The 60,000-nt window shown below is 43.0% G+C and overlaps 1 protein-coding gene and 1 pseudogene across 3 annotated transcripts; one reads left to right on the forward strand and one right to left on the reverse strand.

Moving 5' to 3' along the window:
* Window positions 1-27,745: 27,745 nt before the first annotated feature.
* Window positions 27,746-37,442, forward strand: LOC147248042 (lutropin-choriogonadotropic hormone receptor-like; annotated as a pseudogene). Its single transcript, XR_015109366.1, has 9 exons — window positions 27,746-28,072; window positions 28,305-28,376; window positions 30,938-31,012; window positions 31,173-31,296; window positions 31,345-31,364; window positions 31,467-31,544; window positions 31,700-31,768; window positions 34,729-34,782; window positions 35,312-37,442. The product of XR_015109366.1 is annotated as a lutropin-choriogonadotropic hormone receptor-like (transcript).
* A 423-nt stretch (window positions 37,443-37,865) lies between these two features.
* Window positions 37,866-41,561, reverse strand: gtf2a1l (general transcription factor IIA, 1-like). Of its 2 annotated transcripts, none has more exons than XR_015109389.1 (9): window positions 41,368-41,561; window positions 40,866-40,967; window positions 40,618-40,741; window positions 40,349-40,398; window positions 40,116-40,209; window positions 39,530-40,044; window positions 38,739-38,940; window positions 38,475-38,564; window positions 37,866-38,390 (listed from the first exon to the last, which is right to left on the reverse strand). XR_015109389.1 is itself a non-coding variant. In XM_086180288.1 (9 exons), the coding sequence occupies exons 1-9, from the start codon at window positions 41,389-41,391 to the stop codon at window positions 38,283-38,285; spliced, it is 1,347 nt and encodes a 448-aa protein (XP_086036414.1). In that variant the 5' UTR covers window positions 41,392-41,559; the 3' UTR covers window positions 37,866-38,282. The 2 variants fall into 2 exon arrangements, 1 of the variants encoding a protein (XP_086036414.1); XM_086180288.1 differs by having other exon boundaries at window positions 38,701-38,940; window positions 41,368-41,559.
* Window positions 41,562-60,000: the final 18,439 nt, after the last annotated feature.

A 60,000-nucleotide genomic window follows, 5' to 3' on the forward strand; every position in this document is an offset into this window, starting at 1 on the left:
AAAGAAATAAAGAACTGAAAATAACTACAAACTGAGGTAAAAGGTTCAGTTCATCAGGATACTGATATTATGCCATAGTGCTCAGCTCTATGTTGTGGTGAACTGTGCTCCTGTTGCTTTCTGAAAAAATATTTGACATTTAGTTAATGGAGGGACAATTTTATTCAGACAGCTGTTCAGCTTCTTAAAAGTTACACTGATAATGATTTCTCCCATGTCTCTCCTTAGAGATGCACGGATACTTTAATTACAAATTATGACTTTTGGGTCTTCACTTACTTCAAACTTGCACACTGTCCAGGACATGTTAATTCTGTGTTTGCAGCCTCAATGTGACGTGAATCCAAAACAAGAAAAAAATGCATCAGATTGCCAGATATACAAACTCAGCCCTGCTTACTTTAGTTCAGAAACAGGTCGGCAGTCCATCAAGGGCCAACTTACATAGACAGACAACCATTCACACTCACATTCATACCTACGGTCAACTTAGAGTATCCAGTCAGCCTAGTCCCCAATTGCACGTCTTTGGACAGTGGGAAGAAGCCGTAGTACTGGAGAGAACCCACGCTGGCACAGGGAGAACATGCAGACTCCACACAGAAAGACCCCGTACCCGAGCCAGGACTCGAACCCGGAACCTTCTTGCTGTGAGGCGACAGTGTTAACCACTGCACCACCATGCAGCCCCATCAATCCATTTTCCCCCTCGTCTCCTGTTCAGGGTGTTGGGGGTGGAGCCTATCCCAGCAGCCTTCCCCCTGGACAGGTCACCAGTCCATGGCAGGGCCAACACATAGAGACAGACAACCATTGGCTCTCCCAGCCACGCCTACGGTCAATTTAGAGTCTGGATTAACCTGGTCTCCTCTTGATGTCTTTGGACTGTGGAGGAAGCTGGAGTACCAGAGAGAACCCAGCAGGAACAGGGAGAACATGCAGACTCCACCCAGAAAGACCCCGTGCTGCAGCCGGGGCTCCACCCACAACCTTCTTGATGGGGGTATACAGTGAGGACCACTGCTCCACCGGGCTGCTTAAAATTCGAGCCATGCTTCCATAATAAAATCCCCTCATTGAAATTACGTTAATCGTATTTTGTGGCCAACTGTTTTAAGGTATTATTTACTGCTGGTGCTACATCCTTCCAGACAATAATAAATGTAGTCTGGATGGACAGAAAATTGGAAGTTGGATAAATAATAGAGATTTTTTTTCCTGGTGTGTTGGTTGTAACTAAAGGTTTATTTGTTCTGTTTGTCAGGATGTTGAAGAGAACAAGAAGGCTATAGACCAGACAGTCCTGGGAATCTTTGGCGTAAAGATTGAAGGTGCAGAGCCCACAGATGGCTTGGCAGATGCGGGAATAATCATCGAAAGTGCTGAAGTGTTCCAGAGCCTTGGTAACATTGCAAATGCACTCCTCATTATGTTGGGCCTCATGAATTCTTTGGACCTGAGCTATCCAACAAACCTGAAGTACACATGTGAGGTTCTACAAAAACTTGTGATGGAACTCGATGGCAACAGACTCTCAACAAAAGCCCAATTGCGAAAGAATAAACTGTTGGAAGGAACATTTTAGGCAAGTTGTGTGCTCCTGAGCAGCACAGAGAAAACTTGAAAGGACAGATCCATCCCATATCATTGGCAGAAGAGTGATTTTAGGATCTCTATGTTCAGCTGTTTTTGAAAAGTGGATCAGATGCACTGAATGTGTAACAAACTTTAACATTTTTTGCGAAAGGAAAAGAGAATAACAGAAACTCAAGAAACAAATGAGAAGTTTGAATCTGTCAGCTGCGGAATGGGAGATTAACAGTGTAAATTAGAGAGTGACAGGTGAATGTTGAGTTGTAGCAAGGAGGGTAAGAGAAACAAATGAGCAACATTTGATAAATAACAGTGTGACGGCAGAGTCATTGGCACCATAAACATGATTACTGCTAGGCTTAATCAGCATTGTATTTAGCAAGGGTTTGAATGTAACAGACCTCCATTTTTGTGTAAAAGTTACACACAAACTAGTTTTGCAGATCCATTTTTTTTTTGTCCTTAAGATAAGATAAGATCAACCTTTAATCGTCCCACAGTGGGGAAATGTACATCGTTACAGCAGCAAGAACAAGGAGAATTTAACATAAATAGTATGTGAAGATAAATATGAGGTATGTGCAAATGTACAAAAATAAGTAATATATAAAATAATACACAAAAGTTAAAGAGGAAGAAGTATGTACAGCAGTGGAGTATGTACAGTCTCAAATATACTGTATATCTATGTACAGTGGTACTGCAACACTGCATACGGAAAAGCAGTTATTACAGTTGCTCACAATTGTATCTTGCAGTTGATGGAAGTCTTCATATAGCTGTAGTGAAAAGGTATGTCTGGCCTAGTGGAGTCCAGAGTTCAGGTGTGACTGTTAAACAGCCTGACAGCAGTGGGCAGGAATGAGCGGCGGTACCTCTCCTTCTTGCAGCGCGGGTGTAACAGTCTCTGGCTGAAGGAGCTGCTCAGTTCTGTCAGAGTGGCCTGGAGGGGGTGGGAGGGTCTGTCCATCATAGCTGTGATCTTAGCCAGCATCCTCCTGTTGCCCACCTCCTCCAGAGTGTCCAGGAAGCAGCCCAAGACAGAGCTGGCCCTCCTGACCAGCCGGTCCAATCCCTCTCTGTCCCGGGCTGAGATGCTGCCTGACCAGCAGGCGATGCCAAAGTGGATGGCTGAGGCCACTACAGAGTCATAAAAGGTCTTAAGGAGTGACCCCTGCACTCCAAAAGACCTCAGTTTTCTGAGCAGGAAGAGCCGGCTCTGCCCCTTCCTGATCAGGGCATCCGTGTTGTGTGATCAGTCCAGTTTATTGTTCAGGTGAACACCAAGGTACTTGTAGGAGGTGACCCTCTCTATGTTTGAACCCTGAATGTTCACTGGTGCAGGTGGAGAATGTTGTTTCCTGCAGAAATCCTCAAACAGCTCCTTAGTCTTCCCCGGGTTGATTTGGAGGTGGTTCTGCAGGCACCAGTCCACGAAGTCCTCCATCAGTCCCCTGTACTCCCGATCATCTCCGTCAGCAATGAGGCCGACGATCGCAGAGTCATCAGAGAACTTCTGGAGGTGGCAGGATGGAGAGCTGTAGGTGAAGTCCGAGGTGTAGAGGGTGAACAGGAACGGAGCCAGGACAGTCCCCTGCGGCGCCCCAGTGCTGCAGAGAAGCATGTCCGACTCACAGCCCTGTGCCCTCACATACTGTGGTCGGTTGGTGAGGTAGTCCGTAATTCAAGTCGTAAGGTGGTGGTCCACTCCAGCATGCTGCAGCTTGTCCCCCAGCAGGATGGGCTGGATGGTGTTGAAGGCACTGGAGAAATCAAAGAACATGATCCTCACAGTGCTTCCAGCATTCTCCAGGTGTTCCAGCGATGAGTGGAGGAGGTAGATAATGGCGTCCTCTACGCCGATGCCGGGCTGGTAGGCAAACTGCAGCGGGTCCAACGAGGAGCTCACCAGCGGTCGCAGGTGGGCGAGGACGAGTCTCTCCAGTGTCTTCATCAGATGAGACGTCAGCGCCACCGGCCTGTAGCTGTTGAGCTCCTTCGGGTGGGGGGTCTTGGGCACGGAGATGAGGCAGGAAGTCTTCCATAGCTGTGGGACCCTGCCCAGCTTCAGGCTCAGGTTGAACACGTGCTGGACGATGTCACACAGCTGGTCGGAGCAGGTCCAGAGGAGCCGGGAACTGATGTTGTGCGGACCTGCTGCCTTCCTCACCTTCATCTTCCTCAGCTGGTTCCTCACCTGCACAGTGGTGACAGACAGGCAGGAGCCAGCAGGAGGTGGCAGATCGGGGGTTGGAGGAGGGGGTGGGGTGTTGGTTGGTTGAGAGGGCGGCCGTTTGAAATTGGGAGCTGGTCGTGAGAGTAGGAGGGGAGGAGGGGAGGTCCACAGTGGGGGGCGGTGGTGGGGGCTGCTGCAGGGGGGGCAGGTTGGGAGAAGGGGCCGACGCCTGGTCAAACCGGTTGAAGAACCGGTTAAGTTCATCAGCCCAGTCTTTGTCCCCCGCAGTCACCGTCTTTGGGCTTTTGTGGCCTGAAATGGTTTTCAGGCCCCTCCAGACACCAGTGACGTTACTGGCCTGCAGCTGGTCCTCCATCTTCACCCTGTAGGCCTTTTTCCCCTCTGTGATCCGTCTCCTCAGCTGGATCTGCACAGCCTTCAGCTCCTCTCTGTTTCCCGACATAAATGCCTTCTTCTTCTCCTTCAGGAGGGCCTTTATGTCTGGAGTAATCCAGGGCTTATTGTTGGAGAAACACCGCACAGTCCTGGTGGGAACAGTGTTCTCCTCACAGAAGTTAATGTAGTCTGTTATGGTGTCCGTAAGAGAGTCAATGTCCTCCCCATGAACCTCACTAAAGAGCTATCACATGGTTGAGTCGAAGCAGACCTGTAGAGCCTCTTCAGATTCTGAGGACCATCTTCTGACCATACGGGTCACAGCTGGCTGCCTGTGTACTCGAGGTTCATACACAGGCTGGAGATACACCAGGTTGTGGTCAGCTCGTCCAAGAGGGGGGAGGGGGTGGGGTGTATATGCCTCTTTGGTGTTGGCATAAAATAAGTCCAATGTTTTATTGTCTCTGGTTGAACAGGTGACATATTGGGTGAAGGTGGGTAGGGAGGACGACAGGGAGACATGGTTGGGGTCTCCAGAGATGAGCAGCAGGGCGTTGGGGCTCTGTGTTTGTAACCTGCTCACTGTAGACAGCAGGGCATTGCATGCTGCGTCGCCATTAGCCGACGGGGGAACATACACGGTCACTGCAACGATGTGTGAAAATTCCCGCCGGAGATAATGCGGCCTGAGGCTAACGGCTAGCAGCTCAATGTCCCTACTGCAGCTTTGCTCTTTAATAGTGATGTGCCCGGGGTTACACCATCTATTGTTCACAAACACAGCGAGTCCCCCACCTTTTCTCTTGCCGCTCTCTGCCGTCCTGTCCGCTCGGACGAGTTGGAAGCCGTCCAACTCAGCGTGTGTGTCCGGAGTTTGCGCTGTCATCCATGACTCCGTGAAGAGCAGCAGGCTGGTCTCGCGGTACTCCCTTTGATGCCAGGTCAGCGCCGCTAGCTCGTCCATCTTGTTGGGGAGAGATCGAACATTCCCCATGACGACGGACGGGAGGACATGTCTGTAACATCTCCTCTTCCTGCGGCGCTCCTTCCCGGCCCGACATCCCCGCTTCCTCCTCTTCAGCTCACGGCGAATGTCTGGTTTCTCTCCGGCCAGTAGCCCGCTGTTAGCCCGCAAAGGTAACAGCTGGTCCCTACTGTAAACAATAGGGTCATGGGTGCGAGCGGGGTCTCCGGAAACAGCAATGGTCATAAAAAAGAAAATAATGGAGATGACCAAAAGAGAAGATGCCCATGTCCTCCCCATAGTTCTGGGGCACAAAAACACAAAAAAGAAAGTTGGGAAAAGGAAAACATAAAGTACAAAGACAAGAAGAAACTTAAGCACGTACAAGAGCTGCTGTAAAGGCAGCCACTCACGCGGCGCCATCTTGCTAATAATGCTGGTCATTTCATAGAATAGAATTCAACTTTATTGTCATTGCACATATCAAAAGTACAGCATCGAAATGCAGTTTGCATCCATCCAGAAGTGCTTAGCAAGTATAAATATGTTTCAAATGTATAGATGTAGATATTTACATGGGTATATCACGGGTATATGACATTGTTATGAATATGCTATAACTAAGTGTGTACAGGCTATGAACAGATTATACATGGTTACATATGATTATAAATATGAAGGCTATAAACATGCTATAAATATAAGTATAAGACAGATAAATATAATGTATTATAAATATTAGTATATGACAGATAAATTATGCAGTCGTGCAATGTTGAATGTATTTACAGTAGTGCAGTAAAAGTTGACAGGTTTAAGTTGGTTAACAGATGTAAAGTGCAGGTAATTGTAAGAGGTGGTTCAGTGGTTGTGAGTGTGTGTGTGTGTTCAGTCCATTCGTGTTGATGTGGTTCAGATGTCAGGAGGCAGAGTTCAGGAGTGTGACAGCTGTGGGGAAGAAGCTGTTCCAGTACCGCTGCTCTTAGTCCAGAGGCTCCTGTAGCGCCTACCAGAGGGCAGGAGGGTGAAGAGTCCATGTGCTGGGTGACTGGAGTCTTTGATGATCTTCCCAGCCCTTTTCAGACACCGCTTCCTGTCGATGTCCTCTATGGCAGGAAGTGGTGCTCCGGCGATGCGCTAGGTGGCTTTCACCACCCTCTGCAAAGCCGTCCGGTCCAAGGCAGAGCAGTTCCCGTACCAAACTGTAATGCAGTTGGTCAGATGCTCTCGATTGTGCAGCAGTAGAAGTTCCCCAGGATTTCTGAGGACAAGTGGTTCTTCCTCAGAGTCCTCAGGACGAAGAGGTGCTGGTGAGCCTTCTTGACCAGCTTGGAGCAGCTGGTTGTCCAGGTGAGATCCTCCGAGATGTGGACTCCCAGGAACTTGAAGCTGTTCACATGTTCCACCCCGTCCCCTCGATGTGTATGTGGGTCAGCGTTCCTCCTGAAGTCCATGATGAGCTCCTTGGTCTTCTTGGTATTGAGCAGCAGGTTGTTGGTGTCACACCACTCAGCCAGACGATCTACGTCCTCCCTGTAGGCAGTAGGGGTGGGATGGTTCACAAAATCCACGGTTCGGTTCATATCACGGTTTTGTGGTCACGGTTTTCGGTTCGGTTTGGTGTACACTGAATTATGTCTTATACAGTAATGTTAAAACTGAAAGAATGAGGCAGTCTGACATTTGGTACATCATTGTGACAGTCTTAGGTCAAAGATAAGTGAGATTCTAGCAGTGAAAGATGGGAGACATTGCTTGTTCCAACATGCTTCTCATTTATTTGGAAAACAATATCTCTATCTTAAGTAAAAAAAAAAAAAAGGGACTTCACACTCTGATTCTTGAATTGGTGCATATGAAAGAATTTAACTTTACTGTTTTTACAACTAACACATTATATACCATCAACATAAAGTCAGGCTCTATTAGACTTATGTCCCTTTGAAATCAACACACAAATAACATGTTTCTTCTAACATGTAATGTTTCAACTCCTGTGAACTGTTAGTGGTTAAAGAAAAGTATTTTCCACTTGAAACTGAAGTGCAGTTTTTGAAATACAATCAAAGAAATAAGGCTGGCATTTTTACACCATATTTTTGGCATAGTCTGTCGTAACAGGGATTATGCTGCTGTCCCTCTGCAACTTCCATTCTGTCACTGCTTCTGTCAGTGCTTCAGAGAGATGGTCGCTTGTGTGGCTCTCATAAAGGGGGCAGGTCTATAAAATGGAACTCTTCATTTCCTACTCTGATGTAATGTAATGGACAGTCACAGTAAGGAAACTTTCAGTTGCCCTGGATGTCCATCCGCAGTAAGGGCAACATAGGCTATGCCAGACAACTCGTTCACAATTCCCTGTCGGGTCTCTTCATGAAGTGCGGGAATAACTGTGCAGCTAAAGTGTTTGCGGGAGGGGATTTTATATCGTGGCTCGAATGCCTTTATCATGCACTGAAATCCTGCACCCTCAATCACGGCATAAGGTTGCATATCTTTGGCAATGAAACACCCAAGTGCTTTAGTAATGCCCTTCGCCCTGTCTGACTCGTCTTTGTACGTGTGATTAAAAGCTGCGAGGAGGAGAAGTTGTGCAGCCCTGCCCGGCTCCCCGCCCCTCCTTCTTGCGCTGTCAACTGTCACACTGGGATGGCGTCTCTGCAGATGAGCTAACATGTTTGATGTGTTCCCATTAGCGTAGGTGACACGCGTCGCACAGTACTTGCACACTGTCGCACTCTTATCCAAAACTTTCTTACTGCCCTCATAGATCACCCTGAAAGCGAAATGCTCCCACACACCAGACCTATATAATGCTGCTGGCGCATCCTCCAACTCTGAGTCTTCTCCGCTCGCCATGTTCGTACCTCCTCTGCAAGTGATTTCCCGTTACACACTCAGAGTTGCACGCGAGAATGTTCCGAACGGGATGCACGCGCTCCGAACTGGGACGGCCGACCCAAACGGTTCGGCTCGGTTTCAAGAACCGTCCCATCCCTAGTAGGCAGCCTCGCCACTGTCTTTGATGAGGCCTATCACCGTGGTGTCATCTGCAAACTTAATGATGGTGTTGGAACCATCGACAGGTCTGAGGGCTACCGATCGGTAGTCGTTCAGGCTTGATGGATTCGAGTTTTTGGGTAACGGGACGATGGAGGTGGACTTGAAGCAGGTCGGTACCACAGTGCGGGCTAAGGACAGGTTGAATATGTCTATCAGCACTCCTGCCAGCTCCCCAGAACACGCTCTTAGAACATGTCCAGGAATGCCATCAGGGCCCGCAGCCTTGTGTATTTTAATCCTACTCAGCACCGCTCCTACATCGGTGGGAGAAAGAGTCAGTGGTTGGAGGTCTGGAGTCACATCTGCCTTGGTTGCAGTTGTTTGGTTCCCCCTCTCAAAATGAGCATAAAAGTTGTTAAGCTCATTGAGGAAGGAGACATAAGAGGAGGCGGGGAAGGGGTTGGTGGTCCTGTAGTCTGTGATGATCTGGAGTCCTTGCCACATACGTCATGGGTTGGAGTTGGAGAAGTGTTCTTCTACCTTCCCTTTGTAGTGGAGTTTGGCCTTTTTGATGCCCTTCTTCAGCTCGGCCCTGGCTGTACTTGTAAGCCTGTGCATCCCCTGACCTGAAAGCGGTGTTCTGGGCCTTCAGCAGGAGACGGACATCCCAGTTCATCCAAGGCTTCTGGTTGGGGTAGATGGTGATCTGTTTCTGGGTGGTGACGCTGTCTATAGTGGTGGAGATGTGGTCCAGTACAGATGAGGCATACTGGTCCAAGTCTGTGTGGGTTAACATATTCCAGTCTGTGTTTCTGAACCGGTCCTGGAGTACAGCGTCTGTTCCCTCTGGCCATACTTTTATTGTCCTCACAGTGGGTTTCACAGGTTGGATGAGTGTTGAGTACCGAGGTGTGAGGAACAGGGAGAGATGGTCCGATTGTCCAATGTGGGGGAGGGGTTTTGCTTTGTAGGCTCCAGCCAGGTTGGAATAAACATGGTCCAAAGTCTTGTCCCCTCTGGTGTTACAGGAGACATGTTGGTGGAATTTGGGGAGGACTGTATTCAAGTTGGAGTGGTTGAAGTCACCAGCAACAATAAAGGCAGTTTCGGGGTGTTTGGTCTGGTGTTTGCCAATGGCTGCATAAAAGCAGCAGCTTAGCATGAGCATCCAGGGGGATATACACTGCAGTGAGTATGATGGAAGTGAATTCTCTGGGGAGATAGTAAGGTCCGCATTTGACCATCAAGTACTCCACATTAGGTGAGCATTGTCTCTCGGTAGTCGTAGAGTTCGTGCACCAAGCTTTATTGATGTAAATGCACAAGCCTCCACCTCTGGTCTTGCCGGAGTCATCTGCTATCCTGTCGACTTGATGTATATGACGTCCTGCTAACTCAATAGCATTATCAGGGCAGCTGTTGTTTAGCCATGTTTCAGTGAAAAACATGACATTTGAGTCCATAATCCATTTGTTGTTGGTGAAGGAGAGCCATATTTCATCCATCTTGTTTGCCAGTGAACGGACATTGCCGAGGAAAATGCTGGGTAAAGGGAGCTGGTGTGGTATTAACTTTAGCTTAGCTCTTAGCCCTCTGCGCCTACCTCGCCTTCATTTAGTTCTCAGCGCCGTCTGCGGGCACTTCTGGGAAGAGTGAGCAGCCTCCAGTGTTCTGGAGATGTCTGGGATGAATCGGGGATCGGCTATAAAACTGTCGGAATTTTGAGTCCAAATGTCCAGAAGCTCCCATCTGTTGTAGGACAGCAACGCAGAGCAGTTCTTGAATAATAATCCAGTTAGGAGTAGGTAGAAAACCGCTAAGTAGCAGATTCTTGTTCACACGCCTCCATCTTAGTCTTTACTTAAATTCAACTGTAAACAATCTTTAAAATTTTATGCATGATGGGAAATATTTTAATCTCAACATTTTTTATTTAGAAATTGGAAAAACTAGAAAAATGGTTTAGATATGTGGGAGTTATTTTCAAGGAATAGTAAAATATTTTGGTAAATTTTCCTGTTTGGGTTCTCCATATAGTTATGAGTTGGCACCTCATCTTTTATTTGCCACAGTGAGGAGAGAGCAGAGTAGCAGAAACGCTGTTAACAAGTTCAAAGCTCATGGCTTAAAACATGTGAATGGTATATCATTGGAAATAAGGTTGTTGTTGTTTATTTTTTTTTGTAGGACCGAGGTATTTTGATTTGAATGTACTTAATCACTTTGTGTGGAAGTTGTTGACACAGCTACATTTAGTAAGTCCAACATAAATTCACTAGCTTTATAACAATGTAAACTAGTGTCCCGATCACATTTTTTGGGTCCCGATCCGATCCTGATTTTTTTAATGATGAGTAATTGCCGATCCTGATTTTTTTTTTTTTACCGGTCCGATCTTTTTCTTCCCTTGAATAAACTGAATTTATTGGATGCATTGCAAAATAAATTTGATTGTTTGCGTCAATGATCAATCCATGTTTTTCTTTTCCTCACCATTTTGTTTATTTTACAAATTTAAGAACACCGAAGATTCCGTACGTGAGTCTGAACTTTGTTTTAAAGTTCTGGTATTGCTGTGCTCGTTATGAAGTGCCTAGACGGTAGCTCGTAGCGTGGCTCCAAGAATTCCAAAAGCCGACGAAAGCCGGTGTTCTCTATCACGGAAATGGGCTGGTTGTCTAAAGCAATAGAATCTGTGAGCCTTTGGGTAATCATCCTTTTCTCCACCGCAAGGAAACCTGTCTTTTCTTAAACTAGCGAGCAGCGGCTGCTGCTTCAGACCAGCTTTTGATTTGGTGACAGCGCTGTATTCCTTATATTCTATTAATTAGTTGTGTTAGAGGAAGCTCCGTTGCTGCCACCACATGAAACCATCATCTTACAGACTTCGCGTTTTGCTGCGGGTCTGCATTCATCTTCCAACTCGTAGATTCGCCACACAGCCGACATAGTTGTTTTGTTTACAAATGTGGAGACGTGCAGACGGCAGAAACCTTCGACCTCAATACGTCACGTCCGTTTGGAGCACGGCAGTAATGACTGGTAGAGGGCAAAAATGCACCTTTTATTGATACACTTCGGACTATAAATGTATGACGTTATTGATATTTTTCAAGATTGGATCTGGGATTTTGAACGCAGATCGGGGGATCAACGAACTATAATAAAATATGCTAAATCAGCATGCTGATCTGATCCAAATGATCGGATCAGGACTCCCCTAATGAAAACTATTTAAGTACTGCTTATTCAAGTCAGTTAAGGTGGAACTACAAGGAGTTGTTCAGTTGGAGTTACTGAACATAATTGAATAACAGAGGTCCAACAGTTTTGTTGTATTTTCTTTAGTAAGTTAGGTCAGTGTACTGAATGCCTGTTTAGTTAGCTGAACACACACTGATGCATGAATTAAGGCTAACTTCACCAGATGATAATGAAATGACTTGATTCAGTCTTGTTGGTTTCACATAGGCTAGTCATTTCCTATGTAATGATAGTATTACAATAGTTAAAACACAACTCAGTTATGTGGAAATTGTTGACATAAATATGTTACATGAATTCAACAAATTACTTTTTTGAGTGAGGGACTCTGCCCATTTCAGCCTGCTGGATCAGCACAAAAGCAATAGTTATCATTTAGTCAGTAAACATCATGATCATACTTGAAGCCTAATATAAATTTTGACGCACCTGCCTTTGGTCACCTTGTGATGTGACCTGAACGACTTACTGGTGTGTTGAGCTCTGCTGCTGTAATTTATACAAGTCACATACAGACCTCCTACAAAAGGCATTGACCTTTTTTTCTGGTTCCAACTGTATTTCAGTCAGGAAAATGCTCTAACAGCCAAACTGGGAGCCCTTGAGATGCAGTTGTGCACCTTGATTAACGCCTCTCTCTCCCAATCTCTGACAAGCACAAGGGCCACTCTGTCCGTGTGATACACTTCTTCCCAAATTGAATCCTCTCCTCCTTTCTCTTGTTCGTGATGTAATCACACTTGGTGCTGCCACCTCTCACAGGAGACATATCCTCTTTTCATTTGCAGCATTGAAGTATTGCAGGGCACACACTTTAGCACAAGCGTCCCCCCCCCCCCCCCCCACACACACACACACAAAGTATTCCAAGGTTTTTGAGGTCAACATGGATATTATTATATAAGTGTAAGTGGTACACCGGTGTTTATGGTGACGATAGATGAACAGTGGTTCATGAGTAAAAGGATAAGTGCTGCTCCCCACTGAGGATGTAATGATCAAAGTTTGTGTGCCACAGATGCCCCCCCCCCAAGTGATTAACAAAAAAATTGTATTTTCTCATATTTAGACTAAATTGCAAATAAAACTGTAAAACTTAACAGAAAAAAAGTGCTTTGTTGTTGTGAACAATGAGGACGACTCCCTTCCTGATGTGGTGCTCAGGGCTGCAGTCTCATCAGAATCTAGGGGGTCTGAGCTCAGGGAGCTGCAGCACTGAGCCTCCAGCAGCTTCATGTCCTTCTATCGTGCTAGCAGTGCTGGCCCAGGCTACGCTGTTGGGGACCCTCATCGTTTGACCGCCGCTTTTATTATATACTGTATATATGTGTGTGTGTGTGTTTGTGTATATCAGGGCTCCAGACTACCTTTTACACAGGTAGCACTGATGCCACCTACCTTTTCAGTAGGTAGCGCCACCACAAATTAGGTAGCGCCACCTTTTTCTTCGTATAGCATGGCATTATGGCTGCTGGTCCAGAACGCTGCAGCGAGGGTTTTGACGGGAGTTAAGAAGAGAGAACACATCTCTCCACTTCAGCTTCTCTCCTTCCTGTAGGATCTAGAATCAACTTCAAAATCCTTCTACTGACTCATCAGGCTCTCAATGATGAAGCTCCATCCTATTTGAAAGAACTCATTAGTCCCTCCTGTCCCACCAGAGCACTCCGCTCCCAGAATGCAGGTCTTTTAGTGACTCCCAGTATCAATAAAAACAGACTGGGAGGTAGAGCCTTTAGTTACCGGGCTCCTCTACTGTGGAACCAGCTCTCTCCATGGGTCAGAGAGGCAGACACTTTAACTACGTTTAAGTCCAGGCTTAAGACCTTCCTCTATGACAGAGCCTTCAGTCAGGACTGGTTCAGGTAGCTCTGAACCATTGATAGCTATGCTGCTACAGGCTTAGACTGCTGGGGGACACATCAGGTTACATGGAGCCCTTCCCTCCTCTCCTCTCCTCTCCCCCTCTCTCCTCCTCTCCTCCCTGCACATTTTTGGAACTGTCATTACCATTACTTGTTGCACTTTGTAGTTTGGCCTTGGTGTCTCGCAGTCTCTCTGTGTTTCCACAGATCCACCAGAGCCCCAACCGCGGCCTGCATCGCCCCCCCCCCCCCCTCTTATTCCCTACTGTTACACCGGCCTGCGCTCCCCTTCCATGAACCAGTCTGCCATCCAGTCCCCCATCAAGCTGGCTTGCTCTCCCTGCCTCCCCTTCCATGAACCAGTCTACCATCCAGTCCCCCATCAAGCTGGCTTGCTCTCCCTGCCTCCCCTTCCATGAACCAGTCTACCATCCAGTCCCCCATCAAGCTGGCTTGCTCTCCCTGTCTCCCCTCCCATGAACCAGTCTGCCATCCAGTCCCCCATCAAGCTGGCTTGCTCTCCCTGCCTCCCCTTCCATGAACCAGTCTACCATCCAGTCCCCCATCAAGCTGGCTTGCTCTCCCTGTATCCCCTCCCATGAACCAGTCTGCCATCCAGTCCCCCATCAAGCTGGCTTGCTCTCCCTGCCTCCCCTTCCATGAACCAGTCTACCATCCAGTCCCCCATCAAGCTGGCTTGCTCTCCCTGCCTCCCCTCCCATGAACCAGTCTGCCATCCAGTCCCCCATCAAGCTGGTTTGCTCTCCCTGCCTCCCCTTCCATGAACCAGTCTACCATCCAGTCCCCCATCAAGCTGGCTTGCTCTCCCTGCCTCCCCTCCCATGAACCAGTCTGCCATCCAGTCCCCCATCAAGCTGGCTTGCTCTCCCTGCCTCCCCTTCCAGAAGCTTCCTTCTTCAGCTGTTATTAACATTTCCGTGTTTCTCACATTCTGCATTGTAAACTGTTTTCTTGTCTGTAACAACATCTACTGCACGTCTGTCCGTCCTGGGTGAGGGATCCCTCCTCTGTTGCTCACCCTGAGGTTTCTCAGATTTTTCCCTGTTAAAAGGGTTTTCTATGGAGTTTTTCCTCAGTCGATGTGAGGGTCTAAGGGCAGAGGATGTTGTTATGATGCTGTGTGAAGCCCTTTGAGACAAACTGTTTGTGAAAACGGGCTATACAAATAAAATTGCCTTGCCTTGCCATTGTCGAGGCGGCTGTTGTGAGCTGTGGCTGTAAGGCTGCTGGGGCCGGTCGCGACGGGAATCCTCGAACCCGCTGGTGGACACCAGAGGTGAGGGGAGCCTTCAGGCTGAAGAAGGAGGCTTACAGGGCATGGCTGGCCTGTGGGTCGCCAGAGTCAGCCGACCGGTACCGGCAGGCCAAACAGTGTGTAGCCATGGTGGTCGCCAAGGCAAAAACTCAGGCGTGTGAGGAGTTCAGTGGGGCCATGGAGAACGACTATCGGTCGGCTCTGAAAAGTTTCTGGCAAACCATCCGTTGCCTCAGGGGGGGAAGGCGGCAACTTGCCCACACTGTTTACAGTGGGGACGGGAGGCTGCTGATGTCAACTGGGGAGTGTAGACAAATTTATATATATTTGCTTAAACTGTAGTTAAATTTATACATACATTCACTTAAAATAGAGTGTAGGACACACAAGGCAGTTGTAATAAAGATGTTTCTGTGGCAGTTCCCAAAGAGGTAGGAAAGGTTCCAACACTGTATTTAGTTCATCAATGTACTTCTTTAGTGTTAGTAGCGGTACCGGGATCTCCTGCTTATGCATCCCAGGTAGAATCAATGACTTAGCTGCAAGTCACCTTATTTGACCTCGTGAACATCTGGAAGTAGTAAAAGGTGTTTTACAGAGGGGTCCCACAAATCTCCAAAGCACCAGGATTAGTTGGTGCCATTGCGACTCTAGGAAGGAACTTATAAATACTGGAGCCAACACAGATAGATGTTCCAAGATATAAGACAACAGAAAAACACTTCCTATCAGCAGTGAAGCACAGACCAGACTGTTTAGAGTGGACAGGTGAAAAGGTCACAACAGGGAATAGCAGGAGTGTAGCTCATGCTAGCATCACTCCCTCAAGCCAATTAAGTCAGAACAGAGTCCACAAGAATTTCTATGGTAGGATGAGGCCGTGAAAGATAAGAGCATGGCCGTAAATCGGAAAGAGGTTTTAATCTTCACAGCTGCAACAACAAGGCCACGATGGACCAGAAGGGACTGGCATGGGGTCAGACAGAAGATCCTGCAACAGACATGAAGATCAAAAATACACACTTGCACGCAGAAGCGATCACATAAGCACCTCCCTGTAACACATAAAACTGGAGAAGATAGTTAGATTGTTGGACTTCTTGCCCCAACGCCAGGGACGACGCATCTGCGTATGCTGACTCCAGGATAGGGGAAGACGATCTCCAGAGCTCTGTATTCTTTCCTGTTAATCTGAATAAATTCTTTTGAACCAACTGGAAGGTGTCCTCTCCGGATTTTGAACAGCGCAATACATATACTCTGTGGGTCCTTCTGATTGATTAATGATGACTTGTTGAAAAATTCCTACAGGAGATAATTGGGCGGTGGAAGGAATATTTTGAGGAACTCCTCTGTGTATATGTATATATATATATATATATATATATATATATATATATATATATATATATATATATATGTGTGTGTGTATATATGTATATATATATATATATATATATATATGTGTGTGTGTGTGTATATATGTATATATATATATATATATATATATATGTGTGTGTGTGTGTATATATGTATATATATATATATATATATATATATATATATATACATACACACATATATACATACACACACACACACATATATACACACACACACATATATACACACACATATATATATTTCTGTGTGTGTATATATTAGACCTGTAGGTCGATAAAAAAATTAATCTGATTAATCGCATGGTTGGCCACAGTTAACTCACGATTAATCACATTTTTTTTATCTGCTCTAAATCGACCTTAAACTGATATTTTTCTTTTTTTTTTAAATAACTATATCAACATGGGAGTAGACACATAGTCTGGGACAACAAAAGATCCATTCATCCATTTCCTCCCTCTTATCTTGTTAAGGGTCATGGGGGGGGGCTGGAGCCTATCCCAGTGGCTAAGGATGATAGGCAGGGTTCCCTCTGGACAGGTTGCCAGTCCATTGCAGGGCCAACACATATGGAAAGACAAGCATTGGCTCTCACATTCATACCTATGGTCAATTTAGAGTCTCGGACTCGAACCAGGAACCTTATTGCTGTGAGGCGACACTGATGTATAGACATATATAGACACACACATATATATATATATATATATATATTTAAAAAAAACAAACAAACAAGCAGCAAAGAAGCACACATGAAGCGGTTTCTACTGAATTTTTTTTTGTTCGAGAAGCCAAATGTTGCAGGGGAGACAAATGAGGTAGCTGGAGGTGGGTTAGGCAATGAGGAAGGTGGAGTAGAACCGACGAGAATCTCCAATTTCGAGAGTGAAGAGGATAGTGACGGGTTGGCGTAAGCAACGGTGGGGAAAAAGGAAAAGGTCCGCTTTTCAGCAAAAATGGCTTGCGCAGTTCCCGTGTATATGATACAAGGGACAAGCCATGGTGTGTGAGAAAAAAGCAGTAAAAAGTTATACAAATAGAAGGCAATGAAATTGCACATTAAAATATTTTGCAAATATCAAGTTTGGGTCATTGTCAATCTTTACATAATGGCAAAACTATGGTATGCAAATTAACACAACTATCATCATGATAAGGTCATGTATTAATAGGCAAGGCACGGAACCTAGCATTCCTGTTTCCCTGAGCAGCCAAGATTTCATGGACTTCTTTAATGACAAAATTGTCCTCATTAGAGAGAAAATTCACCTCCTCCTGCCATCAGCTGACAACATGGCACCTATAGCCTCAGAAGCCTTAGAGGCAGCTGGAGGACCAGACGTACACTTAGATAGTTTTTCTCCCATCAGCCTTCATGAGCTCAGTTCAATAATGTCCTCCTCTAAACCTCCACCTGTCTCCTAGACCCCATCCCAACTAAGCTGCTTAAGGACTCTCTACCCTCATTAGACCCTCCCTCTTAGATATGATCAATATGGCGCTGGTATCTGGTCCTTTAAAGTGGCAGTAATTAGACCCCTTCTCAAAAAAGCAACCCTGGATCCAGAAGTTTTGGCCAACTACAGACCAACATCACATCTTCCTTTTCTCTCCAAAATTCTGGAGAAAGCAGTTGCTCAACAGCTCTGTGACTTCTCCATAGCAACAACTGATTGGAGGATTTCCAGTCAGGTTTTAGGGTTCATCATAGCACAGAAACAGAAACCAGTCAAAGGTACCAGTGACCTCCTACTGGTACCAGATGAGGGACTGGTCTCTGTGCTGGTCTGATTAGATCTCAGTGCAGCTTTGATACCATTGACCACCATATCCTTCTACAGAGACTAGAACATGTCATTGGCATTGAAGGAACTGCACTAAACTGGTTCAGGTCACATTTACTAGGTCGATCTCAGTTCGTAGTCACGAATGATAAACCCTCGGAAACCACTGCAGTCACTTATGGTGTTCCACAAGGGTCTGTGCTTGGACCAGTCCTCTTCACCCTGTACCTGCTTCCTCTAGGTCACATGATCAGGAAACACTCCATTAATGTTCACTGCTATGCTGATGACACACAGCTGAACTCATCAATGATCCACATGGAACAAACCAGCTGACTAAACTGGAGGCCTGTCTGGAGGACAGAAAAACATGGAGGACCATCATTTCCTTTATTAAACTCTGATAAAACCGAAGTCATTGTCCTGGGCCCAAAACATCTTAGAGACACCCTATCTAATGAGACAGGTACCCTGGAAGGCATTTCCTTGGCCCCCAGCACGACCGTAAGGAACCAAGGAGCTCTCTTCCATCAGGATCTGTCCTTTAATGCCCACATTAAGCAAATCTCGAGGACTGCTTTCTTTCATCTACATAACATTGCTAGGATCAGACACATCTTGTCTCAAAAGGATGCAGAAAAACTAGTCCATGCCTTTGTCACTTCCAGGCTGGATTACTGCAATTCCCTCCTATCAGGCTGTAGCAGTAGGTCTCTAAAGACTCTCCAGCTGGTCCAGAATGCTGCTGCCCGCGTGTTGACTAGAACTGGTAGCAGAGACCAGGTCTCTCCTGGACTGCTTCTCTGCATGGCTCCCTGTCAGATTCAGAACAGAATTCAAAATTCTTCTTCTACCATCAAAGTCCTCAACAGTCAGGCTCCTTCATATTTGACAGAGCTCCTAGTTCCCAGCTAGAACCCTTCACTCCCAGGATGCAGGGTTCCTGCTGGTTCCTAGAGTTCTAACAGTAGAATGGAGCCAGAGCCTTCAGCTATCAGGCTCCCCTCCTGTGGAACCGTCTCCCAGTTTCAGTCCAGGACCCAGACCCCCTCTCTATGTTTAAGAGCAGACTAAAGACCTTCCTTGTTGATCAGGCTTATCGTCAGGACTGCTTAGGGGGGGCTATACAAATAAAATTGCCTTGCCTTGCCTTGCCTTGCTTAGGCTGGCCCTTAGATCTGCTGCTATAGGCTCAGACTGCTGGGGATCTCCCATGGTGCACTGGGCTTCTCTCTCCTCCTCTCTTCCCTCTCTTTCCTCCTGTATGTGTCATACGTAAATCATACTCATATGTGTTACTAACTCGTCTTCTTCTCCGGAGCCTTCGGGCTCCCCTCATCCCAGATCCCGGGTGCTGCTGGAGGAGGCTGCAGACCTGAAGAGGCTGCAGCTGCCACCTGTAGCTCCACCTGCTCACGTCCCCGTCTGTCCATCAGTCTCTCCTCCTTTCTCTCTCTCTTTATCTCCGTCCCACTCTTTCCTTCTGTCTCTCTATCTTCCTCCATTGTCTGTCTTTGTCTCTGCCCCGCTCTCCTGCTCTCTTTCCCCCCAACCAGTCAAAGCAGAAGGCCATCCCCATTGAGCCTGGGTCTGCTCCACCTTCCTGCCTGTTAAAAGGAAGGTTTTCATCGCCGCTGTTGCAGGATGTGCTTTTTCATGGAGAATTGTTGGGTGTAAATTCAATGAAGGAGCGTGGTTCTAGACCTGGTCTACCTGTAAAGTGTCATGAGATAACTTTTGTTGTGATTTGGTGCTATACAAATAAAATTGACTTGACTGTGTATGTATGTGTGTTTGTATGTGTGTATGTATATTTGTGTGTGTATGTATATATGTGTGTGTATGTATGTATGTATATATGTGTGTGTATGTATCGAGCGTTAGCGTTAGTTCTGTCAGGCCGTGGTAGTCAAGCGCTATTGGCTTCCCGTCCATCAATCAAACTGATCAATCAGCTGATCACAACTGCTCAGCATCAGCTGATCAAATCCCTTGCTTCTGATTGGCCCCTCTCAACATAAATGTCACCCGGCCTCAACTCCTGCTCTGCTAGCTTCTGGCTGCTGCTCTGTCTGCTGTCATCGCTGCTATCTGCTGCTACCTACTGCAATCTGCTGCTGCTGCTGCTGCTGCTGCTGCTGCTGCTATCTGCTGTTGCTATCTACTGCAGCCTGCTGCTGCTACTGCTATCTGCTGCTGCTGCTACTGCTATCTGCTGCTGCTGCTGCTGCTATTTGCTGTACAGTTGCTCCTGCTTGCAACTTGCTACCCTCCACCTCCCCAGCTCCACCTTGTCGTGTATACATGGCATAGTTCGTTCCATGTCATGTTGCTGCTCTGTTCACAGGGGTATGTTTGCTCTTCCAGTCTTAAACTGGGAGAACCTTCCCTCACGCTGCTGGTCCCCTGTTTCATGGTGCTCATGAAAAATTCGCAGGGGACTCCTCTGAACAGAGCCATACCGCCAATTTGTACTATAATAAACAAATCTAGCTCGTTATCATCTCTTGTGTTTCTTGACGTGAATGGACCTGACAGAAATGTATATATATGTATGTATGTATGTATGTATGTATGTATGTATATGTGTGTGTATGTATATATGTGTGTATGTATGTGTATATGTGTGTGTATGTATGTGTATATGTGTATATATGAAATGTGTATGTATGTGTGTGTATATATGTATGTGTGTATATGTGTATGTATTTGTGTATATGTTTATATATGTATTTATGTACATATGTATGTCTGTCTATATGTATATGTCTGTCTATATGTGTATGTATATATTATGTGTGTATACATGTGTATATATCTATATGTGTGTGTGTGTGTATATATATAGATATTGATATATAGATAGATAGATAGATAGATAGTCTTGTTTTCTTATCCACATCTTGACCGTGGTAGATCAATGTTTCCATGGGTTTATCAGAGCTGTGTAATGAACACATCTCATTAGAATTGTATTCTTTTGAATATTTGATTAGCATACAGGGTTGCCAGGAGTTCCAGCTGCTTCTGTGTCTTGATGGCGGTTACCAGCTGTCCTCAGAACACATGACGCTGTCTTATACAAAGCAACGGAGGCTACACTAAATCCTCAAAAAGCCCCAAAATTATTCATACTACATGCAAATTTAGCTCCGTAAGACCATGTACAAGGCTGGAACTCACCCCCAGTACCTTGGTGTTGCCAGATGGTCTGCTACCCTGAGAGTGCAGTACTTGATAATGCACGCTTTGTTTGACCATTAAAGCCAATACAAGCAGGCAATTCCTTTCAGTTTATTAATCCAACTTGTTGATGTCCACTGGCCAGCTTGTCCACAGAGGTCAGAGTGTGCCCAGGAGGTACACAGAGTCCTCACATGTCCTACAGGCAGGGCAGTCAGGAGGGTTCAACAGACCTGAATGGTTCTGCCAGAGTAGCTGTCAGTTTGCAGCCTATCCTGTCAGCAGCCTGTCTGTCCTGGGAGGTGTCCTCAGTGGACCACAAAACCTCCTCTTCTGGATCAGCATCACAGTATCCAAAGAAGTAGATGTGTTTATCAGTGCAGATATGCCCATGCTTGGGCCAGAATCCAAGACTCCCACTGTAACATTCTCTCTTCTCTTCTCCTCTCTTCTCTTCTCTTTTCTTCTCTTACTCTCTCTATAATTATGCCACATGCACGACTCCTGGCTCGGTGCACCTCTACTCACACGCACTTCCTCGCTGTCCCCCCAACACAGCAGAAGCTCATCTGGAGTTGAGCTTTAAAAAAATAAATTGACCTCTAAATGTTCACGCTCTCTGTCTGTCTGTCTGTCTGTCTGTCTCTCTCTCTCTCTCTCTCCCTCTCCCTGTGCTTTTTCCCACCACTGCTGTTGCAGTCCAGTTGGCTCTGTCTGTGATGCTTTGATGTTGGTGCAGGACAAACAAAAAAGGCTGCTGGAGTTACATGAAAGATAGAGGTTGAGAGCGGTTCCTGCCAGCAGTTACCGTATTATAACTGTGCTGGAGAGAATGCTGACATATTTAGAACAAACACATTAAATTATTGCAACAGCTCCTTTTTGTTGCACCTTTCAAGACAGGATGGACTGGACACTTAGTGTATGATCAGTCAAAAGAAAATGGAACATTGAGGACATTTGCATTCAATGCTTTTCATGCAAAAATGAAACCATTTGCATTTGAAATACTGTAAAGACAAACATTCAGTTACATAAAGCAACTGTTTATGCCAGCATCATTTTTTGTGGTTGTCAGAAAAATAAAATTTTGTTATGAAATCTAATTTAGAGGGTATATAGAAAACAATGTTTGCTTCTATTGATGGAAGTGGCTGCATAACAAATGCAACCAAAACACTTGAAGAATTGAGAGAGTTACATTCTAAAATAATTAACTAGTTAACTCTCATAGCCAAAATTATCATGTGCTAAACCAAAGATAATTTCAAAGACTAAAAGATTTCGCATGCTTCTGGACCTCTTAACGGGCTAGTTGGACTCCACTGAAGCTCAAACCCAGGCGTGTCCTACATTTTCTGAACACTGATTATTGTTTAGCTCTGGATCAGAATGAACTGCTGATCAAAGAACAGCTGGCTTCTCACAGTAGGAATCCTGAACACTTCCCAGACTAAAAAAAAAAAGAAGTGCTGTCTGGCACCTGTTGGTCAAACCAGAGAAATGCATTCACTTCAGTTAATAACAGGATGGTGTATGGAGTGGTTGAGTTAGTTAAGTAGATCATGTGTTTTGTAATTTTCCTGGAAATTTGTTGTCTAAAGTGATTCAGGGGCCTCACTTATGTCTTGTATGTGAATGCTCTTACTGTGTTTGTAGAGAGAGAGAAAGAGAGAGCCTTTCAATGCATAAATTCTGCCTAATAATTTGTAATAAAGGCTCCCCTGCTTGTTGGTTGCTTGTTTATTCAGTGTTCATTAACATGCTGGCCTCATGGTGCTCAAACTGCTAAGCGTCTTTGGCGTTAGCATGAGGACGAGTGATTGGAGGCCATATGGAGGTGATCAAGTGAAACTATTTCAGATCTCCTCACATAACTGCCCTTTGAATATTGAGGATTAAGTGAGATTGTTGTATTGAGTGTAAAGTATTTTTGCTTTTGTGGGTTAGCCAATGATTGGCCAATTACAGCCATTAGAGAATAATAGGTAATCAGCCAAAAGTTGGCCAATTGACGCTGATTTTAACACAGAATTTTCTGCATTAAATGCTGTTTATAGTGTTTGTCTTAGAAATGATGTCCTTGTGTATCCAGTAGAGGGTGCTCGAACTCCTCATGTCAAGCTCCACAGCAGCCCCACAGAGTGAGAAGGAAGTAGTGTACGTACTGAAAAGCAAACTGCATAACAAAACTGAGCAGTTTGCTTCAATGGTAAGTTTATAATAACTAGTTTGTGATGTTCCTCATTGCATCTGTCACACTTGACTGATATCATCAATCAAGCATGACATGATATGTTAGCAAGCTAAAGAAAGTTAGGATTACCTAGCTTAAATGTTAGCTACCTTGCTAAACTATTTAATCAAGTCAGTCAAGGCACCATGAATGATGTAACAGTTACGTTACAGTTCTTCAATGTAATATTACATTCACTGAGGGTTAACTTCTGAGGTTAACTGAGGTTAGCTTCAGGCTACAAGACTAGATAAGACCAGAGCAAATTAGTATGATGCTTATTCGCCGTGGGCCAGTAAAGATTCCAGTTATAAATTGTTGCTGACAGGGCCCATCTCTTCATTGACATGTAGCGGGAGTTTTGGAACGATCTCGTGGAGGAACTTTTTGGTTCACTTTGGTGAGTGGGTGGTTTTTGTCCCCAGCCATGGAACCGTGGATCGGCTCTTTACCCTCACTAGGGTGCTGGAGGGGTGTGGGAGTGTGGGAGTTTGCCCAACCAGTCTACATGTGCTTTGTGGATTTGGAGAAGGATTTGACTGTGTTCCCAGGAGCATCCTGTGGGGGTGCTCCGGGAGTATGGGGAGGATAGCCCCTTACAAAGGGCCATTCAGTCTCTGTACCGAAGGAGTAAGAGACTGGTACGCATTGGCGGCAGTAAGTCAGACTTGTTTCCAGTGAGGCTTGGACTCTGCCAAGGCTACCCTGTGTTACTGGTTCTGCTCATAACTTTTATGGACAGAATTTCTAGGTGCCAGCCGGGTGGTGAAGGGGGTGTCAAGTTTGGTGGTCGGAGGAGGTCGTCTCTGCTTATTGCAGATGACTTGGTCCTCTGATCCATCGAACAATGACCTCCAGCTCCTGCTGGGGCAGTTTGCAGCTGAGTGTGAGGCGGCTGGGATGAGAATCAGTACCTCCAAGTCTGAGGCCATGGTCCTCAGCCGGAAAAGGGTGGCCTGCCCATTCTGGGTAGGGGGGGAGGCCCTGCCTCAGCTGAAGGAGTTTAAGTATCTTGAGATCTTGTTCACGAGTGAGGGTCGAGTGCAGCAGGAGATTGACAGACAGATTGGGGCGGTGTTTGTAGTGATGTAGGCACTTTTCGGGCATGTCCTACCAGGAGGAGGCCTTGGAGACACCTTGGTATTCCCTCGAAAGAGCTGGTGGTAGTGGCAAGGGAGAGGGCGGTCTGGGTTTCCTTGCTGAGGATGCTGCAGATTCAGATTCAGAAAACTTCTTTTTTTTTTAATCTTTGTGGGGGGGCAATTATGGGAGCAGAGAGTGGTACATTTGGTTACACAACAACAACAACCCGCAAAACGGACTTAGATAAGCGGAGGACGACGACAGCTGTCTGAGATATCAGTTGTGGTTTATTAAGTTCTGTGAAGATCAGCTTGTGCAAATCCAATAGCAGGTTCTTCGGTGATATTATTGGGTTAAGCAGCACAGCAAGGATGGAAAAGACAAGATGGGAGACAAGCAACTAAGAACGCCTATTGATTTCATCCCATACGACATGGCAGCATAATGGTTGTTATTGTTGATTAGCAATTTCTACCAAATTAATTTCTTAGACATCCATGATGCGGTGTAATTTTGTCTTAAGAAAGGGAAACTCTGCACGCTGCCCTTTCAATTTTTTGGGTTCCTCTAAACCATCAAGACTTCTTTTAAAAGCTAAAAAAAATTTTTGTCAGTGGTCCAGAGGAACCAGAGCTGAAGTGATAGTGAAAGTGGCAAGAAGAAATGTTTTCTTCTGAACATCACTATGTCATATTGAAATTTTCTTTTGACCTATAACATGATATCTCATATCTAATATCATTTTACATAAGTTCATGTTTCTGGACATTTGTGTGTGATTTTTCAAAAGGGTTAGTGAGTTAATTCCAGTGTTTAGGCAAGAAACATTGACTTGATATTTGACCTTTAACCACCAGTTAATTCTTGAGTCCCAGTGAACATTTGTATCCAATTTGAGGAAATTCCGTCAAGGAATTACTGACATAATGGTAACAGGATATAGAGATCCACATCCATCTGCATGAGTTTTAAAAGTAAAGTAATAAGACAGGAAATTATATTGGTTTAATGCAAGTGTCCTTACAGAGGTTTGAGCAGCCCTGTTCGACTGTTCAGACGCTGATGGAGGAGTTGCTGTTTGCTGCCGAGCTGCAGCTCCCTGAGAAATAAAACAAAGCCACTCTGTAAACACATTCAGTGGCCCTATTGCCAATGACTTCAAATGCCACACTGATGTGTGGTCACTCTTGCAATCCCTCCCAGAAATGTCACATTGTGTGGAGATTGTACAATAATAGCATTTGACACCAATTGACCCTTTTCTGACTTGTCAAAGCAGGAAAAGCTGCGACACTCAACTCACAAGTCATAAGGTAAGCCAGTGTGGGAGGTTGGACCTGAGTACCGAAACTGAGTGCAGCCATTATCAAGGTTATACCACCTGCACATTCACTGCTTCCAAATGTGTTTGCTGATGTTTGTGGATTGTGTTTCCCAGATGTGGTGGTGTTTGTGTTTTATGTTGTGTTCATGCTAACCTGAACCCACTTACCAGGCTGTGTGCTCCTGTGCTCTGACAACCTGCAGGATGCTGTCAGGCCAACAGCTGCCCACTCAGAAGGAAGAACAATCCCATGAGTGAGATCCCACCTGAACAACACAGCTGACCTGGGGAGGACTCATTCTCTCACTAAACAAATTTTGGGGTGATCGCCTTAAAACACAAAAAACATTCAAATTAAAAGGAGAAAATCTGAGTGAATTTTCATAATAGGAATAAAAGTATTTTTAGAGGAGGGTTACGAAATGTATGATGGAACAAGTGATCATCGTGAACTGTGTGAGATTAGTTGCTTGTTTCCTCACTTTAAACTCCATTAATCTTACCTGCCTTGAGTGGAAATAGATCCAGTGCACTTAATGATTCCTCTTGTAATTTCAATGTATTAACCAAAGTGGAATTTTTTTCAATTACTGTGGGTTTTTTTTTTCTCAAATATCTCCTCCTATTATCCCTCCATGCATCCATTTTCTACCTCTTATCCTGTTAAAATGACAACGTGTGGTGGTTTTCTTGGAGTATCTTTATAATGAAAAGCTCCATCTGATTTCCCCCTCTTCTCCTGTTGAGGGTGGTGGGGGTGGAGCCTATCCCAGCAGCCTTCCCCCTGGACAGGTCACCAGTTCATGGCAGGGCCAACACAGAGAGACAGACAACCATTGGCTCTCCCAGCCACGCCTACGGTCAATTTAGAGTCTGGATTAACCTGGTCTCCTCTTGATGTCTTTGGACTGTGGAGGAAGCTGGAGTACCAGAGAGAACCCAGCAGGATCAGGGAGAACATGGAGACTCACCCAGAAAGACCCCGTGCTGCAGCCGGGGCTCCACCCATAACCTTCTTGCTGGGGGGCCACAGGGAGGACCACTGCTCCACCCTGCTGCCTTCCTCCTGTTGTGTGACCTAAGTGTGATGGGATGCATAGCATGGAGGTGAGCTGGAGGAGGAGACGTCGAGGAGTCCGCCTGTCATACTTAGACATACTGGGACTCAGAGTTGGTAACCTCCCTCTCCAGGGAACAGAGTTGTGTGTGTGTGTGTGTGTGTGTGTGTGTGTGTGTGTGTGTGTGTGTGTGTGTGTGCGTGCGTGCGTGCGTGCGTGCGTGTGTGTGCGCGCGCGCACACCCACACACCTGTTCTGAAGACGTTCTCAGACTGGCAGGAGGATGAGAGGACTGTAACTGGGACACAGTGGAGGAGAGTCAGGTTTTTGTTGGACAAAGTTGTGTAAATGACGCTGTTGCTGTAATTGTTGCAGCAAAGAGGTTTTGGTTGAAAATCCAACTTGACTTCTATTCAGCTTCCTTTAGGTCAACTGGCCCCCTTCCAGTGAACAGCAAACAGAGGCATCCATTGAGGCTGTAGCACTTGCTAGTCAGTGTTTAAAGGAGACAATGGCAACATATATCTGAATTTGTGTTGCCAGGGTTCAAAGCTGTTAAAAAAAAACATCATTTGTACCTTTTGCTCTATGCTGCATTTGCAGACTGACATGCAATCATTAAAAACAAAGAACACTATAGAATAGAATACAACTTTATTTCCACAGTATACAAGTGCACAACAAAACTCTGTTTGGGTTATCTCTTTCTGGAGCAGCATTATATATCTATTATGAATCATTTATTATAAAAAAAAGTCTCTTGAGTTTCCTCTTAAAGTGATATTCTACCCAAAAAGTGATGAAATGACTAGAATTTGTTGTTGGTATTGTTGATGTTCTTTTCAATGTTTAATGTGGGGAAATGTCAATGTTACGTGGCCAGTTGATTATTAAGCTGTTCACATGTTTTAAAATTAAATGCCTCTCAAAGCCTAAAGTAAGCCTGACCAGGTTGCTCATTTGGAGGAATAAAAACCATCGACATAAAGAAAACTCAGGCGTTACCTCTGTTTATTGATAAACTCGACAATTACCCACAAGTGAACCGCCTACCAAACGTCACATCTCCTCAGCTGTCAAAGAAAATTCCGCTCGTCCTCGGCGCTGAACTCGCAATTACGACGGTCCATAAAGGCAGCAGCGGCTATAAACAGTAATAGCGCCGGTGAAGACAGGAACTTCAGCGTTTAACCAGGTATAGAAGACAGAAGCTCTTCAGAGCAACATTTCGCCTCAGCATTTACGATATTTCTAAAAAAAAAAATTATGTCATATCTGTGGTCGAGTGGCCCGGTGTCTCCCATGATTCCCAGGGCGCTCTGAGTCCTGGTCGCGCTGTCCGGTGTACTGAATGCGCGCTCTTGCTGGGCGTACAGCTGCCCGCTTATCTGCCGCTGCAGCTCCGACACTTTCCCGTGCAGCAGGGACTCTCAGCTGGCCTCTGGGGCAACGACATCCCGACTGTGAGTAACCCTGTAGTATTGGTACATTGGTATTTTAGTTGTCGGTCCAGGGCTTCATGAGTGACCCTCCATCCCCGGCCTTGTTGAAGCAGTTTCAAATTTGTCCATGAAAAAAACTTCCTGCTGTGATAGTGGAAAAAAAAATGAAAATGTATAGAAAATCGAATGACTCATTTTGTCTTGACTTCCTTGAATAAAGTTGAAATGTGGCGTTAACTTCATTCTCCCACAGAAGACTGACGCAGCTACCCTTGAAGCGAGTTCCCAGTCACGTCTTCAGAGAGCTGATCAACGTGACAAGGATGTAAGTTGGTCGTGTTTTTCCTCACAGGTCTGAGAACGAAAAATATCTCACTAATCTGAGGTTGAAGTCTTCAGAACAAAACAAGTGTTGGACTCCAGACAGGAGGCACCGCAGCTGCCAGGCCTCTGACGAACTGCTGTGACTTGAAATCACAGTCTGATTTAGTAAAAAAGTCTTTTTTGGTTATGATAGTCATTGTTAAATTAATGGTAGCTTTTTAGGGTATCTTGCAACTGAATATCTATTCATATGTGTTTATGAATTGTATCAGGTTGTATAATTTGGATATTCATTTAAAGTAAACAATATTCTCCTTTTTTCTCTTCTTGTGTTTTAATATATTTTACTCTGTCAATTTTATGACGGCTTACTGAGAACGACACACTCGCCATTATTTTTATCCGGTCAATATCTTGAGATCACAAGTTTAATTTGAGATTTGGTTCATTCCTCTTGAGAAAACGGCATTAAAAATAATGCAAAGCACAGTTCTCAGCTTCTGTACCATTCCTGGTTACATTAATCTCTTCTTTATCATTATTGTTGTTATTACATTTTCAAAATAAAGATTCATTCAGTGATGAAATACGGTCAGAATTGGCTTTGTGCATGCAGGCTGCACAACTGTCTAGACTTTCAAAAACAGCTTGGAAATTGGTGTACATTTATAATGAAATATAATACGCAAACTCTTAAAAATGACATTTACCTCTGAGATGACCATAATGTAAAAATTTAAATAAGTAAAAACAGAGCGATTGCATCAGGTGTTTTTGAGACTTTGATCTTGACCAGGTTCAGCAACAGCAACAGCAGAGGGCGAACATGTGTTGATGACTATTCATGACTTCATAACATAATTATTCTTCACTTGATGTCTTGCTCTGGATTTTCTTCCGATGGCATCACCCTTTTGCGTCACCACGTTCCACACAGACAGATTTAGATTAGACAGAAATGCTTGAGTACCCTTAATCCATTTTTCTCTGTCATAGATGTGATATTGATGCACACTTGGAATAAAAAAGTCCTAGTGTAGCTGTGTACATTGAAAATAAATTCCGTGTTTGTCCCATATAAAAATGCTGAAGGTCATGTAAAAGCTTTTTACAACAGAAATGTTATCAGCTAAGTCTTGGCCTCACTGGTTCCCTGGCCAGCCACTTCCTGCTAAATCCAGTTAGAAATGAATGTGATATTTTGTGAAATAAAAACAGGCACAAAAGCACTGCATAATCTCTTTTCGTTTTCTAGTCTTTAAGTGGGAGAATTAATAGCTGATTCGGTCTCCGCTTTATCATGTTTACAGCTACTAAATACTGTGTCTTCAAGCCAAATGTTCATCTTACTGAATCTAGTTCACCATTTTAATTAACTTATCACATCCAGCTTGATGAAGATACAAAATGTCTGCTTGCCTATGGCGAAATCATTTACAAGTTTAACTAGTGTTTGACTTTGCTCTCCTCCTCGGGGATGAGCCTTAACAGTCTGAGATACCAACAGTACTTAAATATGATTTGTTCATGAAGTTCAAATGTTTCAAAATTCTAATCCTTCTCTGAAAAGATGATAGTTTTGTAGGAGTTTAAAGGAACACAGCCCTTTTTTGGGGAAAAAACTCGAATTTTCCATTGCCTTCTGAGCAGGACATGTGGACAGAAACCCTCTTTGCTGGAGCTGAGACTGACACTAGTTAGCTTAGTCCAGTGGTTGGGAAGAGTTAGCATCAGCTAGCTCAGGTCCAGGCTAGTTAGCTTAGCCCAATGGCTGGTAGGGGGTGGGAAGTGTTAGCATCAGCGAGCTCAGGTCCAGGCTAGTTAGCTTAGCCCAGTGGTTGGGAAGAGTTAGCATCAGTTAGCTCAGGTCCAGGCTAGTTAGCTTAGCCCAATGGCTGGTAGTGTTAGCATCAGCTAGCTCAGGTCCAGGATGCTGGTGTGTCCAGCAGGAATCCTCCTCCTCTTCATCATCAGGAGCAGCAGTCGCTCTTCTAGTCCTCAACAAACATTTGGTTCTATTGACCCAAGTTCCAATGGAGCTTTGGAGGTGCTGCGTCAAATCACTGCGCCAGTCTGGCTGATAACAGAAGAATAGAGGAGTCTAAATTGACAACATTATTACAAAACAAAGGTGGAGAGCAGCTCTGAGCAGTCAGCCATTCCTCCATGAGAAACTGATGCCTTCAAGGACCAATCAAGAAGTCTTTGTGACTTTGTTTGCCTCTGAATGTCTTTGTGTTGTCCTCCTTTTCAAACATCTTCACTTAGACTTCTTGGCCCATATGTATCCATGATGTATGAGAAGGATGTTGGGAGTTTTTCCAAGTATGAGGTGCTGTGTGTGTGTGTGTGTGTGTGTGTGTGTGTGTGTGTGTGTGTGTGTGTGAGTGAGTGAGTGAGTGAGTGAGTGAAGTATGAATTGTTGCTCTTTGGAGTAGTTTTTTAATTCCCCGAAGAGTTGTGTCTTAATATTAATCATCACTGTCCTATTTCTAACCACAACCAAGAAACCAATCCACTTGTTCATGCTTAACATACAAACGTCGTGTCTTTGTGCTACAGGGAGGTTTCCCAGAGTGACTGCATCACACAGATCCAGAGACATGCCTTCTTCTCCATCCACAGCCTGGCTCAGATGTAAGCCATGCCATGAACACATGTCACATTCAAACTGTTTATTCAAGGCAATCCTTCATTTGAATAGATGGGTGTTTGGAATTTCATTGGTATAATCTCTCAATTACAAATCTGTTGCTCTCCAATGTATGAAGGGTGATTAGTGATGTTATTTTCACAGCGATTCCCACAGTTCGGTGCGGAAAATCAACAGTCTGAGGGTGATTGAAAGAGTTGCCTTCACTGATCTGCCTAAACTAGAATATGTGTAAGTCAGTTTATTCCCCCATTTTAGTCTAAGTGTGGTTCATTTTATAAAATGAACCACACTTATCCCATAAGTGGGGCCCAAGTTGTTACCAGTTATATTTTTGTCAATGTCAGTTCATTCAGGCTGCTCGTCTTTCTATGAAATGACATAATTTAGTCGAAGTGATATGGTGACCCATGAGTGAACGTTAACCTCTGCGCACAGAGAAATGTCAGAAAATGTGAGGATCGACATCATTTCTGCCAATTCTTTCCAGGGTATCACACTGGAGTCTGTTGAAATGTGAGAACAAGAGTTTTTCTACTTTATCAATAGTAATATTTATTTTTATATTCAATGTTATGTTTCTACATCTGCTTATGTAATCTGTGTTTTCAGTTTTCTGACATAAGTGCCTTTTGCAGCAAAATAAAGAAACAGTATTGTGTCTTTAACAGGAACCTGGTTAGAAACGGCTTCAAGGAAATAAAATCTCATGCCTTCGATGGAACCAAGCTCACCTCTCTGTAAGCATTTGGTAATCTACATTTTTCTCTCATGCGCAGCCACACGAACAGTGTGTTGCTGGTAGGCATGTTGTTCAGGTTTAAATATCTTTTCGAATTATAAAAACAGAGTGTACTAGTAAACAAATGTTATATAAGACTAAACAAAGATTGGAAGCCCTGTTGTTTTCTTTCTCTGCTCCGTGTTGAATGCTGATGGCAACGAGATATAAGCAGACACACTACAGTCTAAAAATAATGCTCATCTTCCTGGGTGTCAAGTTGAGAAAACAAAAAGTAAATGGAAAACACTGTTGGGCATTGTTGACTGTTAGTATGTCAGCTTAGATGATTATTCTGTTTTTGTGTAGGTCTTTTGTTTGTACAGTTTGGATTGGAGGTCACTTGTGTTATAGTTGAAGTCTTTATTTTTGTCGAATTTTGAGAGACAACAGATATCTGAGTAACATTCAAGAGGATGCTTTTGAAGGAGCCTCAGGTCCAACTTCCCTGTAAGTAATTCCTGTTCCAGTAAACCCGAAGAATATGGTGTTATAACTGGAGGCAGTCAGCTTGTAAATCAGTGGTGGAAGAAGAAGTCAGATGTTTTGATCATGCAACTGTAAGCTATATTACACATCACACTGCACGTGAACCCCAACCCTAACTTGTTCATTTTAAACCAACCACCAGTGAACCCTTAAGCAAACATTAATTACATGCAGGTTAACAGCACACTTCATTGTAGTTGAGAAACAATTCAGTCATTGACATTATTGTTTCTCAGACTATAATCTATGCTTTTAGCCTTTACCCTCATTAATATCCATGAGTTTCAAGACTGGTGGAGACCAAAACAGAGCCACAAGCAGAGAGTATAAGGGGCTTCCATGTGACACTTGGCCACATGACTGAATGATCTTGTTGTCCACATCTGCTGGATGTGTAAATCAGCAAAGGTTTGCTACCACATTTGTCAAATTTTCTGATAATACACCATAGCATATCTATGTATGCCAAGGAATCAGTTAGTGCTAGTTGAAGTAACAGTGCCATGCACCAAAAATTAAAATACAATTTCAATGACACATGAAGATTGTGCATTTGTAATGTACTTTAACTGGTTCTATGAGGTAAGATACCGTACATTTTTGTTTGTATTATCTTGTTATTTTATGAAAAATAACACCATGGTGACAGTCTGTCTGTGTAAACAACAAAGCGGGTGGGACTGCTGAATACAGATTAGAAAGCAAATAGCTAGATCTGCACAGGATAATCACTCACAAGGTCTCTCACTGCAGATAAGAAACATCCCCCTATCCTGGTTATGAATTAGTGTGGTGTTCACTGACACACAGGAAACACCAAAGGTCTTCCTTGTAGGTTTTGTGTTTGTGAGGTGTAGTATTGATACTTTTAGTTTGAAAAATGGAGTTCAAATGTAACAATAATACATTTTATTTAAAGGCACCTTTCTCAGCACTCTGGGACACCATACATAAAATACATAAAAAAGGCAGCAGCAATAAAATCAAGAGTAAAAACATCAAATACAGGCAGAACAGTACATAAAGTGTCATGTGCAGTAGGCAATTTTAAACCGATTTGTTTTGAGTTGTGATTTGAAATGGGAGAATGAGTCAGTGTTTCTGAGTTGGGGTGATAATGAATTCAAAAGAAGGAGCAGAACATTCAGCTGCTCTGCTCCCCATGGTGGTGAGACAGGCAGAGGGGACAAACAGGTGTATGGAGGAGGATGTCGGAGAATGTGAATATAAAGTCATTTTACATGAAATGGAATGGGGTGGCCTGGTGGAGCAGTGGTCCTCACTGTGGCCCCCAGCAAGAAGGTTGTGGGTGGAGCCCCGGCTGCAGCACGGGGTCTTTCTGGGTGAGTCTCCATGTTCTCCCTGTTCCTGCTGGGTTCTCTCTGGTACTCCAGCTTCCTCCACAGTCCAAAGACATCAAGAGGGGAGCAGGTTAATCCAGACTCTAAATTGACCGTAGGCGTGGCTGGGAGAGCCAATGGTTGTCTGTCTCTATGTGTTGGCCCTGCCATGGACTGGTGACCTGTCCAGGGGGAAGGCTGCTGGGATAGGCTCCACCCCCACCACCCTCAACAGGAGAAGAGGGAGAACATGGAGGGAGGGATGGATGGATGGAAGGATGGATGGATGAAATAGAATGCCAAAAATGTCTCAGCAGATCCTTGAGATCTCTTACAGGGACATGAAGGGCTGAGAGGACACAGTTAAAACGGACTGGTGAGAGGGTACTGGTGTAACTGGGAATGCCGGTGTCTCTGGATACTGGCTTGATGCTTGCAGCATTATGCGACAACATCAGTAAAAACCTTTGTCCCTCTAATGTTGATTCACATGAACTTCTACTTATATATTGTATTTTACTAGGCTGCATCCTCATCCCCTCAGCTCTTGTAAGCTTCTTTTGGCTGGGAAACACCATCACACACTCTCATGCATGCACCCACACATACACTATTAAATCCTGGATCTTGTAACCAATGTTAGTGACTTAATTAAGCTCCATCTTGCATTTTGCCGTGGCTGTGCGCTGATACAACACAGACGCTGAGTTCTCTAGTCTGTTCAGTGCTTGGTAAGAGGAGTCAAGCTGTAAGCTTGTTATCACCATAATAACCAAGTCAAAAGGGAAGTCAATGTATTATGGCTTAAAATGTCTTAAAAGTCATGAATAAATTCCATTAGTCAGCAACAAAGTTTAATTGCGTTAATGAGCGACAGGTGAGTCACCCAGCTGTTAAAAGAGGTCTGCATCACTGGTAGATTTTGATTGTTCTTGAATCACTCATACAAGCGATTTAAGAACTAATCTGTGCATATGAGTGGTTCTAGCATGTGAGGCGCAGTGATCTAAAACCTGCAGATCATCAATCAGTAATAATGTTCATTGACTGGCTGTATGATCTAACCTCTCACTTCCTTTTGTATTTTCAGGAAAAATGCTCTATGAAACTTCACGCTGCTTTGTGACTTCATAGAAACACAAATGTAAGTTACTGCAATATCCTTTTAGGGACTGTGAGAAAATCATGTAGGCTTTTTTAGTTAGGCTCTTGATTAAATATAGAACTCTATACATGACACTAAATATCGTAACTGTTTTTTTTTTTTTTGGATCCTTCCCCTAACTTGCACAGCCCACAATATATCTGGCTAATATGAAACTACTGAAGTGGATCATGATGCTCTTAGTATCTGAGGACATAGAATTTGAGAGGGTGAACTCTATTCTATCGCCATATTCTTCCTTAGCCCATTCTACAAGGAACCCACCATATTTGGTGAAAATCTGCCTCCTTGTTTTAGCGTAGTCTTACTGACCAAAAGCCACAGAAAACACATCAGTTGAAGTAATAAAACTCAGTGTACCCTCCTATCAGGGCAAACAAAAGCATCCCCCAGTTTCTTTTTTGACTCGCCTCCACTCTTTATGTCCTTACTGTCCCATCAGCAGGTGTGTCCTTGATCGGTTTCTCTGGGATGTCTATAATAATGTTAGCATCTGTGTGTTCTCCAGAGAGCCCATTGCAGATGGTGGGATCAGCTTTAATGGCCTCAACTTTCAGTATCCAGATCTGGAAATGGATTGTCTTAACAACCTCTTCATCAAGTGCACACCAAAGCCAGATGCTTTCAACCCTTGTGAGGATCTCCTGGGCTTTCCAGCACTGCGCTGTCTCACCTGGATCATAGCAGTTTTTGCCGTTTCTGGTAACCTTGCTGTGCTGGTTATCCTGCTCATTAGCCAACATAAGCTAACCATCTCACGATTTCTCATGTGTAACCTAGTCCTGGCTGACATGTGTATGGGGTTGTACCTGATGCTCATTGACCGCCACTCCCATCATGAGTACTACAATCATGCTACTGAATGGCAAACTGGGCCAGGATGCAGCATAGCAGGGTTCCTTACAGTGTTTGCTCGCGAGCTGTCAGTGTATACAATGATGGTGATTAGCCTTGAGCGCTGGCACACCATCACTATTGCCATGCATGTCAACAAGAGGCTGCGGATGTCCCATGTGACAGCTATTATTGTGTCAGGCTGGGGCTTCTCTTTGCTGGTTCCCCTGCTCCCTCTGGTGGGGATCAGCAGCTACAGCAAAGTAAGCATGTGCCTACCAATGGACATTGACACGCTGGGTTATCAGGTGTACGTGATGGCGGTGCTCATTTTCAATGTTGTCGCTTTCCTGAAGGTCTGTTATTTTTATGTCTGCATTTACCTCAGCGTCCACAATCCTGAACACTCTGCACGGAATGGAGATATAAAGTTGCTAAACACATGTCTGTGCTACTTTTCACTGACTTTATTTGCATGCCGCCAATCTCCTTCTTCACCATCTCAGCAGCTTTGCGGATGCCCCTCATTAGTGTGTCACATTCAAAGCTCCTCCTCATCTTCTTCTATCCCATCAATTCACTCTGCAACCCCTTCCTGGACAGTGTCTTCACCAGGGCATTCAGAAAAGATGTGTGCTTTCTGCTTCGTCGTTGTGGCTGCTGTCATGCCAGATTGGACTTTTTCAGGTCACAGACTCTTGCATCACACCTCACCTGTATTCAGAAGACGACCCCAAGAAAACCTCATTGTGCAGCTTTTATGCCAACCACATTAAAATGAGGGGCCATTTTCTTAACAAGGGAACAGCAGCTGCCATCACTCTTTAAATCACATCTTCAGGGTGAAGAGATTTCATGCATCGCATCAGTTTTCATCTGAGGTTGTGCTGAGAAATTCATCAGTTGGCGCTCTAATTGAAGGTGTTGCAGCAGGTGATGCGCTACAAATTTGAGGAAGATTCAACTTAAGTACAGTGCATTTTTCAGAAAGGAACCTGAAAGAACAAAATTAACGGCACTTCGTTTTTTTGGTTCAAGTTACATACAACAATTTACTTTTGCGGGATGTTCCTTAGACATCTATTTTATACCTGCAAGTAGAATCTGTTTCTTAAATGTTAAGCTTAAATGCATTGTTAGCCGTCTTTCTAGACGAACCAGGGTTTGCAACATCAGTTGCTCCCTGCTTGGACTTAGTAAACCAGAAGCTTTCTGGCATTCCAAAACTACCACAGGAGCACAGTAAACACCATGGCCTGGTTCATGTTAAATGGTGCTGCTGTTAAAAATTCTTTGCAGTACAACAATAAAGCACTTCATTTTAAAAACTTGTTGAAAATTACTAGTTTTTCAAAAGGCTTTATTTTCAACAAATACTGTGGAGAATGACAAACGCTTATTGTTGAGTGCCTAAACAAACTTACTTTCAGAGTGTAGATAGCTTTTCTAGGCTACTGCAAATGTCAGCAGTACAATAAAAGTATTACATTCTCACATTAGAAGTTGATAGGCAAACCCAAAATGTAAATAAATGAAATCTTACTCAGTTGACCATTTCAATGTCAGAATAATATACCGAGGTAATTAAAATGAGATTTACTCCACATAAGGTCCAAAATTACAGAGGCCCTGTTGTGAAAAAACAATGGCAGACTAAACACAGCTACAAGTCAAACAGGTGTATGTTGCCATTTCAGATTAACTGAAATGAGTTTTATTTGCAATTCAGGGTTAGTGTGCCGAGAGTTCTGCAGGTCCTATTGTGATATTTAACCAAGAGATGAGAGAGCACACAGTCAGTTGTTGAGGCAAAAGAATCCATTTGTGGACAGAGGAGACAAACTGTTTTCTCAGCTTAAGGAGTGCAATTCTGCACAAATGCCCCTTTGTAACTTTGGGTTGTGACAAAGAAAGTGAGCTGGAAGAAAGTTTGATTGCAACCAGCTCAATGAAAACATACTGCCACCTACAGTTCTGGAGATGGGCAGACTTCAAATTAATAACTACATTCTCAGTTCTTGAATACTTGGAAAAAGACATTAGTCCAAACAAGTCATCAAGTTGAGTTGCAAATGTGCATTTTAAGTAAATATGAGTGCATTTTATTAGCCAGTTAATGAAGGGGGGGGGGGGGTAAAGTCATTTCACCCCCCCCCCCCCCCCCCCATAAATTGTGGACTAATTCATTAAAACCCCACACAGAAAATTCAGAATGAGAAGCATTCATGTTGTCAAGCAGCTCATTTAATATACAGGAGGCAATTAAGTCGCACATTTGCTTTGAAAACAATTATTTGACATCAAGGCAAAACAGCTGTCCTTTACAGTTAAGTGCATTTGAGACTCTTAGCATTTTAGGTCAAATAGCACATTAAAGCAATGGAAGAAAACACCTAAGAAATCATGGTTTGTTCTATTAATTTCACAAATAACATAAATTTGCACTCTTGCAAAAATTGATTTAAATGTTTTGGGTTAATTTTATCTAGGATGAGTTGCACTGTTCTCATCTTTTCATTAGTAATAAACTAAAGTATCTTATTTCAATTTCAGTAACATCTTAAGGAAGTCTAAATGCTCCATTTTTTTCTTTGAAATTGCTTCTGTCAATATCCTTATCAGATGGGCTCAGGAGAACGCAATCATTACCACTCTGCTTCGCCAACAGCTTTAGAGAACACATAGTCTCTTCCTCCATAACACATGACTCCATCCTTCAAAAGGAACTTCCAGCGGTTCTTACTACGGTGAATCTGCAATTTAGAGAACATTCAGGGTTCAGAATTTTTTTTTAAGAGGCAAATAAAAGTCCAGAAAAAAACAAAACATGTTCTTACTTTGTCATATTGGCAGACAATTACATTCTCTGTGTCAAAGAGATCTGGGATGTCCTGCTCAGTCACATCGTCCTCTGAATTCAGTGGATCCTGCTCAAAAGTATGTCAGCTATGAAAATTTGCATTACAGTTCATGGTAAATACCTTAAGTGGAAGAGGCTGAGTTAAACTGCAGATTCTCTTCAAGACAACCCTAAAACAGCTAAAAAAAAAGAAATGCATGTACCTCCTCAACAACATTAGCAAGCTCATCAGCTCCCTCACCATCACTGCAGGAGGACATGCTGCTACCGTTGCTGCTACCTTCTCTTTCCTGCAGAGCCTTAACTGCCTCCTCATTGATCAACCCCAAAAAGTCATTCTCTTCCAAAGGGGCTTGCTCTTCCTCTTCGATGTCAGAGCTGTCTGCAGGACCATCCAACTGAACAATGTCTGACAGCTCGCCATAGTTGTAGCCCAGGTCCAGCTTGGAGAACAAACAGTCTGTTACTTTGTTTTATCTTTCTGTGGCACAGCAGCTTCAGGCATTGAGCACAAGTCATACCAAATAATCATTTAAACTAAAAGCAATAAAAAGAAATCAATTTATCATTGGACTGCATATTTTCCAATCCTTTTTTGCAAATGTGAAATCAGGGCCCAGGTTGAAAAAGTACCAGGACTTGCTTTTAATTCTGGTGATAAATGCATTTGCTTTATATTTAACTGGTCATGGGTCAGGTGTATTCATAGGAAATCTCAAACACCAAAGAAATTTGTTGTAATAAAGAATTACAACCTCAATAGCAGCATTATTTCTCTTGATCAGAGCTGCAACTTATAAAAATGATTCATCTTAGTGATTAATAGAAAGGCCTAATGTCACGTGTTACTCAGCACCATCTCTAAGCTCCAAAGCTATCGTTCTTAATTTTTTCATCTGCGGGCCTGTTTTCCCAGGGTGAGGTCCTCTCTCCCTGGGGACCCTAGAGTAATTTATACATCAAATCAGCAGAGTGTGTCTTTTACTGACATCCTTGTCCTTTCTCTGTATTAATATAAAATCTCCAAATTACCCCAAGAACAGTTTCAGGCTGGTTGCAAATCTTCAGAGGAGCTAAATTCCTAGCCCTCAGGGCTTTTTCTCTCTCCTCCTGAATCACTTCCTTGAGGATGTCATCAATGTCTCTGTCCTCTAACTGGGAGGTGTGTGGAAGAGCGTCCTCTTTGCTGGTCTGGAAGTCTAATATGTCACCGCAGGGGGAGGAGGGAGCGCTGATTCTCACAGGCTGTGGACTCAGCTCACCGTCTTCCAGTGTGACTACTGAATCTGAAGATGGGGCTGGCTGGATCTGAGAGGTCTCAGGGGCTGGTGGCTGCTGGGGAAGGCTGCTCCCTTGACCAGGTGGTAAACTGGTGTTTAACAGAGTTGGTACAGTCAATGGTGCCACCTCCTGTGAACAAGTGTTACTGCCTGAGACTTCAGCCAGCTGAGGGCCTGGACCTTCCCTCTGTGTTTTATGGGTTATTGCTAGCTGAGCTGCTGGGGCCTGAGTGACCACGACAGGAACATTGACCTTGTAAAGTTGACCTAAAGAGGGAGAAAGTATGAGTTTGTCCCAGTTAATGATACAGCTGATGGCAGAGTATGTGGAATAATACCAGAGGCTGTTTGTAGAGTGACTCCTGCTGGTATCTGCACTGGGTAGGTCAACCCAGCAGGGAGGGAGAATGTCCCAATGGTCTCTGAAGTGTTCTGCAATCAAGCATTTTGGGGAAAGAAGAAATCAGTTCTTTGGACAGGCCAACATGTTCAAGTACTGCCATGTTTATTGTGTCAGACAAATAAGTTGTGTCCCTCATGCAAAAAGCCGTGTGTCAGAGGTGACACTTGCCTTCACTGGGAAACGCTGGATATTCTGACTCGCTGGGACGACAACTGAAGCTGCAAGCAGTATTATTTCATTTACAAAAGTACAAGATTTTTATTGTTTGCTGTAAAAATTGATTGTTTAATTAGTAATTATCAAAGTGTCTCAGTTTGTTTATTTTTAAGTTTATCCCCATTTATTGAAGCTAGTAAAAAAAAGTAACATTTTCAAAATTCAAGGTATTTAAAAAAAAAAAAAAGATATCTGTTTAAGTAAAGCATTGGCCATTGTACCTCTGAGTTCCTGCTCAGTGCGACTGTATTTGCCTGCAAGCTGCAACACAAAGTTGGACGAGTTCATGTCAGGTCTTCGAAAGTCTTCCAAGGCTTTTGACTGCATCAACTTTGACTCCCAGAGCTGCACAGGAGAGGACACAACAGTCTGTCTTCCTGGTGCAGTGTGGAACACCATCACTTGATGTAACTGACAGCTGGACTCCAACTGTGCATTATACAACCGTATCAGGTGAAACACAGCTCACGTGTTTTAGATCATCCAGGACACGGTCTTCCAGTCCTTCATCCAAGAAGAGCTCCCTCATATTCTCGATTACATCATCGATTATAGACAAGTACAGTTTGGCCTGAATATTAAAAACACGCATCAGAAGTTTAACAATTATGTACCAAACTCCATTCAGATATCTGCCAAACTATGTGCTTCAGCAGCAGCTGACTTAATGCACCTTTAATTTTCTAAACATGTCAATCTTTAATAGAATTAACACAAAGATTCAGGTTTAAATCATTGGAATGATTCCATCATTCTAACATGTCTTTTAATTGAAAAAGAGTAAAGAAATAATTTTCTTTACCCAAAACCATAAGGCACCATGCCATTTACAGCATGTTATAAGTCACATGAACACAGTGAGGTATATTTGTACATAAATATGTCAAACACCATTTCATCTGAACACTGCATTTCTTTCCTGTATCTAAATACACAACATACTTTTAAACTTGGTAAGTACAACTACTTACCACTGGGCTTGAGTTGGTCAGCATAACTCAAGGCAAAAAAAAATAGCTCTCTGGTGGCTGTGGCTTCTGTCAACACTGAACAGCTTCCAAGTCAAACTGTTTTTACCTGCAGAAGCCACTCACACAGGTGAAAGTAATAAAGGTCCACAGACAAGCGTGATTGGGGCAGAGACCCTCATCTTTGACTGCAGCAATTGAGGAAAGAGCTCACAATTGTTTTTCTTCATCTATTTAATTTAAAACCTAAAGCTACAGATTGATTAAATAGACAGAATCATCTGATCTGAAACATGTCAACTGACTCTGTTGCGTTAATAATGAGGTTGAATTCATAAAAATCCCTGTCTTCTAATCATCTAAACCTCATTTCCACCTGTGGTTTCTGTTATTTCAAGACATTTTCACTGGGAGCTCAGTGCAGTATTTGTTCCCATGATGCCCTGAAAACACACACACACACACACACACACACACACACACACACATACACACACACACACACACACACACAAATAAATCCTTTTAAGAGCCCTCTGTTTTGAACTTGGCACCTGCTTAGGAGCAGGTTTTGTTTCGAGTAAATGGGAGCACTTTTTGTAATATTTGGGTTGAAGGTGGCACAATAGTGGCCAAAGTTGAACGATGGGTATCTGGGCTCAGTGGGACTCTAGATGTTAAAAAACTGTAATTCACATCTCCTAACCCTATCTTGTTAAATGAGAAAGTCACCAGTTAACACGATCACCAGTTAAACTGTAACACTGGTCATTTAAACGCTATGCTGCAGATTTTGCAGGACTTTTAGTTTGTTTCTGAGTCAACCATCGATTGTCGACCAACAAAACATCCAGCACCATATTTCCGTCCTTCATAGTCACACACAGACCCAGGGGGGTCTTACATCGATTTCTCATCAAGTTAACTCCACCTAACGTACGAGTTAGCGACATCTATACACCTAGATAGCAAATTTCTCCTAGAGATCAATAATCTATCTGTCTATCTATGTATCCATCCATCTGTCTGTCTATCCATCTATCTATCCATCCATCTGTCTGTCTATCCATTCATCTGTCTGTCTATCTATCATCCATCCATCTGTCTGTCTATCTATCCATCCATCCATCTGTCTATCTATCTATCCATCCATCTGTCTATCCATCTATCTATCTATCTATCTATCTATCTATCTATCTATCTATCCATTCATCTGTCTGTCTATCTATCATCCATCCATCTGTCTGTCTATCTATCCATCCATCTGTCTGTCTATCCATCTATCTATCTATCTATCTATCTATCCATTCATCTGTCTGTCTATCTATCATCCATCCATCTGTCTGTCTATCTATCCATCCATCCATCTGTCTGTCTATCCATCTATCTATCCATCCATCTGTCTGTCTATCCATCTATCTATCTATCCATTCATCTGTCTATCTATCATCCATCCATCTGTCTGTCTATCTATCCATCCATCCGTCTATCTATCTATCTATCCATCTATCTATCTATCCATTCATCTGTCTGTCTATCTATCATCCATCCATCCATCTGTCTATCTATCCATCCATCCGTCTGTCTATCTATCTATCTATCTATCTATCATCTATCCATACATCCATCTATCTGTCTATCATCTATCTATCATCTATCTATCTATCTATCCATCTATCATCTATCTATCTATCTATCTATCTATCATCCATCCATACATCCATCCATCCATCTATCTGTCTATCTATCTATCTATCCATCTGTCTGTCTATCCATCCATCTATCTATCTTTCTAAATTTGACTATGTTCGCTCTCTTTCTGCCTGTCACTGGTGTCTGAAGTAAAATCTAGAAAGTGCATCAACCAGATTTTTCCGACTCAGGTCAGTAGGAGCAGTGTTCATGTTAACTTAAAAAAAACTTAACTAAATTGTGTTTTTCCAACTGAAATATTTTGTGATGTTTGTCAAATTTCTTTTTCCAGTGTAAATGATGAGAATTAATCCTTTAACTTGTCCTGATTAATGAGTGATTCACCTCATGGAGAATATTGTACATTAAAAAAAATGTTTCCAGTTACAGATGAGAGAAGAGCAGACATCTGTTTTTTTGTGTAATTAACATCAACTTATGTGAGTATCATATTTTTTCAGATAAAACTACAATTATATTTTAGTCTGTATATGTGTAGGTTCAGGAAGTGACCACAGGAGGGCAGTCAGTCAACGTATCTGGCTGCAGTTTTCAATTATAATTGTATTTGCAGTACTGCATACTGCACAGTGATTTTTTTCAATATGAGTGAATGTTTGTCTTGTACAATAGGGATACCACCGCAATAAAATAAAAACCCTAACCCATATATCATTAATTGAAGCATCCAGATCATTCTAAAGTCTGTGGAGATTCAAGAGAAATGACGACTTAAATTATTAGGATTAACCCTTTGATTTATCCAGATCACTGACTGTTCACCTCATGGGGATGACATATAACATTATTGTACATTCAAGAATAAAAGTATTTCTAGTCAATCTGCGTTCCAACCCACAGCTCCTCCTCTACCTGCGTTGCGGTAAGCGTGTGACCTCACTTCCTGTTTCTGTGCTTTGTTGAACGTAGTGCTTTGCTTGCTGTGCTCGCTGAAGTGTGATCATCCCCGCTAATTCCTCATTCATTGACTAATTACATGCCCAAACTACATGTCTAAGTGCTTTATTTGGCCTAAGTGTGAAGACCGTCTGTCTTGTAGCGACAGTCTTTCTTTCTGTAAACTCTCCACTCTAAGCTAGCGATGGCTTCCCCCTCGCTCTCCTCTCCTGCTCAGTGGGCCACTGTTCAGTTCCTCCTCAGCCTCCTCTAGTGGTCCTGATAAGTGCGTTAAATGTAGTTTGTTTGTAGCGTTGGAGGCGAGGCTTAGCGAGGTTGAATTGGACCTGCGGCGGCCCCGCACCGATGGATCCAATCAATTAGCCGCTAGAGCTAGCCAGTCCCGTTAGCTGGTGCGGACCGTCTTAGCTTCGCCCCGACGGGCGCTCCTCCGGCAGCTCCCGAGCAGCCGGGAAACCAGTGCGGCTGGGTGACTGTCCGAAGGAAGCGTAGACCGAAGTAGAAGCCTGCTGTCAGCGACAAACCACCGCTTCACGTCTCTAACAGGTTCTCCCCACTCGGCAACACACCCGCCGAGAAAACCACTCTGGTAATTGGAAGTTCCGTTCGGAGAAACGTGAAAATAGTGACACCGGCAACTATAGTGAAGTGCATTCCAGGGGCCAGAGGGGGCGCCGTCGAGTCAAATTTAAAACTGCTGGCTAAAAGTAAACGTAAATACGATAAAATCGTTATTCACGTCGGCGGTAATGACATCCGACTACGCCAGTCGGAGGTCACAAAAATTAATGTTGTGTCGGTGTGTACACTTGTGAAGACGATGTCAGACTCCGTAGTGTCTCTGGACCGCTGCCTAACCGGACCAGCGACCACATGTTTAGCCGCATGTCATCGTTCAACCGCTGGCTGTCGAGGTGGCGTCCAGCAAACCAAGTGGGCTTCATAGACAATTGGAAACCGTTCTGGGGGAGACCTGGTGTGATTAGGAGGGACGGCATTCATTTCTAGAAAAATGGCCCAGTTTATAATAGAACCAGAACCCTGAGAACCCAGAGTTCAGACCAGGAAGCAGAGCTGCTATCTTATACACTTCACTGCGTGTCCACTAGGGGGCAGTGACCCACCCAAACCCCATAGAGACTGTGTCTCTCCCCCAACCACGTCAGTTTATTCACTCCAGTTCTACTGTAGAGGAGTCAATCAGAAACACCTGATCAAAGTTAATACAGCGACTAAATTAACTCAACAAAACATCAGATTTAGATGAGGACTATTAAATATCAGATCTCTGACACTGAAAACTGAACCAGTGAATGAAGTGATACCTGACAGTTGTGTTGACCTGCTGAGTCTCACTGAAACCTGGCTGGTGACTATGAGGATGCTAGTCTGAATGAATCCACTCCTCCAGTCACAGGAACACTCATATTACACAAATAAAATTATTTTACATTCAGAGTTTTTTCTGCCTGTCATTATGGCCATACATGACAACAAAAAAAGTTAAATCAATTGTACGTTTTCTTAAACCTGTTATTCATGTTGTTCAGTATTGTTTGTTTATTTTTTAAATTAAAGTCCCATTGTTACAATATATCTTTAAAATGTGTCAAGTGGTCCTGTGAGATTTTTTTTTAAATCAATATATCAGTCATGTCATTGCTATTTAAATATCTGTTGACATATAATAAGGGAAAAATATATTTAAAACATTATTGCGTGTATGTGACTGTGTACTCAATTGCTATAATTAAACAAGATGTCAATTAAATAAGTGAAATCAAAGCATCAGAGAACCATGATTTTGACCGGGTGGTGGCGCTCTTTGAGGACTGGGGAGAGTGCACCAAGGGCAGCGACATACATTGTGCTGGGCAAGAGCTCTGGAGAATGTCCCGGCAATCATGCTGCAACTACCAGCACAGTGGCAACGCTAATTTACGCTATATACTATGTATGAGATATATATATATTTAATATATATATTTATTTATATAATATATATATATTTATTTATATAATATATATTTATTTATTTATATAATATATATGTATGTATATATATATGTGTGTATATATGTATATATATGTATATGTATATATATGTATATATATGTATGTATATATGTATGTATATATATATATATGTATGTATATATATGTATGTATATATATATGTATGTATATATATATATATATGTATATATGTATATGTATATGTGTATATATATATGTATATATATATGTATATGTATGTGTGTGTATATATATATATGCATATGCTATGGCTAAATCTATCACTTATATATGTCTACACTGCTGTCACGGTCACCTGTTGTGAGGAGAGGAAGTGACCACAGTGTCCAGGCAATGATCTCCCGGTCATCCATAAATCAATGGTTTTTCAATGGGTTATGTTTCATTCGTCAACTGTTTATCAACATTGGTGTCATTGCCAGATCAACCAGAAATAATTGCAAAATCAACCACAATAGGCGATCGTAAATCAATGTTGTTTCCATGTCATAGTCATCAACATCAGTTACCATCTATCTTGGAATGATGATTGAATGTTTATTTATGGTTGAAAAATCTATATCAACCATTCTTATGGTTCTGATGAAATAACATTTATTCAATGTTGTCTTGCTGTCTGGGTGACATGTAGATACTTTTGTGAAGCGTTTTGCTGAGCAACATGGAATACGCTGCATTCAGCTGTTATAGGCATGACAAATTCATGTTGTGGTTGACAGTGGGCCTTTAAAAAACTGTTTAAATGATGACCTGATATGTTTGTATATGTGTGTGTAGAAGTGGTGGACAATCATTTGTTTTAAAAAAAGTATACATTTATTGAAACTTCTGAAGGGCAGATAGGGAGCACTTATTTGGATGTGTTCTGAGTAAACAATAAAACCAGTGTCCAGTACCTTGTTTGAGTGCCATCACCCATTTACTGTATTTCCACACAGTGTATTTACAGAATGTTCACCTTAGTACAGCTCAGTCCATAGATCTTCATGGGTAAGTTTTTATGTAATAGCTTCTTTAGGAAAAATGCTGCCTGCGACACTGCCATTCTGACACAGACAAAAAACTGTTTGCTTCCCCTCTCACACCTGCCACTCATCATGGAAGCCTGAGTCCTTATGTAGTAAGAACTAATGTCCACACGTGGGACACATATTCAAAGATTCAGATTCAGATAACTTTATTTATCCCCGAGGGGCAATTAAAGATCACAACTCAAAGCCTGATACAACTATCACAAGCCGTCACAATTATTACAGATTGAAAGTAATAATGGTACACTTCAGAAATTTAACAACAGCACAAATACATATACATTTGTTTTGTATGTGCGCTAAACTTGAGCAGTCCGTTGACCCAATGGAGGCAAGTGAGAGTGAGGCGTCGCAGCAAGAGCCGCGCCAACCAAGCCCGGGCGGGGCAGGCTGCAGCCAACAGGCGCTGCCACCCCAAGGGAGGTGGAGAGGGCAGAGGCGGGGGTCAGGAACACACGGGGGAGGGGGGGATAGTACGTGCCATTTGCGTCACCAAGGCAGAAGGAGTTCTCCTGGAGGATAAACAGTGGGCAGATGACCTTCAGTAGCCGATAAGGTTGCTGTGTTTGGGTTTGGGCAGAGGAGCACACATTCCAATCCGCCTTCACTTTCAGTCCAATCCAAATTGTAAGTTAAAAATTTCTGGTCTTCAACATCACTCTCCTCTTCGCAGAGCGGCCAACTGCTCTGAGATGGTTTCCATCCTGCGTTTCAGTTCAAGGGTCTGTTGTTTCAGTTCAAGAGTCTGTTGTTGCCCCGCTTTGCCAGCCTCAATAATTGCGTTGTAAATGATGGTCAGTTGTGGAGGTCCAGATCTGGTGGCAGCCGTCGTCTTGCCAATTTTGCGGTATGTGAGGGCACCTCCAAGTCCGAGGAGGAGAAGCCCCACAACCATGAACCCAAATAAGTAGAGGTCCTCAATGTCCTCCACGGAGAGAGGTGTCAAGCACGCGGTACGCCATCTCCCCCAGGAATCGATAACGTAGCCCGCAGGGTCGGTTCCATGCGGACAGGCAGGTTCCTCCGGTCCTGATTTCCTTGTCGAAAATATGGTGTCAATAGCGTTGAGAGACCAGCTGATCAATTCCATGATGAGTTTTTAGGTGGAGAGCTCACAGCTGCGTTGGATAGGAGTTGAGACAAAGAATGATAGTCAGACAGAAAAGAAGAGGAGGAGAGAAGAGGAGTGCGACCGCTCTCGCCGAGTCCCAACCCAGACAAAGTAATGTATAAAGTCCTGCAAGCAGAAATACTTGAGTGCAAATTTTATTCTTCTGTCTACAATTTTTTTTTAACAAACTGTGACTGAATTCAGTGTATACTTCTGCCCTACATTGCCACCCCTCAAAAATTCCTGCCCCCCTCTTGCCACACTGTAAATATTTTTCTAGATCCGTCACTGCCATCCTCAATTTCATAAAAAAAACACATGCAGGAAGGGTCGCTAATCTGTCAGCTCTGATCTGAATGGTCACATCTGCCAGCTCTCTGCCTATCTGTTGGTATCCCGCAATGCACTTCATGACGTGTCTTCATAACAACTCTCAGCCAATCAGTCCCTGGGCTACAATGCACTCGTGACGTCGTCTCATACAAGCCCATAAAATGTGGAGGCTGCATCCGCCATATTCTGTTGCTCACCATGAGTGGAGGTAAGTGTGTTTTCCTATATTGCATGACCTCTTGTTAGCTTTAACCGTATTTCCTTTCACTCATTCAGTCTTATTCGTACTTACTTTTCTTACACGACATGCAACGTCCTTTTAGTCACGCTGCTACTTTCATGGTAACATTTACAAGCTAAACACAGCCACACCAACACAATGCTACCACCTCCCACCTGTCGCCATGATACCTCACCGGCAATCATGCCGCTACCTCCGAACGTCCCCCATTTCACCTCACCGCGACAAGCCGCTACCTTCAGAAGTCCGCCTTTTCGCGTCACTGCCGTCCGCCATTTTGCATCGCCGCTGTAATACCGCTGTCTCCGACCGTCCGCCATTTTGCATCGCCGCTGTAATACCGCTCCATCCAGCCGGTCAAGAGCTTTTTACCCTGCCTTCTCCCTAAAGATCTCTGACAAAATGATTCAACTGATCAATAATTTGAATTTTAAATTTATTTGGAGAAACAAATGCCAATATATCAGAAGGGCTGATGTGGTAAAAAATATTGAAGAAGGCGGTTTAAATGCCATTGACTTCTCTACCATGAATGGTGCTGTAAAAATGAAATGGCTTCGCTCTTTCCTTTCACACAAAGATTCATTCTGGTTCTACATTCCTAATGCAATTTTTCAGAAGTTAGGAGGCATTGAATTTTTATTGCGTTGTGATTATGATGTTTGTAAACTACCTGTGAAACTTTCGAACTTTCACCAGCAAGTTCTTTTGTACTGGAAGTTAATTCACCACCACAACTTCACGCCACATAATTCTCCTCTATGGAACAACAGAAATGTTTTGTCCAATCGTAAATCTCTCTTCTTAGAATCTTGGTCCAAAAAAGGAATCTGGTCAATTTCCCAGCTTCTAGACAAATTAGGTAATTTCCTAACACATGAAAATTTAATTTTCAAATTTAATTTACAATGTTCAGTCAATTAATTTAATAAAGTGATAAAGGCCATTCCTCCTCCATTCAAATCCTTAACTCAACAGCTGGTGGTTCATTCCACTGTCTTTAATGTAAGACCTCTTTCAGTAGAAGGAATCAGCTTGGGTAGCAAAATCTTTTCAAATAAATTCTCAAGGAATCTTGGTATGTCTTAAAAGATTACTCTGTGATAGAGGCTGGAAAAATAAGGAGACCTTATCTGTCCTATCCAGTCCCCCATAAAGCTAAGGAGGTTTTCTTTAAAATTCTGAATGACATATACCCTTGTAATGATTTTTTTGTGTAAACGCTTTAATTTGGAGAATAATACTTGTGTTTTTTGTGAAAGAGACATTGAATCCGTTGAACACCTTTTCTTTGACTGTGATTTTGTTGTTGTATTTTGGCTATATTTTCAAAACTGGTTGTCATCTAAACAGATACATATACAACCCCTTACTTGAACATCTATTAAGATTGGACTGCAATTAAAAGAGAAAAACATGGACTTTTTGATTAACATTCTACTGACTCGTGGCAAACACTATATCCACAAATGTAAATTTCTCAAGACCAAGCCCCACTTCACTGGTTGGAAAAATGAGTTGAATTCATATAAAAAAATCTTTATCCCTGATGACAGAAAAAATGCCCTTAGACTGAATGCTTTATTTGAGTTGTATTCTATCCCTGACTAAGACACCCTCCACTTTATTTTATTTATTTTTTCTATTCTCTGGTTATATATACCCTTTTTACCTTATCCTCACTTTTTGTATTTGCCTGCCGTTTTCAATGCAATGGAATTGAGTGTACTTTATGCCTTGATTGTTTGTATGTAAAGAATTATTAATAAAAAAACAAACATCCAGCCGGCCGCCATTTCACCTCTTCGCTATACCACTAGCTCACACCGTCCGCCATTTCACCTCGCCGCTGTAATACCGCTACATCTGGCTGGCCGCCATTTTTTTTCTTTTTATTTATTGCATACAGTTATCAATACAATGTTACTGTCTGGGGATTAGGATGCAGTAATCAACAGAAATCACAGATATACAACAAAGGATCAAATGAGGACATACGCTAAAGAAAAAATAAATAAATAAAATAGAAGTTAAAGAAAAAGGCCAGACAAATAATGGAATAAGTAGATGTGTGGTCATGCATATTGAGTCATCGTTCTTTGTAGTATTTGTCCAAAACAGATGCAGTTTTCAAAGCTTTCTTGCTGTTAAGTCTGTTGATAGAATTGGAGTACTTTTCCAGTTCATTTAGAAAGTGATTGAAGCTGGGTTTGGAGCCTGTCCATTTTTTTCTTATGTATTTGTTCTTATGTATGTGAAAGTTACCAAAGAAAAGAAGCAACTGAACAAAAAGGATGAAGTCCTTGTCTTTCTGTTTCTTTTCAAATGTAAGGAAAATTTCTTTTCCCTCTAAGTGGATTGTTTGTCCAGTGTTCCTATTGATAGAATATTCTAAAGGGATGTGCAAAATTACAACATCTGTACACTCATAGAATAGATAGCAAATTGTTACTTTCTCAGATCCACAGAAAACAGAACCGTGTTCAATATCAACATTAAATTTTTCTCGGGTTTTCTTGGCTGGATGAATTTTATGCATTATTTTAAACAACACCTTTTTAATCTTATTAGTCAAACAAAATTCATCCCCCACGAGCCAAATTTGCCTCCAGTCAATATCCCCATACACTGCAGACCAGAGTGGTTAGCTGAGGGTACAGTTACATTCAGCAGGAGGCTCCTGATGGATTTATTAGAACATTTATTCTTCATAATGTAGTTCCCTCCAAGGAAGAACGTATTAGTGAGTGGATCTGTTGTAACAACAGTTGATCCCTAATCAGCTGCACTCCTCGGTACGGTGTCAAACACCACTGAATATTCTATGGAGGTGATTGGCAACCTGAAATTATGAAGGAGTTCCTTGTAACTGTCCCTCAGCATTCACCAGTTGATGAAGTGAAACAATACCATTCTCCACTCATTTTTCAAAGTAAAATGATTTGTTTTTATACTTAATATTCTTGTTATTCCAGATGTAGTATCTTGTTGGAGAGAAGTTATGTTTGTACACAATTGTCCATGCCAGCAGCGCTTTTTTGTGAAAGTTGGCTATTTTAACTGGTAATTCATCAATCTTATAGTCATGCTTTAACAGCAATTTTAGACCACCAACAGAGTTAAAATGTGTTTTGGGAGAGTGTTCCATTTATTATCTTTTTCTTTGATCAAGTTAGTTAAGTTTTGAAACCCTAAACAACACGTTTAAAGTAAAATGGTTAACACCTCAAGACCTCCATCCTGTCTTAAATTACACAGAATATCTTTCTTTGAATAATGCGATCTATACCTCCAAATAAAATTGAATAAAGTTTAAGTAAATTTTTTGTATATTGCAGCAGGCATTTCCAGTGATAAAGACACAAATACAGCTTGGGATATCCCCTCCTCTTTGGACAGTAAAATTCTGCCATTCAATGAAAGATCTTTGATCAACCACATGTTAAATTTCTTAGTTTTTCTGTTCCACTACAGGATCAAAGTTTAAGGCACCGCAAAATTATTCATTTTTATCAATAACAACACCCAAATACGTAGCAGTTTTCTTCACAGGGATACCGTTCTCTTCAAGTTGATCACATCCCTGTATCGGAAATAAAACAGATTTGTTCAGATTCATTTTTAAACCTGACACACCAGAGAACTCTCTATACAAAACAGTTTTTATCACCTCTTGCCTGTTAGCTAGAAAAACTGGTATTGTTGGGCTCATTTAAATTCTCTACCCAAGGCTGTTATACCATGGAATAACCCTTTTTTAATATGCACAGACATAATTTGGGTTACAAGGAGGAACAGGAAAGGACTCAGAGGACATCCTTGTCTTATTCCCCTACAGATGTCTATTCTGGGAGTTGTGCTGTGGGTGAGATTAACAGAGCTGTTCCTTCCATTATACAGAGTTTTAACCGCCATCCTAAAGTAATTTCTAAATCCAAAACATACCATACATAAATTGGTGAATTATCGTGTCAACTAGTTTGTAAAAGTCAACAAATAAAATAAAACTATCATTTAATATATAGTCACTGTCATCAATCATATGTAATATTAATCAGATATTATTACATATATTTATTCCAGGCATAAAGCCTGATTGTTCTTCATCAATGATGTCATTTATTCTATATTTTAATCTTTTAGCGAATATAATGGCAAATATTTTGACATCGTCATTTATCAGACTGATAGGTCTCCAATTCTCAATACTCAATGTTTTTTATTGGTTTTGGGGTCAGTTTCATGAGACCTTGACTAAGAGTTGGCAGACGTTTTTCTTTTTCTATGGCTTCTTTAAAAACTGCAACTAAAGTTTGGTGCAGCCTTGTGTTCAATCAGTTGTTAATTAGCTTCAGCTGGATTCAATTCAACAAGTGGAGTGGTGAAATCTCCCCTCTCCTTACTCAGTTTTTGCTTTTTAACAGTTCAGTTTGTTTTTCATCAGTTCAGGTAAGCATATCAGGCCATTAGGTGTGATTAAGTATTCAGAAAGTTTCACTCATCTTGTCGCAGAGCTGTCCTCCTACCGAGATGCCATCTTCTGCCGTCTGGAAACGGTCATCTTGCCTCGCCGCGACAAGCCGCTACCTCCGACCGTCCCCAATTTCACTTAACTGCCACAACCCGCTAGCTCCGTACGTCCGGCATTTCGTATCACCACTGGCCTGCCACCATTTCGCCTGACTGCTGTAATACTGCTATTTGCAAGGGAAATTCTCCTTGTAGATTGTTGAGAGTTGCTAATTATCTGAAGAATTACATACTCGGTGTGATGAATCAAGTCTCTTTAATACATGCAGCATGGAAAGAAGGCTCTTGCTGAATGTTCTGTCTCGATCTTTACAATGTCCCAACCTTTATACCATTCAACAACAAACAAAAAAGGCAAATGGTTTCCACATCAAAGCAATGACTGTATGGGAAGTAGCACCTGTTTAGCATTTGCTTCTCACCCCCCCCCCCCCCCCCTTTCATCCTGTCTCGGTCACTGTCTGTCCTTTTTGTTTCTCACCTTGGTGGGAGATTGCCACAGAAACTTATGCAATTTACAAAATGCTTCCTGAGACTAGTACTTCTGATCTATTAATTTAATTCCTACATATGTTCGACCGTCCTACATTTACCCTCGCCGCTGCTATGACGCTAGCTCAGGCCATCCCCCATTTCGCCTCACTGCGACAACCTGCTCGCTGCGGCCGTCTGCCACTTCACTTCGCCGCTGCCTGCTGTGACCATCCACCATTTATCCTCATAACAACCATTTTGCTTGAGCACTGTGGTACACACAGTACATATACATCGCTATGGCTAGCGGGGTGCATGTACAATCTCCGGTTAACACTGACGATAACTTGCTACTACTACTAAGATTATAATTCACTTATCCCAAACAATTTTGATCATACTCATTGATCTCCTCTCATTACAATTACATGTTGAATAGCAGTTTTTTTTTAAGTCAACATCTCACATCTTAATGATGCTTAGCTACATTATTAACAAATACCTCTTGCTTCTATCAGTGTGTTAGAAAATATGTAGACACTTATGTTTTATAACATTTGTTTTATTATCGTGAAGTTTCAGCCTAATGTAGCATTGTAATGTCACGTTGTGACCTTTTAAACAGACCAAAGAAATTAAGTTTGTGCAGATTGTATCAGGCTGTGCTTCCACAGTCAGTCAGCATCCCTACGCTCCCCCTGCAACTGTCCTTGAAAGAAGAAAGAACAAGGTGTGGTGGAAAGCTACTGAGAGGTGGAACTTTGCATATATATTTTTCGAAGACATTGAGACTGTTCATTGCAGATGTAGAACTTTGCCTGTACTCATTCCTGCAAGTAATCAGGTGAGTATCCTCCAACAGATCTTTTAAAAAAAGATGAAATTTACAGTCGTTTAAAAAGAGAGAGGGAAATAACCTTTGTCTCCACAAAGACACGCAGGGTGATCCCAAATGGGCAGAGGGCCACAAGTGGATTCAAACCCCTGGTGTTGGACATCAAAGTCAAGAGGCAACACCACTTGACCATCTGTGAGTCTAAAGAGAAGGTGTTTAGGTTCTATTTGTAGGGAAATGTAAACATTTTTTTGAAAGGGGGCGGTTTTCTTATAAAATTTTAAAAGAACTACAAATCCATTCTAGCGTTCATTAAGGCCCAAAGGGTGAATTGTATCCAATTTTTGGATGAGAGTCGATTCGGATGCTCTCCTCCTTCGGGCTGACAAGGAAGTGGTGGACAGTGCCCCCATGAGGGTCAAATTGGTCACACCATGTTCCCTGAAATGGCAGTGAATGAGCACTGTCTCCGTGTGCCTTTTTATTCGGTAGACATGTTGTTTCAGTCTATCCTTTTAATTTGTTTTTTGTTTGCCCTACATACATTTTCTTGCAGTGACTGCACTGGATCACATATACCAGGTTGGAAGATTCGGGACTCAATGTGTGGTCCAATGGGGCTCCCTTTTTACTGTGTTCATTATAAATGAACTTTGCTGTCCTGAAAAAGTGATGTTTTGACCCCGGGGCTTCCGAGAATGCCGCATGGAGCAGGAGATCCTTAAGGTTTTTATTTCTCTTGTAAGCTAAAATAATAGATGAACAGGAGAAAAGAGGCAACGTATTGTGTAATTGAGTGAAATGTTTTTTCATCCTATAGGTCAGATGTCGAGTCAGATGTGGATGCCAGAGGGATGATTTTCCTGATGGTAGGTTGGGGCAAGGAAGCCCCTGTTTTGTTCCACACCTCTCTCTTGATGTCTTGTCGAAAGGTTCTACTATATCCTCTCTTCCGTAATGCCCCGAAGAGGATAGAGGTGGCCCTTTCAGCATCCGCCAGCTCAGAGCAAAGATGACAATATCTTATGAGCTGGGACTTAACGATACCCTCAAAGGTGTGTTTTGGATGATAACTGGTCTTATGTAGTAATGCGTGGGTGTCAGTATCTTTGAAATATACTCATGTCCTGAGATTCCAATGGCCTGTGTCTTTTTTATAAAAGACTGTTGTGTCGAAAAATTCCAACTCATCCTCTTGTACATTGGCCTTAAGGTTGATGGTGGGGTGGTGTTCATTAAGGATGTTGAAGAAGTTCAAGAAGTCCTCCCGAGTGTAGCTCCAGACCCCGAAGATGTCGTCCAGGTACCTGACATATACAATGGGCAGCTTGTCACACTTGGCGAAGACAGTCCTCTCCCATTCTGCCATATATATGTCAGCATAGGCTGGAGCGAATTTTTTGTCCATGGCTATACCATGGACCTGGAGGTAGTATGAGGCACCAAACTGGAAGTCGTTCCTTGTCAGGCTGATCTCCAACAGCTCAAAAAGAGCCTCATCGGGTTGAGTGGGATCTGGAAACCTGTCGAAGATGGCCCTCATCGCTTGCAGGCCAAGAGTGGTATCAATGTTTGTGTAGAGGGAGTCCACATCAATGGAGAAGAGGAGAGACCTTGGAGGAATCTGGACCGAGCTGATTTTATTGATGAAATCATAAGTATCCTTCACGTAGCTGTCATGTTTGTGTGGGTTGAGTTGAGTGGGTTTATAAAAGAGTCAATAAACTCCGAGACCCTGTATGACTCACTCCCACAATCAGATACTATTAGACTCCCTGGTGGAATCTGGAAAGGGACTGTCCAAGTGGTCGGGTCCTTGTGAATTTTTGGGAGTAAATAGAATTTACACGGGCGTGGCAGATCTGGTCCCGCAAGGTAGGTACGTTTGTATGAAATACATTTTTGTGCGTACATACGGTCAATGATCCCACGTAACTGTGTTTGGGTCTGTTTGTAGTGGCTGGGTCAGAAGTTTGTAGTGCTGTTGGTTTGAGAGATGACGCTGAGCTTCTATAAGGTACTGCGTTTTGTGTAATAGGACGATTTTGGATCCCTTGTCTGCCGGTTTAATGATCAAATCGATGTTGTTTTTCAGCTTCCTCAGAGCTTCCTTTTCCAGGGAAGTCAAATTAGATCTTCTGGTGTTAGCTGTGGTGAGTTCCTCAACCATCAGATTATCATGGTCGATCGGCAGGGATATTCCTCTGGGGGGGTTCCCAAAGAGAAGGCTCAACGAATCGCCTCTTTGAACCAATAGCAGAATGTTTAAAATGCCATGTAAGTTTTAATCTCCTGTGATAATCGTAAACATCTCTCCTCAGGTCGTTTTTATCAATCCTAGAGGGAGTGGGGATAAAAAAAGAGGCCCTTTTCCAAAAGGCTGTGTTCTGCAGCACTTAAAACATAGGAGAGGGAGAGGTTAAGGATATTGTTATCATTCTGGTCAGGAGTTCCTGTGCCCTCCCTACTCAGTTTAACTGAGACAACCATGAGACCAGGATGGAGTCTGCTGTAGAAGCTGTCCAGTGAACCATGTCCGACTCTGTAATAAAGAGGTCAATGTCTTTCAGAACTCTGTATTTTGTTGTTAAAATTTGATTGATTTGTGTTGCCAAGTTGTGAAACTGTATTCCTTTTTTGTGAGAGACCTGTAGGAGTGCAAAGAAGATGGCCGCATTAGGAAATGTTTCTTTCAATAACGCATTGAGTTGTTGGTACTGTTTTTTCACAGTTTCCAGTAAGTGATTTTGGAGTATGTTATTGATGCCCACTGATGGGATGATTTTTTGTGTATTTGGACAGGGTGGTAGTTTCTTGAGAATGCCTGTCATGTGATGGATCTGTGCTCCCGGGCAACTGTCCATTTGTAATGTTGAATTTTCAAAATGGGGGATGCGGGCTAAATTGGAGTCCCCCATGATGATAAAGGGTAAGTGTACCTCCAAATTCCACTTAGCGATTTTCTGATATTCCCTTTTATGGTAAGTAGGTCTCCTTTTGTGTTTAGGTCTGTGGGGATTCATAGGTTGAGGTATATCCGTTTTGTCCGATGCTGCCTTAACGTCCATGAACGTCTCACCATATGGAGTGGGGGGATTTAATACAGTAAGGTCTCCGCGCTCCTCGCGAGAGTGTGAGTCAATTGTATAATTAATGACTCGTGTGTTTGTGGGTGCATCACATCGAGTGGAACCCCGTTTTCATGGTTGTTTTTGGTAGGAGGCAGCACACTTGGACTCCCCAGAGGAGGTGAACCAGCCACGGGAGAAGGCGCGGTGGAGTGAGGAGGTGAGTATACGGCTAAATGATTAAAAGTGGGTGGAGGCTCCGGGAGTACAGGTGAGTTTACTGTGTCCGCATTTATCCAAGGATGCGGTCCGTTTGGAGTGGGTGTGGTAGTCCTCGTCCTCCATAGCTTCCAAACCTAATGGCTGCAGGTGGTCAAGAGAGGATGAGGGACTGTCCGGTGTAGCGGCGTCCGAGAGGGAGGCAGATAGACGGTCCTCCATCAGCACTGCTACATTTGTTAACGGTGTGGTAAGTATATTTGAGTTTTGGTTGTTTGGTTGTAAGTTAGTGTCGGTAATAATGTCCTCTTCTGGCACCACAGTGGAGGTCCATTTAGACCGTCTCACGGTTCCCTTGACACCTAACAAATCGGGGTAAGTACCAATTCTTTTTTATGGTTGGTATCGTGAGTAGAGGGGGGAGGATGTTTTATGTTATCTCTATATAAACCCCCCAGGTCCAGGGATGGCATACGTAATGAACCTCCGTGCCATGAGGTTTGTATCAATGGACGAGGGATCTTTTTAGGTCTCAGTGGGGGAATAATCCCAGAAGAGGAAGTTAGTTCCAGGGGAGGGAAAAGGTTAGGGTTAGGGATGGAGGTAGGGAGTGGGTTAGGGTTAGGGGTTAGGATTTAGGTTTTTAGGGGTAGGGCCCTGTCCCACCTAAGTGGGTAGGGGAGATGCACGGTCCTTCCTGGGGGCTGGGTCCCACCACCCGTTGGTGGTGGGGGTTCAAAAAATTAGACCTTGCTGGTCAATAATGACTGGCCTTTGCCGCAACGTTTCAGCCGTACTGGGCCTTCATCAGGCGGAGCCAGTGTTTTGAGGTAAGTGTGGTGCTCAACTTGGCTTCTCTCACACTCCTCTCCCTTTGACTGTCCCTCTTACTTTCCTTTCCCTTTTATACTTTCCCTTTTCTGTTCTTAACCTCTTTCCCTTTTGAAAAATTTAGTTTCCAATTATCTGTTATCTAATAGATAATTAGAAACTATTTGGGAGGATTTATAAGACCTCAACCTACTTGGCAGGATTTTATTGTATTTTCCTTATTTGGTTTCATTATTTCTCTTATTTGAGTTAACTAATTTAGTTTTAATTATTTCCCTCTAATTTCCCTTTATTCCCTTTATCCTTCCCATCATCCTCTTCTCTGCTTTGTTCCTTCTCTCTCAACTTGCCTTCTTATACTCCTTTCTTTTGCTCCAGCTTGTGTCTTCTCCTTCTTTCTTCTTCACTTGTACTGTCCTCTCCTATTTCAATAGCCTCTACCTATTTGGGAGGATTTCTGGCACCTCTACCTATTTGGGAGGATTTATCCAATATTTGGGGTTAGAGTAACAGCACAGTAAATTAGAATTTGGGATAGAAACAGTGGGTATTAGTTAGGGTTACAAAATTGGGTTGGGGATAATTCAGATACAGAGGTTAGGGGTTAGGGTAGGGGAACTGATCCCTCCTTCTCCCTGAGAAGGAGCATGCACGGTCCATCCCCCCTGCCCAACCATCCCCCCAGTCACCTGGAGGTCCACGAGCACGCTGGAGTCTCCTGCCATACTGCACCGTGGTCCACCCGTCCTCCATATTATTTTTTATCAGTTGTGATGAACTTTTTATTTATTTATGTATAGAAACTAAAATGAATTTAATTGTGTCCAAGACACTAAATGAACTAAAAACGCTTTCCAAAACTAAGGAAAGGAATAAAAAACTAAAACTCTTTCCAAAAAAGAAGGAAAGGAATGGGTTAATGTAGCCCTATTTCAATAAAAAACAAAAATGCAAAATTTGCGATAAAACAACAAAAAAAACAATCAACGAAAGAAGAGTGTGCTAATAACAGGCGACGTTTCGAGCCTATGTGGCTGCTCTTCAGGCCAAGCACACTACAAAAAGCACCAAACAGTGGGCTTGCTCAATTTGGCTACAAGGAGCGACAGGTCTGCTCTGTTCAAAGGGCTGAATTCAAATGAGCCTCCTACTTACTTTCTTTATGAACTCAACGTCTTGTTGTTTAATTTTTCTTGTTGTTAAGCCCTTGTCTTTATCCCTGTACAATATCCAATTTTAAACCATGAATAATACCCCTTATATTTGAATTGTGATCCTCAATATAACCATTAATATGTATGTGAGATGAACTGTTA

The sequence above is a fragment of the Aulostomus chinensis genome, chromosome 16 (genome assembly GCF_037954235.1).
Source record: "Aulostomus chinensis isolate RoL2024-O1b breed Wild chromosome 16, RoL_Achi_v1.0, whole genome shotgun sequence".
Lineage (NCBI taxonomy): Eukaryota > Metazoa > Chordata > Actinopteri > Syngnathiformes > Aulostomidae > Aulostomus > Aulostomus chinensis.

Bases quoted from the DNA above. Each gene is read 5' to 3' on its own strand.
- gtf2a1l (XM_086180288.1), bottom strand. From the start codon at position 41,391: ATGCTGACCAACTCAAGCCCAGTG. The intron at 40,968-41,367 runs GTAAGTAGTTGT...TTTAATATTCAG, and splicing joins TGACCAACTCAAGCCCAGTG to GCCAAACTGTACTTGTCTAT. The intron at 40,045-40,115 runs GTATTATTCCAC...CTCCCTCTTTAG, and splicing joins CACTCTACAAACAGCCTCTG to GTCAACTTTACAAGGTCAAT.